Raw genomic sequence first — 72089 nt, 5'->3', positions numbered from 1 at the left:
GTCGACAGGTTTTATCTGTATCATAAAAAGGTGCTAACTTCTTTGATTTTGGGACAAAGATAGTTTTCAAGCACTCGAATAATCTGCCTGTTTGGTTTGTGTCAGCGTATGACTGCATTTCATTGGCTTTATTCGGTCACCATTTGTCTTTGAGGGCGCGCACCTTCACTTTCAGGTTGTAAAGTGCTACTTTACTCTTGTCAAGATCAGGAAAGCGAAGAGATGCTCTGAAGTCATTAACAAGCTTGATAATTTACTAATGCATGGAACGCGAAACTTATCAACTTTTTCATCAATTAAGTATAAAAATAATTACAAACGAACTTTGTCCTTACGACGCAAATAAGTAACTGCTTTCTCCCGCTTGGAGCGCTACCGTCGCTCCAACTGTCAAACGATAGCAGCTTTCGCACCAGAGAGTGTCACGACTGTGTTTATTAGACCTTAGCAGTACTTAGTTGTATTTCATAATTTATCGTTAAAACGACAGAGAGTTCGCTGAACCCATCAGCTGATCGACAGAAATTAAATAAAACGTGACACGCAACGAGCCTCAGGAACCGGAATATTACAGCAGTAAGTTGGGATTTGAGATGTACACGAGAGTTGAAACGTTGATGAACTCCATAGGTGTTAACAACAAAGAAGGCTAAATGAAAAGGTCCTTGGCATGTGTCACTCACTGGCATGTGTCACCTTGAACTGCGGAGTCTCTCCAACCTCGTCATGAAGGTGGGCCATGGCTCCGTCTTCAAATAGAAATTTTGAAATGGTGGTCCACGATCGTCCTCACGTGTGGCCACGACCGCAGCAAAAGCTCCTTTTGGTGCTGAAGTCGCTGGAAGGACTTGGGCAGCGTCGCGATGGGCCACAGTTTGTGTAAGGGCCTTCTGTTCTTGCTGACGCCGCTTGTTTCTGCGTTGCAATCCTGAAAGGACAAAATTAGCATAGTACACTTAAACTTGTGGGGCGAAATGTCAATTTCGACCTCAAAATATCTATGGATGCACTGTCGACACAGCGAATGTAAATAATACGACAAATGAAATCACCCTAGAGAAAAGGGCACAAATGTTGATACTAAATATAATATACACTACCAGGTAGAGGAACGAAACATTAAATTCCGTCAACAGCATAGTACGCCTCTCGGGCAACGAGAAGAACACAGTCCCAATAAACGATGTAAAACGTATTGAGCAGACGACATATGAAAGAAAATTCTGCTGCTTGGAACACGTTTGCGGCCGTTGCGCCAGTGTCAAAAATCCGAGAACGGAAATTAATAGTCAGGCCATTCAAAGCCTGGAAGTGAAATGAAACTAAATATTTACTGTGGGAGCTGCATGTAGCCGAAAAACTGTGTTCAGAACACAAATACCTCCTCGCCGAATGTCCTACATTGTAGAGACCGTCGATAAAAAATTGTTCCAGATCGTATGTCAACCGTGACGGCTCGTTTCGAGTCGATCCATCCCTACTTGCGTATCTTTGGTTCGCTACCGAGACGTGTGACTAGGTTTCGCTCCGGAGCCATGTGGTAAGTTAAGCGAGGGAAAGGTGGCGTATCGGCAGTGAGGCAAGTGCTCCGAGCTTGGCAAGACCGTTACCGAAAATCTGTGCGCTATTGGGCGTGCTACACGCCGGGGGTAGGCTGTGGAGGCTGGCAGCTATCCTAGTGGTCGTGCCGTATTTTAGTTGGTGTGTTCTAGGACTGACCATGATGATTGCTAAATTACGGTTACATCACTGGTAGATTGTTCCGCTGGGTGTATATGATCTGTTACTCTACTGACTATTATAATTGCTGCACAACGAAGACGACGTGCTACAGACGCGAAACTTAATCGACAGGAAGAAGATGCTGTGATATGCAAATGATTAGCTTTTCAGAGCATTCACACAAGTTTGGCGCCAGTGGCGACACCTACAACGTGCTGACATGAGGAAAGTTTCTAACCGATTTCTCATACACAAACAGCAGTTGACCGGCGTTGCCTGGTGAAACCTTGTTGTGATGACCCGTGTAAGGAGGAAAAATGCGTACCATCACGTTTCCGACTTTGATAAAGGTCGTATTGTAGCCTATCGCGATTGCGGTTTATCGTGTCGCTACATTGTTGCTCTCGTTGGTCGAGATCCAATTACTGTTAGCAGAATATGGAATCGGTGAGTTCAGGATGGTAATACGGAACGCTGTGCTGAATCCCAACGGCCTCGTATCACTAGCGGTCGAGATGACAGGCATCTTATCCGCATGGCTGTAACGGATCGTGCAGCCACGTCTCGATCCCTGAGTCAGCAGACGGGACTTTTTCAAGACAACAACCATCTGCACGAACAGTTCGACGACGTTTGCAGCAGCATGGACTATCAGCTCGGAGGCCATGGCTGCGGTTACCCTTGATGCTGCATCACAGGCAGGAGCGCCTGCGATAGTGTACTCAAAGACGAACCTGGGTGCACGAATGGCAAAACGTCATTTTTTCGTATGAATCCAGGTTCTGTTTACAGCATCATGATGGTCGCATCTGTGTTTGGCGACATCGCGGTGAACGCACATTGGAAGCGTGTATTCGTCATAGCCATACTGGTGTATCACCCGGCGTCATGGTACGAGATGCCATTGGTTACACGTCTCGGGCACCTCTTGTTCGCATTAACGGCACTTTGAACAGTGGACGTTACATTTCAGAAGTGTTACGACCCGTGGCGCTACCCTTAATTCGATCTCTGCGAGACCGCACATTTCAGCGGGATAATCCACGACCGCATGTTGCATGTCCTGTATGGGCCTTTCTGGATACAGAAAGTATTCCACTGCTGCCCTGGCCAGCACATTCTCCAGATCTGTCACCAACTGAAAACATCTGGTCAATGGTGGCCAGCAACTGGCTCGTCACAATACGCCAGTCACTACTCTTGATGAACTGCGGTATCGTGTTGAAGCTGCATGGGCAGCTGTACCTGTACACGCCATCCAAGCTCTGTTTAAACTCAATGCCCAGGCTTATCAAGGCCGTTATTACGGCCAGAGGTGGTTGTTCTGGGTACTGATTTGTCAGGATCTATTCACCCAAATTGCATGAATATGTAATCACATGTCAGTTCTAGTATAATATACACTCCTGGAAATGGAAAAAAGAACACATTGACACCGGTGTGTCAGACCCACCATACTTGCTCCGGACACTGCGAGAGGGCTGTACAAGCAATGATCACACGCACGGCACAGCGGACACACCAGGAACCGCGGTGTTGGCCGTCGAATGGCGCTAGCTGCGCAGCATTTGTGCACCGCCGCCGTCAGTGTCAGCCAGTTTGCCGTGGCATACGGAGCTCCATCGCAGTCTTTAACACTGGTAGCATGCCGCGACAGCGTGGACGTGAACCGTATGTGCAGTTGACGGACTTTGAGCGAGGGCGTATAGTGGGCATGCGGGAGGCCGGGTGGACGTACCGCCGAATTTCTCAACACGTGGGGCGTGAGGTCTCCACAGTACATCGATGTTGTCGCCAGTGGTCGGCGGAAGGTGCACGTGCCCGTCGACCTGGGACCGGACCGCAGCGACGCACGGATGCACGACAAGACCGTAGGATCCTACGCAGTGCCGTAGGGGACCGCACCGCCACTTCCCAGCAAATTAGGGACACTGTTGCTCCTGGGGTATCGGCGAGGACCATTCGCAACCGTCTCCATGAAGCCGGGCTACGGTCCCGCACACCGTTAGGCCGTCTTCTGCTCACGCCCCAACATCGTGCAGCCCGCCTCCAGTGGTGTCGCGACAGGCGTGAATGGAGGGACGAATGGAGACGTGTCGTCTTCAGCGATGAGAGTCGCTTCTGCCTTGGTGCCAATGATGGTCGTATGCGTGTTTGGCGCCGTGCAGGTGAGCGCCACAATCAGGACTGCATACGACCGAGGCACACAGGGCCAACATCCGGCATCATGGTGTGGGGAGCGATCTCCTACACTGGCCGTACACCACTGGTGATCGTCGAGGGGACACTGAATAGTGCACGGTACATCCAAACCGTCATCGAACCCATCGTTCTACCATTCCTAGACCGGCAAGGGAACTTGCTGTTCCAACAGGACAATGCACGTCCGCATGTATCCCGTGCCACTCAACGTGCTCTAGAAGGTGTAAGTCAACTACCCTGGCCAGCAAGATCTCCGGATCTGTCCCCCATTGAGCATGTTTGGGACTGGATGAAGCGTCGTCTCACGCGGTCTGCACGTCCAGCACGAACGCTGGTCCAACTGAGGCGCCAGGTGGAAATGGCATGGCAAGCCGTTCCACAGGACTACATGCAGCATCTCTACGATCGTCTCCATGGGAGAATAGCAGCCTGCATTGCTGCGAAAGGTGGACATACACTATACTAGTGCCGACATTGTGCATGCTCTGTTGCCTGTGTCTATGTGCCTGTGGTTCTGTCAGTGTGATTATGTGATGTATCTGACCCCAGGAATGTGTCAATAAAGTTTCCCCTTCCTGGGACAATGAATTCACGGTGTTCTTATTTCAATTTCCAGGAGTGTATTTGTCCAATGAATACCCGTTTATTATCTGCATTTCTTCTTGGCGCAGTAATTTTAATGGCCAGTAGTGTATTTATTCATGGGTTCACTGGTGGAAGTGTGGTGAAGTTAACTATTGAAGCTTAATTTCCCTTGTTTCAAGTTCTGCAATTTTACGTATTCTGGTATGATTTTTTTTAGTAATTTAATTGAAAGCTTTGTTGCTTTGGTAAAAATAAAATTGGTTCCTTTTTTGTCGTGACAGAATAAATTACTATTGATCACACCAGATTTGTCGGAGAACAGCAGCAACATGTGTAATTGATTCAGCTTTAAGAAATTCTATTACCTTTTAGCGGAAAATTCGTGCGGTACTCTCCGACGTTAGAAAAGTCGTGGTGTTCCGTTCGGAGCAGGAGGCGGCTGTCTTTTCTCATTCGCGATATCGAAAATTACTAAAAAAATGAACAGAATTTTTTTCGGAGGAAGATCGCGCGGAGAAAACAGACAGAAGTTACATGAAAGAAACCTAAGGGACCAACCAATTGGATTTGTACGAACATATAAACGGAACTGAAAGAACTTGGAATAAATACTATAGCGATGTCGTCACGACAGCGTCCTGTTCCGACAGAACACACGCTGGATCATAAGCTGCATAAATCTTTTAAACAGAAAAGATTATCACAAGTATAATTAATGAAAATAAGGTTGAGAGATTTTCTTTGAAATTAAATAAACTTCAAGGCTTTAAGTATTATATTATGAACCGGAAACTTACATTAATATGGCCACCCATTGTGGCGTGGAGCGAATTTTCATGATACGCATTCTCGCTTGTTTGTGGCTACATATATTTTTTAATCACTTAAACTCTTAAATTTACAATAAAATGATTATATCAGTATGGAGCACAATACTTTTGCGTCCGACTCGCAACACATTCACAGAAGAACAGCTAGAGAGCGGCGCGGCTCCCTGCAGAAGTAAAAAATTGGCAATTGTTATTTTGAAACATAGGTGCATCGCTTTTTTACTGATCGATAGCAGCGTATAACAGTTTATAGCTATCGTGATATTCTGCGCTTTTCAGGAGCGCGGCAAAGATATCTGGTTACAACATTCATTGGTATATGTTAAAAGTTCGCACATACTGACGCGAATACAGAAAAAAAAAACTTTTACATGTTAAAAATCGCAGTGATAAAGGCTGTAATGTCACAGTATGGCATGTTGTGCAGCATTGTAAGGTTTGGTGATGTAAATTCGTGAGCAAGGTAATACTTTACTGCAAGTTATATATTTAAGATTTCTGTAAATTTCTTGTTCTGTCTAGTCAGCAGATTAATTGCATTTCATCATCTTAGTAAGCTTTTTCATTTTATTGAGGTTTCAAGGTAGTATAGACTCGTTTTTCGGGTGACTACTTAAATTTGAGTCAGTCCCAAGGGTAGTGACTTGGTGCTGAGTTTTTCTAAGGAACATGTAATATTCATAGGTAGACCAAATTTGACCTACTCCTCTGCACAGTTAACACGAGTTTTCCCTCTTGTATCTGGGCTAATAAGTTTTGGTATTCTAGACCTTCCTTCCAGCGCGGTTGTTAATGTACATGCTTGCGTGGAGCTACCTTACTTGCGTTAATCGTCCACACTGTGGTCACTGAGATGGTTGCGCTGGCCACTCCGCACGTCGGTGATCGGAAAGGGATGCCTAGACATCGGGCGACACATCCTGTGTAAGACCATTCCAGATGGACTCGGTCTGTATTGTGTTCCTGTTGCAACTAATAGCAAAGTTCAGTTGTTGTTCATTGTGGATGGAAACTTGCGCTGGGTCTTTAATATTTCATGTAATAACTGAAAGTTTGTTTTTCATGTTCCAAGAAATTTCCTACTATACTATTCGATGTTTCTGAATCTGATCAGTTATTGTGTTCATTAACAATTTTACTTGGACCTAGTCTTCCTTAATCATATATTGTTCTGACTCTTATATTTGTAAGACAATGTTGTTGATGAAATGTTACTTATTCTCGTAATTTTGATCCAATTAATTTCCTTAAAGACTGCTATTTTTTATTCAACTAGTTGTGCTTATGTGGCTGATTTTTGTAAAAGAATAAAATTTAATATACAGTTTTATTCTGAGCTTTAACCAAGCTGTGAACTTTGATTTTGATGTTAGTTAGAGTTACATTATGTAGTTGTGAGATTGACAAAGCAAATTCTGAATTAATTCAAGGTTTAAAGTAACCTTCATTTAATGGGTTAATTGTTCAATTAAATTGTTTTTTTCTGACTGGTTATGATAAATATTTATTTATGTTTGAAATTAAATTGTGAATGCTGTTTATCAACTTGAGATCAAGTCGTTCTACTTGTTTTCATAGAAATTCTTCTGCACAGAGTTTGTTCATTTCTGTATACAATTAAAATTTATTTGTGAGTTCATCAGAAATACGAAAAACTGCTAAATTTTCCTTCCTAACCTCCAGTGTACGTTCAGTACACATGATGTTTACCAAGAACTAATGATAGATTACCCATTTGATTATTTAGTGACTACGTACAAACGCCCGAAAGCTCGTAAGTTCAACAAAAGTGATCATGTAGACCACAGTCATCGATTTTGTTGTAATCGGGATAATAACTCCTACGTCCCATTACCACTAGTGCTTGATGATGATAACCAAAGCCTGTTGGTCGTGTGATGACAGTGATCACAGTTAGCTGTCTAAGTTACACGCAGGAATACATATCTCCGATCACCAGCCTCACGGGGCGCCAGGTTGGAACTGACGAGGTTCATTGTTTGACGCCTGGCTGCTAGTAGTAATTGCAGCGCAGTGTCCTCATGGTCGAGCTGCTGCTGGGATCGCGTGGTGTTGAGCCCTGAATTCGCTCTGCATCGGAACTGCTTGTAGTGGCAGAGGAAGCTGACTTGGCTGAGAGCGGACACGTAACGCCCTAAACACACACCTGCTGAAATGATGTCTGCATGATGTATGACAGTACGTGACTGGCGGAACAAATATGTGCTCATGACTGTCACACTGCAGCGGGGGAAAAGTGTTCGCAGTTCTCGGGCCTGGTACCACTCATGGTGAAACTAGCGCCGATTATAAACGTAGGGTTCCGCGGCCATTGTCACAGTCAATAAAACTTTTTCTGGGTTTGGGACCCCATAGTCACTATGTAAAACTACTGACGTTTCGGTCAGTGTTGCAGGTGACCTTCTTCAGAAGTGGCTGTTACATAATTCTGATAAGCTGTTAAGGATGAAGGAGAGGGATGTCAGAAGTTCTTTATGGGTGTTTTTATTATTTCTTTTCATTGGTGGAAACCCGACGTTTTGATTAGTGTTTGCGTTACTGCTTCTGATTGGTGGAAATTGGCAGGTATATAAGAAACAAAGTTTTTTCATTCATCAGTAAACAGAAATACCCTAAAGGTCACTCGCAACAGTAATCGAGAAACGTCTATAGTTTTACATATTGACAATGCGGCCACAAACCCAGAAAAATGTTATTGACTAGCGATGCATGTTACTGAGGTCCCGGCTGGAACTCTGCTTCAAAAGAGCCCGGCGACTTTTGGACACATTCTAGCTAATTATGATGAATAAGCCGTGCTCGCAGTACTGTAGCCATCGAGATCTCCCAAAGTAGTGTCCCCCGAGAAGCCGAAGTAACTTGCCGACCACGTCTGTGACATGGGCAGCCATACTCACAGGCAAAGGCCGTGGGTTTGGCACCACGTATGTTAAATGTGTCTTACACTCCAAGATAAATATCCGACGCACCACGAAGAACTTATCCGAATGGGGCGCAAATCAGTAGATATGACGTCCACGTACAGACAAGCAAACTATCACGACTTCAGAAAAACTGGATGAGTTGGTTCAAGAGAAAGTGCTTCACAAACTGAGCAGGTCACCTCTGGCACTAATGAACCACTTATTCGGCTTGGTTTTGATTGACACAGTTGTTGATACGTTCCTCAATGATATCGTGCCAGATTCTGTCAAATTGGCGCGTTAGATCATCACAATCCGGAGGGACCTGGCCAAATGCTCGAAACTTTCTCAATTTGGGCAGAGGTTCAGCGATAGCGATATTGCTGGCAGAGGTATGGTTTGGCAAGCACGAAGAAAATTGGTAAAGACTCTCACTGGGTCTGATCAGACGTTATCTTGCAGAGATATAAGCCCAAGGTGGCTTGGCATGAAGAGCAACAATACGGGGCGCAGGATATGATCGACGTACCCCTTTGCTGTAAGGGTGCCGCGTATGGCAGCCAAATGAGTCCTGCGCTGAAATGAAATGGCATCCTAGATCGCCACTCTTGGTTGCTCTGATGTATTGCGGGTGACATTCATGTTGGATCCCAACGCATACCGCGACATCTCCAGCCATGTCTTTGCTGCTCAACGAGGTTCAGTACAAAGTGAGACTCATCGCTGAAAACAATGAGATACCAATAGACTTGACAAACAGAAGTAATGATCTGGGCTGACATTTCTTTTCATAGTAGCACTCCTTTCGTTGTCATGTAAGGCACACTTACACCACATCGGTATGTCCACGATATTAAACATCTCATTTTCTGCCCTTCGCAGCACCCCATCCTTGACTTACATTTCAGGAAGTTAATGCCCACGCGCTTTCTACTGCTTGTCCTCATGCTTGCCATACTCTACATTGGCCAGCAAGGTCTCCAGATCTCTTGCCAACTGAGAACATTTTTAGCATTATGCGCAGGCCCTCCAACCATTTCGGCATTTTGACGATCTAGTGCTCCATTTGGACAGAATTTGTCAGAACATTCCTCGTGAGGACATCTAGGTACTCCACCAATCTATGCCAGGCCGAAAAAGTAGAAACTTAGTTTATTCAAAACTTGTGCCAGGTGAAGGTCGAATCCTTGTCTGCGGCTCAGAGCAGAAAGCTTCTCAAAGAATAAAAAGAAAATGAAGTTAAAGAATGGCTTCTTAAACATAAATGGAGGGAACTAAAAGATTTTTAACCTCAAACTTTCACAACAAGACTGTCTCACAGTAAAGTGGATGTTAAGAGTCCTTCTATCTCTAAGGGGACAAGAGAACAAGGAAGGAGTCCAACACCCACATTTCTCGGGATAAACACACCTGGAAAAGCCGAGACAGGAAATTGGAACAGTGATTTCCAACAGCCACATTCACTAGTCAATATCACTTCGCTGCAGCAAATGGAGCTTGTTAACCAGCTGTCTTTGAGAAGATGGTGTGGAGGGCGGGGGCATAAGTCGGTTACCCATATTCATTCCAGTCTTTCTGGACAAATATGGTCTTATTTTTGTCTGTGGAGAGATGGGAACAGTGGAGTGGATCAAGGAGATGGTGCCAAAGGTATCTCTCTGGGAGCAGGCGACACTACAGGTCAAGACAAGGTTGAGCTCTTCAAGACCGAATAGGTATCACTTTGGGAACGAAAAAGCTATAGAGGATGAAGTTATGTTAAGAACAGAATTCCATTCAACCCAATGGTGGGCTCCTCTTCCAGGAACTTTGTGACCACAAACTGAGCAAGTAAGCCGTACGACAATAGTACTCCTCCTTCCCAGAGAGTCGTGGATAGCTACTAAAAGCGGAATAAACGTCTGATCGGTTCTCATGCCAATGACCACAACTTGTTGTGGGGAAGCAGCGACAAAATCATCAGAAGTGAGCACCTACACGAATTTCTACTAGAGAGTAATCTATAAATAATTGATAAATCTTGAATACGGATAGGGTATCTACCAGCAGGAATACAGGAAAGAGAGAAGTAATTGACACAACTTTTAGGTCCACTCTTGTGGGTGCTATTGTCAAATAATGACATGTGGCGATGGAGCTATCCTTACCTGGCTGCATGTATATTAGGTTTGAGGTTGAATTTGATACTAAACAGACCATTTCGGACCAGGATTTGAAAAAGGGTCTCTTGTTTACTACGCAGTAGTGCAGACCACTACGCCATTCGCACACACTGGTCACCACAATCACACTGACTGTCCTAGCACGCCCTATGTCGGACCCAAATTTTCGGCTTTATACCGCAAACTACTGACACAATTCCCCTGCTCAGTAGCCTCATTAATCGCGCCACCACGCCGATTCCCGAAATAAGAGATCCAGCTTGGTGGGAATCGATACTGTAGGGATCACTGACCGTCATCGTTTTAATTATATATATACACTGTGTGTTCAAAAGCATCCGTACACTTGGCTGAAAATGACATACAAATTCCTGGCGCCCTCCGTCAGTAATGGTGGAATTCAATATGGTATTGGCTCACCCATAGCCTTAATGACAGCTTCCACTCTCGCAAGAATACGTTTAGTTAGTTGCTGGAAGATTTCTTGGGGAATGACAGCACATTCTTCACGCAGTACTGCACTGAGGATAGGTATAATTGTCGGTGAGGCCTGGCACGATGTCAGCGTTCAAAAATATCCCACAGGTGTTTTATAGGACTCAGGTCAGGACTCAGTGCAGGCCAGATCATTAAAGAGATGTTATTGTAATGTATCCACTCCGCCACAGAGGTGCTCGATCGTGTTGAAAGATGCAATAGCCATTCCCGAATTGCTCTTCAACAGTGGGAAGCAAGTAGGTGCTTAAAACATCAACGTACGTCTATGTTGTGATAGTGCTATACAAAACAACGAGAGGTGGAAGCCCCCTCAAAGGAGAAAACGACCACACCATAACACCGCCGCCTACGAATTTTACTGTTGGCACTACACTCGCTGGCAGGTCACGTTCACCGGGATTTCGCCATACCCACACCCTGCCATCGGATCTCCTTATTGTGTACCGTGATTCGTCACTCCACACAACATTTTCCCACTGTTCAGTCGTCCAATGTATATACTCCTTACACCAAGCGAGAAGTTGTTTGGCTCTTACCGCCCTGATTTGTGGCTTATGAGCAGCCACTCGACCATGAAATCGAAGTTTTCTCACCTCCCGCCTAATTGTCATAGTACTTGCAGTCGATCCTGATGCTTTTTGGAATTCCTGTGTGATGGTCTGTATAGATGTCTGCCTATTGCACATTACGACCCTCTTCAAAAGTCGACAGTCTCTGTCAGCCAACAGACGAGGTCAGCCTGTACGCTTTTGAGCTGTACGTGTCCCTTTACGTTTCAATTTCACCATCACTTCGGAAATTGTGGTCCTAGGAATGTTTAGGAGTGTGGAAATCTCGCGTACAGACGTGTGACACAAGTGACACCCAATCACATGACCGTGTTCGAAGTCCGTGAATTCTGCGGAGAGATTCATTTTGCTGTCTCAAGTTGTCTAATGACTCCTGAGATCACTGGCAGTAGGTGGCAGCACAATACACCTAATATGAAAAACGTATATTTTCGGGGTGTCCAATTACTTTTGATCACGTAGTGTATGTGTTATTTTTTCTTTCGGACGTGTTTGCCTTCCAAACTTTTTTGAATATTTTTAAAGATGCTGTGGAAGATAGAGTGAGGCAGATGGTACACTACTGAGAAAGTTATGACAGACGACATAACAATCCTACATTCATCAACATCTACCTCACGTAAGGACGGCGAATACAAGATAACAGAAATCAGACCTTGCACGGAATCATATAGAGAATCTGTTTTCCCTCGATCCATTTGCCAGTGGAGCAGGAAAAGGGATGATTGGCAATATTTACAAGGTATCCATGCTTCAAATGGTGCCTTGTGAAATAAGCTACAGAAACTCTACTGCATAGCTCGCTAGATCAGTACTCCTGGGAGTAATGAAGCTGAGGTGAAATGTCTCAGTCCCAGAATACGTTGGTTCCAAGAATGATCCTTCCACTGTACAGCGGAGCCGTACTCACTTTAAATAACTCACGGGTTAAAATTGTGCGTGGGACCAGAATTCGAACGACAAACTTATGTACTCTGGGCAGTGCTCTTACAGACTGAGCAATCCAGATCCGACTCATGATCTACCGTCAAAGCCACAATTCTATCAGTCCCTGTGTTTTAATATTTATCTGACGTATTTCAAGTAAGTGAAAGAAATGCACAGTGAGACAATCTCTACAATAAAGTTACAGTGTTTTATGGTGGTCCCCAGGACACTGAAAATGGTGGATCGTGGTTCTTAATACAGTTAGGGGTCACCATGGATGACAGTTCGTGGTCTGCAGAGTGCTCCCATGCAGACTACACGGTTGGTAAGGAGTTGTTGTGGTAGGGTGTTCCACTCCTCTATCTTTGCTGTTGACAACTACTGGACGGTCGTTTTTGCATGTGGATGTTGTGCAATACATTACTCCAAAACGTCCCACACGTTCTCTATGAGATTCAAGAAGGGGAAGGACAGACCAGTTCATTTGTTGAATATCCTCTCTTTATAAGAGCTAGTCACCCAGGGCATTTCGATGTGGTCTGCACAGTCTTGCATTAAAGCGAAGGCAGGAATGAACACACCCCTGAAAAGACTGACGAAGGAAAGATGGACAATTACACAATAACGGAGACCAAAATTTGTACCGTGTTAAAAGATCTGGAGGTCAGTACACCCACGCCTCCCCATATCATAATACCAGGACAAATGAAAGGATCATATTCGACAATGCTGATCGTACTCTCTTAAGGCGAGATGTGCGCACTCGGAATACAACCAGACACGTTTTCGAACATGATTGTCTTTGTACTCCTGGTGTTACGGTGTGCAGTGGCTTACTGTGGTATGAAAGTACTGACCTGCAAATCTTTTTAACACGGTACAGTCAACTCCATTGTACTCCTTCCCTCTGTGCGTGTTTTCAGTAGTGCATTCTACCGTGACTACATTTTAATGGATGATAACGCGCTACCGCAGCGAAGTAGTTAAGGGATGGAGCTCTTGCAACGAGAGGATATTCAACGAATGGACTGGTCAGCCCCCCCCCCCCTTCCCTCTACCTGAATCACATGGAGCATGTGTGGGATGCGTTGAGCTAAGGTACTGCTGCATGTCTACATGCACCGTCGTCCATCCAACAGGTGTCACCCGCACTGGTGGTGGAATGGAAGGTCATAGCACGAGTTCCTCTCATATGCCAGCCATTTCATTTCAGATTAGTAATTACTGTATTCCAGTTTCTGTTATCCCTGGATCTTTCATTCTCTGTACCTGTGGTCTAAAGGTAGCTTCTTTGGTTAGTAACCAAACCGTTCTCGCTCCTGAGTTCGAGTCATACCACCGCTTAATTTTAAACAAGAATCACCATCAATGGCGACCGAAGACTTCCGGCATAAGAAACCGCTCTCAGTCAGCCAACTGCCTTGTCAAAAATGGTGCAAGGGCGAACAGAGGTTCAGGGCCCTCTTTTGTTCATAGGGTGGGAAGCTGTCCGTAAAGGTAGAAGAATCAGAAATGATCAACGGTATAGGATGCAGAAGACAACGGATCCCACTGCATTAAAGTAACATATTATGTATCTAACGGGCATGAAAAAGTGTCATAGTGATCTCTCCATTGGCAAAATATTTCGGAATAGTCCCCAGTTCGGATCTCTGGGAGGGGACTGCCAAAGGGGTGGTGACCATGAGAAGAAGATTGAATAATCAACGAAAGGATAACGTTCTATCCGTGGGAGCGTGGAACGTCAGAATCTTGAACGTGATAGGGAAGCTAGAAGATCTGAAAAGGAAAATATAAAGGCTCGATGTAGATATAGTGGGGATAAGCGAACTGAAATGGAAAGAAGACAAGGACTTCTGGTTAGATGAGTATTGTGTAATATCAACGGCAGCAGAAAACGGTATAACGGGAGAAGGAATCGTTATGAATAGGAAAGAAGGGCACTGAGTGAGTAATTGTTTCCACTTCAGTGATAGACTTATCCTAATCAAAATCGACAACAAACCAGCATTGACGACGATAGTTCAAGTATACATGCCGACGTCGCAAGATGAACATGCAGAGGTAGAAAAAGTATATGAGGATACTGAACACGGAAGGGAAAATGAAAATGTAATAGTCGTGGGGGATTTGACCGTGGTTGTAGTGGAAGGAGTAGAAAAAAGCGTTACAGAAGAACGGAGTATTGGTACTAGGAATGATAGAGGAGAAAGACTAATAGAGGTCTGCAACAAATTTCAGCTGGTAATAGCGAAAATCATGTTCAAGAATCACAAAAGGAGGAGGTAAACCTGGAAAAGGCGGGAAGGTACGGGAGGGGTTCAGTTAGATTACATCATGATCAGGCGGAAATTCCGAAATCAGAAACTGGATTTTAAGGCGTACCCAGGAACAGATATAGATTGAGGTCATAATTTAGTAGCGATGAAGAGTTGGTTAAAATCTAACAATCTAGTCAGAAAGAATCAATGTGCTCTGAAGTGTCATACGGAAGTACTAAGCAATAAAGCAATACGCTTGAAGTTCTCTAAGTATGTACATACTGCGGTAAGGAATAGCACAGTAGTCAGTTCAGCTAAAGAGGAATAGAGAGTTCTAAAATGGGCCATGACAATAGTGGGAAAGGAAGGTACAAGGAAGGCAACTGCGAGGAAACCACGGACAACAGAAAAAATACTTCAGATGTGCATTGAAAGAAGGAAGCACAAATATGTTCGAAGAAATTCAGGGATACAGAAATGCAAGTCACTTAGGAAATAAATCGGAAGTGCTGGAAAGCTAAGGCGAAATGGCTGCATGAAAAATTCGAAAAAATCGAAAAAGAAATAATTATCGGTGCACTGACTCAGCATATAGGAAAGTTAGAACACCCTTCAATAAAATGAAGAGTGCTGTGCCTGTGACCGATTGTAATGTTTTATGCTTCCTTGGTGAATGTGGAGCCGGTTGTGTATTAGGTGGTTGACCGGTTTCCTTCCACCGCGACAAATATGCACCCGTGGTTAAAATACTCTTTTATTACAGGAACCAAATGCGTACTTAATTTCAATGATGTCCAATCTGAAGTTCTGTAGTGGTAATTCTTGAATCTACTCCGTGTCCATGTCTCAACTATACACAATTACTGACGTTCCCTCACAGCAAGCTAAGGTGAGAGGCGACGACTATCACTGTGGAAGACTAGAGCACAGTGTGACGCATTGAGGTGCAATGTGAACTGAGTCCCGGTGCGACGTATTGAGATACTGAGATTGAGAAGTTGAGAGAGCTCGGTCGGTGGTGGCGGCCTATATGTGTGCTGTCCAGCGGGCGTTATCGGTGCATAGCCTGGGGTGTGTATTGGTCTTGTCTTGTCATAGGTGCGCCTAGTTCAGCGCCAGCTATACAATGTTTCCTAGAGGAGTACGCCAAGACATCACACGCCTCCCCGAAACGCAACGCCTTTGTCGTGTACTGGAGATGCGAAAGACAACGAGGGGGGGGGGGGGGGGAGGAGGACGAGGGGGAGAGGGGGAGGCAATAACCGGGACGTAGAGATGTGCAGAGAACCGTAGCTCTGGAGGACGGCGTACTTCCGGCCGTACCCCGCCATCTGCTTGCGAGAGCAGACGAACGACCCCTCGCGAACACTGCTCAGGATACACGTCCAGTGCTGAGGGCGTCTCCTGGAGTAATGACGGCGACGGCAGGTCGAGGTTCATCAGGTCGGAGAGCGGCGACGGTGGGGGCGAGGGCGCGACGTCCATTGGCTCGTCCTGGGGTTTCGTGGCGGCACCATCGGGCGCCTGCGAAGGCCGCGTGGGCCCGTGAGGCTGTGAATCTGGGGGAAGGAAAGCAGCAGAATCACGGGGCAAATGGCAAATGCGAATTAGATTCTGGTGACGGCGTTGAAAACCATCGAGACCTGCAATTACATACATATATGTGCCAATCTATTTCTTTATCTCGTCTCACTCCAATCGCTGAGGTCGGGCAAAATCTCTGTAAAAAACAAGATCACGAGGTGCAGAAGGATACTTGCAGACCATCCGCGGCGCCGGATGCTGCGGTGGGTGGAGCAAGTGTAACAGCGTCCGATGGCGGCGACCATGAAGAAGTTCCGACGGTGACGGTCCGGCGCGGCGGTGTGAGCTATAGTAGCGAGAATGAGATGCAGCGCCAGTTCCCGTGTGTGGGAGGTGCGGAGCTTGACCATTTGTTGCTTGAAGGTGCGATCAAAGCTTTCCGCTTCTCCGTTGGACTTCGAGTGAAACGGAGCACTTGTTAGATGACGAATGCCATTTTGTTTCAAAATTGTTTAAAGTCATGTGACGTGAACTGAGGTTACAAAGAGTTTGTTGGATTGGCGACGCACTGCTCTGGGGTGAGGTGAAGGCACAATCATACGTGAATTAATGCTAATGCCTGTAGTCGTTTTCACAGAATGTGCATGAGACCTGTTGTTGCGAGAGAGGCAGAAATTGCTTTCTTTTGCCGTTGCAATCAAATTGCCTGAACATGGCCTTTCTATCCACATGAGTAATACGTTGCGTTGAACGACGGACAATCTTGCCGCATATGGCGAGCGTAACAGCTAGGGCAAGACTTCATTAGATTTACAGGCCTGGCTACGTGTTTACTGGGCTGTCTGCGCGTCTGTGGGCGCTCGTCGTGGCGGCTGAGCGGGACGGGCAAGAGGCGTCTCGACCGACAAATCGGGACCTGATCAACTTTATCGGCGGCTATGGCACCGGATTCGAATTGTTGATAGAGCGAAGGATGTGAGTACTTGAGAATCTGTTCTCTAATTCTGCTATCAGGGACACTATATATGATCGCATCACGGATCATCATGACACTATAAGAGTTGCCACAACTACACGTGAATGTAGATCTCCTAGTGAGACCCTGGAAGTCGGTATACCACTGACGGTACGTCTACTCCGGCTTTTCATACGACGGAAGAACTGAAATCTGGCTGCCGCGACCTGAATCTGATGCTCGTAATACTGACTTAAGCACCTACTACTTCATCTTAGGAGAGTGCGTCGGAGACAACTTAAGGAAAAGTTTTTGAATTGAACGAAACACAGGGGTTCCTGCTACGGACAGTAAATATTTCACAAAAATATTACATTTGAAGAACTTGACAATGGGCCTGGAACTGGGTGAGATATTAAAGCCAATCCTCTTATTTTTCATCGAATCGCCGGAACGGTGGAATGGAGTTTTGTGGCACTTTTTTCATCGGTTGGTCGGTCGGTTCGGCAGGTGGCGCAGTTTGTGCGGGAAGCAAATGCTGTAATTTGATTTAGTTCCAGAGCAGGAGCAATCTGCGGCTATGACGTAGGGGCAGGGGGTGGAGGGCGTGGGGTAGCCACATTAACGCATTCAAATTACAGCAAAATATGAAAAGGCAAATACATTGAGGCGACAAAGACACTGGTATAGGCATCCGTATTCAAATATAGATATATGTAAACAGACAGACATGTTGTGGTGTCGATAGCAACGATGCCACGGAATAGTTTCTCGAGTTGGCACTACGAGAGACACCGACGACAGTGCCCTCTTGCCCGTGCTGACGATGTCTACGAGCTCCGCGACTGCTTCAGCCTATTTCATCAGGTACAGCCAGCCAGGACACTTCGCTTCAGCATCGCACCTACGTACAAAGTTACGTAATCGTTTATCACCTTGTTTTTGCACGAGTAAACCATTTTCTTGCAGTACCGACTTGTATTACCTTTTCCAGTTCCTACCCACGCGCCGCCTCCCAGGCGGGATACAAAACATGTAAACTGCTGTCAGCAACTGGAAGTTTGGACTTACAAGGTTCGAATTCTATCTTGAACATAGGCAGTTTTTATTGGTAGCTGACAACCAAGCGTTGTCCTTGGTGTTGGCTCGTCCGCGCAAGACGGGCAGGCTTGCTAGGTGGGAGCTGCGGATATCGGCATTTCGCTTTGAGGTCCCACACATTAGGGGAACCGATAACCAAGTCACTGATGCGCTGAGTCTGATGTTTCAACCTGAAGAGGAAACGACAGGGTTTTGGACTGAAGAAATTAATTTGTTCGTACTGTACTTGACGAAGTAGCTGAACTATTTAGTGACCTGGGCGCTAGGCGAGACTATGACGCACAGCTAGGTACAATTAAGGGCCGATTAAAAGATGGGCAAGAAATCCGGGGTACCAGTTGAATAAGAGGATTTTGTGTTTACTACCCTTCGTGATGGAATACCTAAGGTTTGCGTGCCCCAGGAACTAGTGCGTGTCATATTTAAGTATTTTCATGAATCCCCTTGTGGGGATCACTTAGATACCTTTAAGATGCTTATGAAAATTAACGAGAACTTCACGTGGCCTATCATAAATAAGAAAGTGAGGAAGTGAGGCCGTAGGTTACCTTATGCCAAAAGTGTCTTAAAGCTAAGACTAACCCGAATTCCAAGGAAGGTGAATTAAGTTCTGACAGGGCAGAATACTCCATGGAAAATCTAGTTATTGATTATCTAGGTCCTCTCCTGCGCACTCAGCTGGGAAATAAACTTTTATTGGTTGTTAGTAGATGCTTCCCTCGCTTTGTTTGCTTGTTTCCGAGTAGGGTGAGTACAGTTGCAGCTGCTATTCAATATTTATTAAGGTTTCCACCATCTTTGGTGCACCTAGCGACCTGGGAAGTGGTAATGCTCAAGCCTTTCTGCCGAGATAATTCAAGAAGTCTAGTTTTGCCTTGCTACCCGCCAAATAACTACTACTACGTACCACCTGCAACCGTCATTCGCAGTGAATCGCAACTTGAAATCTGCCCTTATTATATTTCATTCGAATGCTCAGACCCTGTGGGATCAGTCAATATGGTGGCTAACCTTTGCGTTCAATACTGCGGATACATCTGCTCATCGGTGTACACCTGCTAGTCTCATTTTTGCCTTTCCTGTTAATTCACCGGTGTCTAATGTCTGGTCGATCAGTGACATATTACCCATGGATGGTAGTCCGGAGACTGTAAGGGGAAACTGGTGGGCCGTTAGAAACAAAATTCCGCGTGACCACAAGAGAGAGGCTACGCGTTACGACAAGGGTAGCCGTCCCATCACTCTGCGCGTTGACACTGAGGTTTATGTAAATATGTTTGGGCGCAGAGTAAGAAGATGCCTAGGTTTTTGGGTGCATACAAAGCGACCACGGTTCTTTCCCCAGTTCGGTCCTGGTATGTGATAAATCTGGTGGTAAACCGATAAGGGCACACATTTCTCAACTGAAGGTGGTAAGCAACCAGGGTGCGGCAGACCGGTCCAATGATGGAGTCACGACCTCCTCCCTGAGAGTTTTGCCTTAAGTAGGGGAAGAATTGAGCCGCGTGTCGAAACCTCCCGCAATGTTTAGCATTTTGCGACTTGATGCCTCTCTGGTGGAGTCACTGATTGTACAGAATCTCTTTTCAGAGAGGCTTGCGGTACGAATGTGGTTCGCGGGGAGGCATGGCTCGGGCAGCGGAGGAGTCTCGAGTTAGCAGTGGCATGAGGAAGGTGCGAACGAGGCTCTGTGCTGGGAGCAGTTCTTGTATGTTCTGGAAAACGGCTTAGTCGCACCAAGAGTGATAACGGGGTCAAGTTGTAGTTGGCGGCCGTTGTTTGAGAAACTGTAATTTCAAAGGGAAATCCCATTTTGTACAAACAATAGTGGTTTTATTCGAAGAAGACCGGCGGTCACTATACCGTCGCTGCAACCCGGTCTGTTGGATTACCACCGCCTGAGAGGAGTTGCGAATTGTATTCATATAACTTCACTTTATTATAAACTTACGTCACCAAAGGGCGTAACTCATTAGTTGTGTGTTTACTACCAGTCTGCGGTAAATTTTAATGATATTGTCTAAATTTTATATCCAAAGTCAATTCAAGGTATTTTGAAGTCTATAAAAGAATGGAATTTTTTATCATTGCCAAAGTTTTATAAGCAAAAGACAGGTTTAGGTAAAAAGGAAAATTCTTTCTTGTTAACAATTTCGTAAAATTTTAGAAAAAATAATGACGAAAAATTTGTGTTAATGTTCTATTGAATAAAACAGCGTTGGTGTTTTCAACGATGAATGCTCTTCCTTGTTGTCTGGCCAAGTCGTACACATTCAGCAGCATATTGAGCTGGTTAAATGGCGCAAGACATCGCAATATTGATGCTGCGCAAACAGTAAAGCTGTGCAGTTGATCATAATGAGAAGGCCGGTGGTCTCGGGATACTCATTAGGTATAAATATTTTTGTTTGTATACACCTTGCTTATACTTTTTGTGTATTTAGTAATTCAGCTAGTTACACTAACTTAACTTCGTCACATTGTGCAGTGCTGTTACTTATGACGAAGACCCCTCCGCTGCCCGAGCCATGCCTCCCCGCGAACCACATTCGTCCCACGAGACTCTATGAAAAGAGATTCTGTACAACCACTGATTCCACCAGAGAGGCATCAAGTCGCAAAATGCAAAATGCAATGTGTCTGTCGGACCATTTCTGTGTGCGTCAACACTTCTGGTGTTCAAGAAGAGAAGTCTTGAGTAACACTTGCATTTCCATTCGACGCTTCGAAACCAGAAACTACATTTACTACTGATTAATTAAAACATTTGACTCTTGTAACCCTTAGGCGCACTGTAACATCAGAACACTACCATTTTTTACTTGAATGGAATATTAATTTTGTTTATGTGCTGAATGAAATCACTGAAGTTCAGAGGAGAGCAATGGAGTTTTGAGCGAATCGTTCCCGGGCCTCAGTTCCAATGGATAGTTCGTCGATAATGTGTCTTCATGTTACATAGATATTTAATTTCTATTAGGTCGAAACACAAGAATTTATATAAAAATGCAACTGCACAAAGCATCAACGAAAAACAGATACAATCGAGTACGAGTTTAATTTGTTTCGTAGTTGCTCGTGAAAAAAATGAAATCACGATTATTTGTCATTTGTCATGATGAAGAATGATATCCTATGTATTGACAGCTGTGGCAGTCTTTGAATAATGTTTCTGTGGGAGATGGACATCTAAAAAGATAAAATCCTCATATATTTGCCTCTATGCAATAACACATGTAGAGGCAGAGAAGGAGAAAGGGATACTCGTACATCTTTCATGAAAGTAGTAAATTTTATTTCAATATTTGTTTAAATGTAGTTGAGTGATATTAGAGCTTCATTAACAGTCTTTTACGAAGATGCATTTAACGTCCAAAGTTCGAAGATATTATACTAATTCATTTAATAATTTATTCAATTTAAATATTTGTGAGTCGGTGTCCGCTTCATTTCTCAGACAAACAACAGATTTAGTCCTGATTTTTTCTCTACCAGCACCTACAGCACTGTCTCTGGCAACAAAGCATCAGTGGGATATCCTTCTGAGTCACTCTACTTGGTTCCACATGAATATGTTCAGTGTCCTCGTCCACTCTGCAGACAGACAAGCGTCACCGTCCTCACTTTCTCCACCCAGCATTTCGAACACTCTCTCCAATAATCAGTCATCGGCGGTATGTCCTCCTCATGCACTGTCCAAAGTTCCTCAGGAATATGTTCATTGGCTAGTAGAAAAACCCATCCACTTTGCAGGTAGACAACAGTCTCAGCCCTGACTTACTCTATCGAGCACCTCCAGCACCCTCTCCAACGATGTGGCATTGGTGGTATGTTCTCCCCATCCACTGCGTTCACTTCTTCATGAATAAGTTTATTCGGTAGCGATCTCGTGTCGCTTTCCACCTTGCAAACACAGACACATATAACAGTTTTAGCCCTGACTTTCTCAGTCCAGCACCTGCAGCACCCTCTCCAGTGACGAGCCATTGGGTGGATATCCTCTTCGTCCACTGTTCTTGGTTCCACGTGAATGTATTTATTGGTTAGTAAGCCGGCGGTCCCATCCACTTTGCATCCAAAGAAGATCTTAGCCATAACTCTCTCTGACCAGTATCTCCAATACGCTCCCCAACATTGAGGCGTTAGTGGGATGTCCTTCTTGTCCGCTATACTCAATTCATCATGAACATGTTTATTGGTTAGTGAGTCATTGTCCCTGTCCACTCAGTACACGCACAATAGTCTTTGCACTGACTTTTTAACCCAGCACCTCCAACAACCTCTCTGACGACGAGGAACTGACGGCGTGTCCTCGTCATGAGTACGTTTAGTGGGTAGTGAGGCGGTGTGCCCGGCCACCGGGTGGGCGCACCACAGTCTCCTCCCCGACTCTCTCCGCCCAGCACCTCCGACACCCTCTCCGGCGGCGAGGGATCGGCGGGATGTCCTCGTCACACTCCACCACAGGCGGCTCATGAATCTCGGCAGTCGTCAGAATCATCCAGCCATCATTCACCTGCACAGAAAAGCAATTGTAAAGTGAAGAATGCATAAGACTTCCATTATGCAACAACAGTAGCAAAGATTCTCTACGGTTACTGTTATGGAAAAAACGTACTTTAACAGAGACCAAATTTCTATTTCTGTGTGTAATCGATAGAAAAGGAAGATGTTTCAAACACAATCAAGTCATTTATGAAATATCTCAAAGAACGACTTAAAACAGCTTTTTGATCAGCTGGGCGTTTTAAAATTTCTCCAAGCTTTTCTTCCATTAATGGAAACGTCTCATCCGTTTTCTTCCCTTTATATTGCTTAAAAACATCGTACAATGCTGCTTTGGTAAATTTCTTGGCTGTAACCAATAAACCTACAACAGAATAAACTAAAATTTATTATACTGTAATAGTTTAACTAATTTAACATTTCACTTTAAATTGATAAAAAACAAAATAGTGGATAATGTTATTGTGTTAAACAATCGTCATCGGTCGAAATTTTATGCCTGTAAAAGAAATTTACCTCGAAAATGTCCTACAGGTAACTAAAAACAATGGAATTCCGAGATCTTTAGGTAGCAAAAATAGCCATAGAAATATTGTCTATAAAGGTACAGATTAAACACTAAAACAATAGAGTTACGATGGAAGCTAAAGTATACATCTTTCATTTTCATATTCAGTAGCTATTTGTATCTAAACTTAACAACAAATGTGGGAAAAACAAATATAACAAACAACAACTCACACATGAACATATGTATATCCAACTATGTCTGGTTTGCGACTGACTTTGTAACAGTTGGAGCGAGCGTAGAGGAAGATTGTGGCTGCCGAAAGACGGGCAGGTTACCGACCTTGAAGATTAACACGTTTTTGGAAGTATATTAAAGTAACGTGGGGATTTTGATTTTGATCGGTATTAGAGTGCAAATACTCCAACGTGCGTCGCAGTCACGGGCCTACCTGGCCTGTACGTAAATATGACCCTGCGATGCGAGTCTTCTCTCCCTTAGATTCAGCTGGCAGCATCAGTTAACCCTTTCCTGGTTGATGGGTCATATATGTCCCACTAACTTTGAGCGCCAGTTCGAGTGTCGGGATATATGTCACCCAGCTCTGCATGGTTCTGCCATCTAGAGACGACTGTACTAAACCTGAGAAGAAATCGGGACTGCACTGCAAAGGCAATAGAGAAGGCGGTGAGCAGACATTATTTGTAAAGTTATTTAACGATTTTAAATATAATGTGATGCTGTTTTATTCCTTTTCACACTGAAAATAATACAGTTAAAGCTTGCTATTAATGAATTATTATTACTATTTTGCAGATACTAAAAGACAGTGAGATTCTCCATTATCTTTTCTCACTGCCAGATGATCCTGAGGATTCGGAAGCTGAAGCTGATTATCTTGAAGAGGCCAATACTTCCGATGCAGAGTCATCTAGAAGTGGTATGCCACATGAGGTATCAGAAACTCGAACTGCAGGTGGTTCAAATGGTTCAAATGGCTCTGAGCACTATGGGACCGAACTTCTGAGGTCATCAGTCACTGCAGGTGGTAGTTCAGACATTTCACAAATAACACTGACAGTAGAATTGCAAATGTCTTTCGTGATATTTTCGCTGATGAGAACTCTTATGAAAAGGCTGAACATAATGTATGTGTTATAAACACTGAAGAGACAGGAGATCAAGATGTAAGTGATTCTGACAGTGACTGGGGTGGTGATACTACATGTTTTGAAAACACTGTGATTCTGTGTAAGGAGCCAAAATCGAAAGTAGATTTCAGTATAACAGCCAGTGAATGTGTTTATTTTGAGAAACGTTTTTGCAAAAACATTATGGAGCACATTTGTTTTCAAACAAGTTTATATGCTGCTCAGAAGAAGCGTCAAATGGAAAGAAATAACTGTTCCTGAACTGAAGGCATTCATAGGCATGCTCATAATAATGGGTATCCATCAACTACCAGCAGCTGACAATTACTGGAGTTCAGATCCAATGTTGAAAGTGAGTTCAGTTTCAAACGTCATGACACTGTCATGATACAAGAAAATCGTACAGAACCTGCGCTGCAATGTCAACAGTGTTATTCTTCCTCCAAAAACAGATCCAAACTATGACAAACTTTATAAAATTAGACCAATTATTGCAGCACTAAACAAAAACTGTTTTGCAGTATATGAGCCACTTCTTCATTAGCAGTAGACGAATCAATGGTGGCATTCAAGGGACGTACGTCTCTCATACAGTATATGCCCATGAAGCCAACAAAGAAGGGGCTGCAAAATTTGGTGTCTTGCAGACTCGAAAAGTGGTTTTGTTTCAAATTTTGAAGTGTACACTGGTAAATACAGCACCCAAATACAAGACTTCAAGAATTATCAGATGTGTGAACGATTGGTTCTGTAACTGTGTCAACCATTTTTTTTATTTTTAACACAGGCAGAATAATTGTTTTCGATAATTTCTTCAAAACTTACAAGTTGTGGAACTGTAAGAGGAAACAGGAAAGGAGTACCAGGAATGTTAGAAAACAAAAAAAGTGATCTCAAACGTGGAGAGGTTCAGTTTACAGTAAATTGTAGTGTAGCTGCTGTGAAATGGTAGGACAACAAAGCAGCTTGCCTTCTTGCCACATACAACAATCCAAAAGATGTCAAATTTATTGAAAGAAAACTGAAAGATGGTTCTAAGGTAACTGTATCCTGTCCTGAAGTAGTAAGTCATTACAATAATACAATGGGCGGCATTGACCGATTTGATCAACTACGTGAAAGATATATGGCAGGCAGACGATCCATAAAATGGTGGCATCGACTATTCTATTTTTTTCTTGACCTGGCTATTATCAACTCTTCGTGGTTCATGGGACATATGCGTCCCACTTCCTGTTGTGAAAAAATGGAGAACTTAAAAAATATTTTGGTAGTGAAAATATAATAATGGGACTGAAAAGAAATCGTTATCACCTTAATATTTTAAAAATCTGTAAAAAATGAATTTTATCCATGAAAGGGTTAAGACTGCTTCACATAAGAGGGTACAACGTCCAGTGTCAATTTCAGTGAAATGGTTCTGGATAAATTACCGCGTCTTAAGTAATAGACCTACCAACGTTTACAGATGCTATGCCGACCGCGGTGGCCTGCGGACGCAGGTTCAAATCCTGCCTCGGGCATTGATGTGTGTGACGTCCTTAGGTTAGTTAGGTTTAAGTAGTTCTAGATTCTAGGGGACTGATGACCTCTGCTGTTAAGTACCATAGGGCTCAGAGCAATTTTTGAACAGATGCGACAGCAGATAACTTTCAACAGGAAGAGAAGTCACGTTGATGAAGGCGCTCTGTAATAAGAGCTGAAACCATGGTAGCTTTATCAAGTATGACGCGGTCATACACCCAAGGAAAATATAATTAGAAAATTGTGTCGTATTGTTTTCAGTGATATGCTGTGCTTCACGAAATATCTTTCCTCCCAGTTCGCTGGTACGCACTTTCAACTCACGTTCCAATCTATTAATCAGTCCGTTCACCGAAACAATTAGACGTACTGTAAATCTGGTAAGGATAGCAGCAGATTTTGAGCTGTATAGTGTAGCCCGCCACTGTGAAATTTCTGTTTCCTGTGTCTTGATGAGGCTACAGCTCGACACAATGTTTCGAGAGACCCCATTCGCCTTTCTGTTTATTTTGGAGGACATTCTTTTCGTGTAGCCTTTCTGCGGCCCATTCCACCGCATCCCCAGTGAAGAGCCTTGTTGACAACGGCCTAATTAAGTCTCCGGCGCCTGTGTTTGCGCTGCTAATTGATGCTAATTAGCGTACACAGGGTTTCTGCCGTGCGACGGGCCACAAGTAAGGTGGCACGCTGGCTGATTACTACAGGACAGGAGGAGTGTCCTTGCGTGCTGGCCTCCCAAAGGTTGCTGCATCCTAAGGCGTCGTTGCAACGACTTTACATCGCCTCCAGCACACTGGCGTAATCCTGTTACTTGGCAACTACAGCTCTGACCTCATTCTTTTAAGTGATCGGTCTTCTGATTGGTTTGATGTTGCCCTCCGTGACCTTCAACTCACGTACCAATCTTTTCGTATCAGCGTAGCGTTTGCACGCTAGTCCCTCAATTATTTGTTGGAGCTATCCCAATCTCCATGTTCCCCTATAGTTTCTGTCCTCCATTACTCCCTCTACTACAGGTCTGCACAGAAAACGTACTCCGCATTCAGATGGTGATTACATGCCTGCAACCAGCGAGTATTACAACCCTTTCCCTCCATCGTCACGGGGAATAGGGTGATGACACGTGTGGAGGCTTTTTTAAACGAGGAACTGAACTCGAGGGAAATGCTTGGAGGAATCCAGACCATCTTTATATTCCTTGTTAGTTTTCTGATAAATTACTTCAAGCTGTATATCTGCGCAAATTGAGTACCACAAGCTTTTTCATTTTCCCATTCAGGTGCGCTAAGAGTCCTGATTTTCTTCCCAGATTGACTGACGCTCCGTCTGTAGATACAAAAACTAATAAATTCCAGGAAAAAGCTAAATTTAACACTCTTTCTTCAATGACGCTAAAAATATCACATCCAGTTATGATATACTCCGAACTGTAGATACAGAGCAACAGGCAGATTCCATATGCCCCACAGCAGACTGTTAATGGAGGTACGAGCGTATGGAATAGATTCCCAGATATGCAAGTGCCTCGAAGACTCAGGTAATAGAACCCAGCATGCTGCCTTCAACGGCGAGAGTTCATCAGAGACAGGGGTGTCGGCAGGAACGCACCAAGAAAGAGTGATAGGACCGCTGTTATTTTCTATATACATAAATGAACTGTCGTACAGCATAGGCAGAAACCTGTGATTGTTTGCTGATGATGCTGTGGTGTACCGTAAGGTGTCGAAGTTGAGTGACTGTAGGAGGATACAAGATCAGTTAGACAGACTTTCTATTTGGTGTGATGAATGGCATCTAGCTCTAAATGTAGGTAACTGTAAGTTAATGCGCATGGTTAAAAGAAACAAACCCGTAATGTCCGGATACCCGCGTTAGTAGTGTCCTGTTCGACACAGTCACGTTGTTTAAATATCTGGGCGTAACGTTGCAAAGCGATATGAATTGGAACGAGTATGCGAGGATTGTGACAAGGGAGGTGAATGCGTGACTTAGGTTTATTGGGAGAATTTTGGGTAAATGTGGTTCATCTGTACAGGTGAACGCATACACGATGCTATTGCAAGCTATTCTTGAGTACTGTTCGGGGTGTTTGGGATCCGTACCAGGTCATATTAAAGGAAGACATAGAAGCTATACAAAGGCGGGCTGCTAGTTTTGTTACCGGTAGGTTCGAACAATACGCAGTTGTTACGGAGATGATACGGTAACTCAAATGGGACCCCTGGAGGGAAGGCGGCGTTCTTTTCGAAGAACACTGCTGAGAAAATTTAGAGAACTGGCATTTGAAGCTGACTGCAGAACGATGATACTAACGCCCACATGCTTTTTGCGTAAGAACCAAGATGACAAGATACGAGAAATTAGGGCTTGTACAGACAACTGTTTTCCTCTCGCTCTATTTTTGAGTGGAACACAAAAGGAAACAACTAGCACTAGAACATGGTACCCTCCGCCACCCACAGTACGATGGCTTCCGGACTATATATGTAGATGTAGATGTAGACGTTCTGTGCCTGCGGCATCTAGCACTAAAGAATATCCAACATGCTGTTTACAAAGATTTAATAAGCTGTCCCTCAACATCGTCTGGCATAACCTGTGTGGGTCGCATGACCCTCATGTTTGATAACGGCACCGCACTAAACTTTTCTACGTGAAGTTGACACAAATATTCAGCTGAAACTGCCGAGTATTCATGTATTAAATCAACATCCTTGAAAGGCCGCAAGGACTTTGCTAAAAGTAGTTCAGTTTTCTTTATTTCATCCGAACGCCACGCTCACTTAATTTTTCTTCCTATTGAGAGAGTTTCCTTTCAAGTTTTATAACATCTTGTTCACCCTCAGATTTTACATGTTTTCCGTTTCCGTATTATTTGACGTCGTAAGACATGTACAGCGTCTATAGATTGTACTTCCTGGAAATACTGAGCGTCTTATGATATATTAAACATCTCATGAAGCCATATTTCTGTGCAAAATGATGAGATGTCTCTCACTGCGGATTGAAGTGCGGAAGATATTGTGGGTGTTATAGAATGACGTCTAGCCACTTATGCTATTGGATGGCACCACTGCCAAAACATACCTTCCCCTATTTGACAGCTGACGCTTCTCCCGTTTTCTCTCGACGACTTGATGCGTACAGATTTTCCTCGCTCCCCACTACGACCCAAGTGTTGGGTTCGCGAGCCAGAGCGTGAGCACGGGCGAATGCTCAAGCTCAGAACTAGCGAGTTGCTTAGCACTGGTTAGTAGCATGGAGGGTATTCTCTGATGTCTTAGCACATATCCAATCATCCTCGCCATCTCCCCCATTATACTGAGAACCTCCTAGCTGTGCACCAAATTATCAACATCCTTCTATAGCATCACATCTCAAATGTTCGGGTTTTTTCTTTTCCGGCTTCCCTCAGTACATGTTTAACTTCCACACAATGGTGTCCTCCAAAAGGCAAAGACATTTCTCATAAATTTCTTCCTCTAATTAAAGCGATTCCTGCATATCTCTGCACTTTTTGTCAGGAATGCCGTCTTTGCCTGTGCTTTCTGCTTTTTCGTCCTCCTTGTTTTATCTGTCGTGTGTTACTTTCCTTCCAAGATAGCAGAGTACCTTGACGTTGTTTACTTCATGGTCGACAATCTTGATGTTAACCTCATCGCTGATCTCAGTTCTGTTAATCTTCATTATTTTAGTCTTTCTTCGGTTTATTTTCAATCCACGTTCAGTACTCATTAGACTGGTCATTCCGTTCGACACATCCTGTAAAACTTCTTCACTTGCGCTGCGGACAGCAACGTCATCAGCAAATATTAACCTTTCACCCTAAATTTTTATCCCACTCCACACTTATTCTCTACTTACAGGCATTGTTTCTTAGATGCATAAATCGAACAGTAAGGGCGAAGGACAGCATACCTCTATTAATCCGTGCTCTTCGTTCCTGGTCTACCATTCTTATTGTTCCCTTTTGGTTTTTGTACACATTGTACACTACCCGTCTTTCTCTTTTCACACTACGCATCGGAAGGTGGGCTGAACAATAATAATCAGTTCCCTTTCTAGCATTTGTGGATATCGAGAGGGCCTTCCACAATGTAAGACGAACTAAAATATTCACAAGCTTTAGAGGACTGGGGTTAATGCATAAACACAGGTAAATTATTTATGATATCTTCAAAACGAAATTGAGAGGAATACATGTGAAAGATCGAAAGAGTCCATTTAGAGTCAAGGAGGTGTAAAAGAGGAGTGCATCTATTCACCAATGTTATTCAGCCAGTACACTGAGAGAAAACGAAGTGAAAAACAAATTTAAAATGGAATAAGATACCAGTGATATGACCTGCAGAATAGCTCTTGTCTATGGACGGAATGACGATTCACACGGTCTGTTGAAAGGAGTGACCTGCTGCCAATTCCTATTATTTTATGCGAAATGGCATACATCAAATACGCATAACAAACAAAATAAGACAGTCTATGGTCTTCTGTCGAGCTTATCACGTATATCTACACAGAAGAGCCAAAGAAACTGGTGCACCTGCTTAATATCGTGCAGGGTCCATTAATGTTTGAAGTAGTGCTGGAGGCAACAGACGCCATTAATCCTGTAGGGCTGTTCATGAATCTGTAAGGGTACCAGGAGCTGCAGATCTCTTCAGAATAGCACGTTACAAGACATCCCAGCTATGCTCAATAATGTTCACGTCTGGAGTCTGGCGGCCAGCAGAAATGTTTAAACTCAGAAGAGTGTTCCTGGAGTCACCCTGTATGAATTGTGGACGTGTGACGCGTCACATTGTCCTGCAGGAATTACCCAAGACCTTCAAAGTGCAAAATGGACATAAATGGATGCAGGTGATCAGACAGGATGCTTACGTACGTGTCATCTGCGAGTCTTATCTAGACGTATCAGTGGTCCCATATTACTCCAACTGCACACACCCCACACCACTACAGAGCCTCCACCATCTTGAACGACGACTGAAGAGAATCGTGCAGCGTGACAGAAATGCAGCCCTTCCGAAAATTGCTGCAGATTTCGTGCTGGGCCGTCACCAAGTGTCAGCATGCGAACATGCGGACGAGTCATCAAGGGTACACGAGTGGGCCTTCGGCCCCGAAAGCCCATATCGATGGTGTACCCTTGATGACTGCACGACACAAAGCCTTACGCCTCACTTGAGTCCGTGAGCACCGACATAGCACTGTTGATGACTGGAAACATGTTGCGTGGTCGGACGAGTCTCGTTTCAGATTGTGTGGAGCAGACGGACGTGTACGCGTATGGAGACAACCTCATGAATCCATGGGCCCTGTATGTCAGCAGGGGACTGCTCAAGATGGTAAAGACTTTGTAATGCTGTGGGACGTGTGCAGTTGGAGTGATATGGGACCACTGATACCTCTAGAAACGACTCTATCAGATGACACGTACGTAAGCATCCTGCATCCTGCATCCATTCATGTCCATTGTGCACTTCAACGGTCTTGGATAATTCCTGCAGGACAATGCGACGCGCCACACGTCCACAATTCATATAGAGTGACTCCAGGAACACTCTTCTGAGTTTAAACATTTCCGCTGTGCACCAAACTCCCCATTCTCACTCACTCGTTCAACTCCACTCATTATCATTGTCTCTTTGCTTCTCTCTAATTGTCACTGTCTTCTGTCTCACAGACACAGTCTTCTTCGTTCTGTTCTACTACTACAGTCTCACTGTCATTGTCTCCTACTTGCCCTTTCTTACTACTACTATCTCATTCATTCCTTCCCATTGTCCCACTGCTACGATCCCTCCACATTGTCACTCTCTCTCTCTCTCTCTCTCTCTCTCTCTCTCTCTCTCTTTCTTCGTAACCTTCGTCATCACAGACTCTGTCTCTCATCATCACTGGCTGTCACCCTCTTCCAATTTCTCTTCCACTTTATTCCTCTCCCATAGGCACTGTCGCATTTTTTCCTAGCACTTATCTGTCATTGTCGACTATGATCCACTCCCACTGTGCCCCTCTCTTCTCTCACACTGCCATTGACCAAAATCATTGCCTACTATCTTCCAATATTTATTACTTACCCTTCTCATTCCCTCTACCATTTTCTTCTCTCTCAGCATAAAAAAAAACGAATATGTCGGCATGCAAAAAATTTTGGTACATTTTTAAAGACGTTGAGGAAAGTAGAATAAGGCAGTTGGTTCCCCATTTTCCAAAGTCTTTTAAACAGGAGCGTATCTACCTTTTTTTGTACTCTGATAGAAGCATTTTTCCGCTGGCTACTTTCTTTTCCTTGCTATTGCAATGCGTATCACTCAAAAGGAAAGAAATTTATAGGTCAGTAAAATTTTGGTAGTCTACTTACTTGAAATAGAACGGAAAGGTATTTTTAACCTCTCATCGAATTTTAATTGCACAAAAAATTTGCATGTGCTTCTATACTACAGCATGAGATTCTCGAAACCCTTCTGATTATAACGGAGACATTTTGCAGCATATTTCTCCGTTTTTACGCCTCTCATCGGATTTTACGTTCGTATTTTACATGTATAAGTAGGGTAAGTAGGGTATCTCAGAAACGGATAAAGATATTAAGAAAACTGTCAAGTTCGTCCGCGATCTAGATCTTAGCAAAAGCTCGTAAAAAGTTCAGCCATTTACTGAGCATAGCTGTCTTTGAATCTGTGATTTTGGGAGCCAAAATACCATTTTTTGGTGTATTTCTCGATAACGGAGGCGGGTTTTTGCAGACGAAAAAATGACACTTCTACATAATTTCCTAGAGAACAGAGTTAAAATTTGAGCAATTCATTGGGGTTAATTATTTATATATCCTCTGCTGACGGCGAGAAAATGGTGACAATCACTTTTTTAGGGTTTTTTCAGCAGCCGCCCATGAACTGAACGATGCCACCAAAAGCACCTTAGAGTGCAATGTAAACCACCTCTAAGGTAAAAAGAACCAATCGACTTGCTACATTTTCCCAAGCTGCAGGTAGTGTGTAATATTCAAATTTTGACGCTGTACCGTGGGATATTAGGAATACAAATGGTTCCAAGGCCAACGGCTGACCAAAACACTAGACCCTGCCTTTCTTTCACCAACAGAACCCAAGATATGAGGCCAGTTTAAGGAACATACGGTCGCATGCGCACTGGTCACCCAAAATTATGCCGTACTCTTTCAAATATGCCTGTTGTACAATGAGAGAAAAAGTGAGGACCCTCACAGCCAGGGCCTCTTCAGTCACTATGCAGTTTCTTCATGTAACTCCATACGAAACACTCTAAGGAAACGAGATGCAACGATCGCACAAACCAAAGGTTAGCATTGCCTATTCCAACACAACAATGAAGACGTCTTTTGGCCAGATACTTATAGACCTTAAGACCGAAGTGGGACGGTGCACTGCCGTGTCGAAATCACACCCTTTCGTGGAGAGTGAAAGTTACAGTCCTTAACAACTGTGGCAGTGGCTCTCCAATGAACACTAGTATTCAAAAGGGATGCAACAAATAATTTGTTAACTTCGCACAATTCCAGCAGACCTGAGACAAGAATGGAATGTGGATTTCTATTGTTCCAGACATGTCGACTGTGACAGTGAAACCACTATCAGAGTTGAAAGTCTTCTCACCCATGAAAAACGACAACTCTTGAAGCATCAGCACTGCTGTACTCCACAAGAGAATTCACTATTAAAACTGAACTCATGGTTTAAAATCGTTTACCAGGTTTCTTGCATCTCCACAAATTCTGCTGTCAAGTTGTCGTGAAAGGAACTATTGAAACAAATCCAGGTGCATTGCCCCATTGAGGGAGTTTTCGACGAAGAGAATCGGGCCATAGTTTTCTTCAGTGGATATACTCATCCACACATTAGCTATAGGGGAGTCTCACTGGAATTCCAGATTGTCCACTGGTGATGTGACTGCTCAAACGATGTTACGTCGGTCAACTATTCCACAAGTGTGAAAGGTTGCCCATCTCTGAATAGGATCTGGTTGAGGATGTTGCAATTTATATCTGCTTCAAGAAAATCTGGGCACAAGTTCATTGGTCTTTTGCCCAGCCTCGTCGTCAATCTTTGTCTAGGAATCACATATTCGGTTTGCTAGACAAACAATCAAACAAGTTATATTAATGAGTTTTATTACAATCAGAAAATTACAGTACTTAACTTTGGCAATTACACAAATGTGTCGCAAACAAAGGGCGACATACGAAATAATCAGCGTTTGCAGTGACTGCTGATCTCTAACTGGCAAAAGTCTGTCCTGAACTGCTATCAAAGTGCCTATCGTTGACACTGCTATCCAAGTCGCTAATCTTGAAGCTGCTATCGAAATGGACCGTCACCAGTCCGTCACGGCGCTTGTGTCCTCTTCACCTAGGGTGCGCTTCCGTCGCGTTGTCATCCTGGAAGGGAGGTCGATAAGCGTGCGATTGGCTGGCTTCTTCTCACCGCCTTCTCCTCTCCATCGTTCCCGATTGGCGTGCCCAAGCTTGACTATACGCTGGCACATTCCCTCCCCCACCCCCCCCCCAAAGCGACGGACCGTCGTCGTCGTATATGGAGCACGACAACGAGGCGAGGAGCGGGGGAGAGGCAGGAGCGTGGGCGCTCTGATGGACCGGAGGCTGTGGCTGCAGGGGACGTCAGACTTTCGGTCGTATCCTCCCATCCGGACTGCGCTCTGGTGAAAACGTCCCCCGAAAAACGCCAAGAAAGGCACACGTTTACCTCCTGAGGCCCATACCAAGCAGTAGAAGGAGTCGGCCGCTGTGGCGTGGGCGGGTCCAGCTCCATCGGTAGGACGAGAGGAGACGGAGGAGGCGAAGGCTTCGCCTCCATGGGGTCGTCCTGTGGTGTCGTGATGGCATCCTCTGGCAGATGCTGTGGGCGCGCAGTCCTCGGGATCGGTGAACCTGGGAGAAGGATCACCGTGCACATGACAATGGTGAATCTGATTGTGATGTCGGAGATACAATCTGTGTGGGCCTGAAATGATATACACGCATGCGCCAAGTTGATGAAGGATCTCGCCTCGCGTCCACCGTCTGCTGCCTCTAAAAGCCTTCAAAAACACAATATCATGCGGGGCGAAGCGATACTTGCGGTCTTCCTTCGACAGCGGATGCTGAAGAGGGTGAAGCAGGTGGCGTACTCTCCGATGGCGTCGGCCGTGAAGCAATTCCCCCGGCGACGGCCCGTCTCGTGAATGCGAAAGATACGAGGCGAGAAACAGTTGCAGTACTTGATCCCTGGTTTGTGCAGTGCGAATTTTGGTCACCTACTGCTTGAAGGTACTGACAAAACGTTCCGCTTCGCCGTTTGACTGTGGATGGTACGATGAACTAGTTACATGCTGTATGCCATTGCCTTCACAGAATATTTGAAATTCATTTGCCGTGAACTATGGGCCATTTTCTGACACTATGGTTTCAGGCAAACCTTTGAGGCAAAAAATAGAGGACAACGCCTGAACTGTGTTACGTAACGTTGTCGAGTTCATTGACACAGCAAAACGAAACTTGCTATATGAGTCTACCACTATCAACTAACGAATGCTCGAAAAAGGTCGTGCAAAGTCTATGTACACACGTTGCCTTGGTGATTGCGACTTAGGCCACGCAAAGAATTTTTGTGGCGGAGCGGATTTATTTTCTGCACACGTGTGACACTGTGACGTCATCTGTTCTGTTGGAGTGTCAATACCCTGCCAAGTGCAGTGTCGACGCGCTAACTGTTTCATACGGACAATCATCCAGTGGCCTTGGTGAAGTAGCTGCAACACTTCTTTTTGCAAAGCTTTGGGGATCAAATCCGTGATTGTATACTGTCGTTCTGAACAAGAATCACACCTTGCTGTATAGCGTGGCTATGTTGACGTGCAAAGTATCGGCGCCCTACAGAGATCTGTATGCTATGCAATAAGCAATGCGAAGATGTGCGAATGTATTTTAGCAAAATGTTCAAATGTGAATCAGCTTCCGTGGCCTGTGCAATTTTCCTATAGTTGAAGCAATTCACAATCGTGAGCATCGACGTGACAACAAGATGCATCAGAAGCTTCAAAGTCTGTATCAGCATGCTGAGCTGTCAGACTATACACAATCTCATACTAGTATTGAGACGACAACAAAGCCGAACTTTGCAGTTTTTGGACAGTTCGTACAGGAACCGGTTTCATAGGATGGAACAAGAACTGCAATGTCTTGTGATCCGTTACTAAGTAGAATTTTCTACCATACAAATGGTGGTGGAATTTGGTGACTCCATATACAATAGCCAATACCTCTTTCTCTACATGTGAATAGTTACACTGAGCTTCGGAAACACTTCTGATGCGAAAGCAATAGGCCTGTCTTTATCACCAAATCTGTGGGGAAGCAGTGCACCGATTCCGTAGGAAGAAGCATCAGCTTGCAACACATCTGGTTTATCAGGATCAAAGTGAACCAATCATCGATCACTGACCAATGCGTCTTTCAGTTTTTGGAAAACTTCTTGGTATTCATCTGTCCAAACAAGGGTATGTTCTTGCAACGCAAGCGATGCAATGTACCGAATATTATAGTTCATTTTCCCTAATACTGACTGCAATTCTGTGTCATTGAAAGGACCTGGCAGATCACATATGGCTAACAAATGTGAATGAAGAGGATGTACACCTTGACTGTTTATGACATGACCAAGACACTGCAACTCAGATTTGGTCCTCCATCAGATAACACCCAACAAAGCACACAAATTTTCAGTGTTTTCTTCAGGTGTACGACCTGCTGCGACAATGTCGTTCAGATAGTCTGAACACTTTGGTACTTGAGCAGTCAGCTGTTGCAAATACCGTTGAAAAATGGTGTGTGCAGAAGCACTGCCAAAAGGCAAACGCAAATATTTAAACAAGCTAAATTGTGTTCACAACACACGCGCTTTGAGATTCTTCATCTAATGGTGTTTGAAGATATGCGCCGCGCAAATCAATTTTTGAAAAGTAGCGACTAGCGTCTAATCTGTCTATGGGATCCTCTGGGCGTGGCAATGGATAAGTATCAATCACAATTTGTGGGTTCACAGTAGGCTTAAAGTCAACACAGAGGCGAATGCGACTGGAAGTTTAGGGAGAAAAACTAGTTTACTTGCCCATTGACTAGCTTCTATGGGCGCAATAGCTCCGCTATCTTGCAATTCTGTAAGTTCAGTAGCTACTTTGTCCCGTAATGAAATGTTAACAGTTCTGACCCAGCAAAATTTCGGCTGAGCATTCTCTTTCATAGTAACATGTGCAACAAAATTGTAAGACTTGCCTAAACCTCCAGAAAAGAATTCAGGTAATTCTTTCAGCAAGCGAGCTACACTGTCGTTGGCATTGAATGCAGATACTGACAACACATTGTCCTGCCAAATAAATCAAATGAATCAAGGCCAAGTATGTTCTCACAATCGCGTGACTGTAGCACAGTGAAAGTCACAGTTTGCGTATGTGAGCGAGACATGGCAGGCAAAGTACATTTTGCGAGAATAGAAATGTCTTGTCCATTATAAGCTGTCAGGTGCATGATAGTTTTAGAAAGGCGTGGGGAGCCTAAAATTCATGTGTGCTATGATTCAACAATATAGCAGGGATACCCTCGTCAAAGGGAAATTTCACACGTTTTCCACTAATATACAAATAAAAAAAGGTTTGTTGGACTGGCATAGCACTGAATAAACTGTTTGCTTACTAGTTTAGCTAATGCCTGCAGCAGACTTTGAATACACTGCATTGATTACATGGGCTTTGTGACAAGAATTATGTGACTGGGCAGAATTCTTATGTTTGATCTGTTGCAAACATACGGATTGAACATGACCTTTCTTGTCACAAGAAGCATAACACAGGGCTTGTCTGGACGAACAGACTTGGCATTTGTGCCGTGAATAGCACCGAGGGTATGACTTAATTCTATTCACGGATGTAGCCGCCTGTTTAGAGAACTGTTTACGCAGCTTGGCACACACCTTCTGTTGAGAACTGTTTACGCAGCTTGGCACACACCTTCTGTTGCTGCCTACTGGGCCAGTCATTAGCAAGGGACGACTCAACCCGACAAATCGGTGGCTGCCCACATTTATCGGCCGCTATGGCACCTGAATCATACTGATGTAGAATTTGCACTAAGTGCTCAAACGATGGCTCTGACTACTTCAGAATCTGTTCTCTAGGTCTGAAATCAGTTACACTTTACATAATCGCGTCACACAACATAATATCTGAATACAAAGCACCACAATCACATTTAATTTGCATTTCCTCGTCATTCCCTGCAAATCTGTTACTCACAATAAGATTGTTCTGACCTTTTCTTGCAACGAAAGAATTGTTACCTAGCTGCCACCACATTCACTTGTTGGTCGTAATAGTTACTTAGAGAATCTACAATCTGATCGTAGGAAAGTTCACTTGGAGATGCGTTAGGGAACAATTTCTGAATGAGGCGAAAGAACGCACTTCCTTCTGTTGACAAAAAGTAATGCAGTTTCACAGTACCTGACACTTTGTGAGCAATGGCGTGGGCTTCATAGTGTTGCAACCACTTGAGCCATTCCTCTTCTTTTTCGTTAAACTGGCGAAAAGGCAGTATAGCACTCGGAGCTATGGTTGTTGAAATTTGCTATGTATTAGATATATGGTTTGTGAATAACTGAACCGTATTGAGTAGGGTTGCAGTCTGCTGCGTCTGAAACTGAAACATCTGTGTTAGCTGTGTTACATCTATCGTTTGCAGCTGAGGCACCTGAGCAGGGGATGGGAGTGGTGGGTTGCTCGTTATGGACTAGGCAAACGCATTAAACAGACACTACAAGCAATAAAAATAAATACATAAGCAAAGAAAATTTCTGCAACTCCCACGTGAAAACACTTAATAAAAAAACACTGTAAGAGACTGTTAAGACATGTAAACACACCCCTACAAAGAAAAGACAAGATAGAATTAGGGCGCCAGCAAGGCACAAAAACTCATGACAAACAAAACTGTGGCAGCCAGGCTCTGGGTTGTTGCTACGGTATTCATTGACATCGTCGCCAATCTTTCATCCAGCCTTATCATCAATCTTTTGTGTCTAGGGAGCCTGCATACTCGGTTCACAAGACAAACAATCAAACAAGTCACATTAATGAGTTTTATTACAATCAAAAAATTACAATACATAACTTTGGCAATTACACAGATGTGCCGCAAGCAGGACATACGAAGTAATCAGCTTTGCAGTGACTGCTGATCCCTAACTGACAAAAGTCTGTCCTGAACTGCTATCGAAGTGTCTGTCGTTGACTCTGCTATCCCAGTTACATATCTTGCAGCTGCCATTGAACTGGGCCGTCACCAGTCGGGCGCGGAGCTTATGTCCTCTTCAAAAAAAATGGCTCTGAGCACTATGGGACTTAACTACTGAGGTCGTCAGTCCCCTAGAACTTAGAACTCCTTAAACCTAACTAACCTAAGGAGATCACACACATCCATGCCCGAGGCAGGATTCGAACCTGCGACCGTAGCGGTCACGCGGTTCCAAACTGACGCGCTTAGAACCGCACGGCCACACCGGCCGGCATATGTCCTCTTCACCTAGAGGCCGTTGCTGACTCGTTGTCATCCTGGAAGGAAGGTCGGTCAACGTGCATTTGGCGAACTACGCGATCAGAAGTTCTGATTATTTTAATACGGGAAACTTCTGTATCACAACCCTGAAATCCCGGCAGATTTCAGTGAGAGGTGCTCCTGTTGGCTTATCTGGCCAAACCAAATGGTTAAAATGGCTCTGACCACTATGGGACGTAACTTCTGAGGTCATCAGTCTCCTAGAACTTAGAACTACTTAAACCTAACCAACCTAAGGACATCACACACATTCACGCCCGAGGCAGGATTCGAACCTGCGACCGTTGCAGTCGCGCGGTTCCAGACTGTAGCGCCTAGAACCGCTCGCCCATTCCGGCCGGCTGGCCAAACCAATTTGACTCACAGGCACGAGGATGTATGCTGGAGTTGTCAAACGTCAGACGGCCGACTCAGGACGAATAAGTTCACCCTCGTCACACATGATATGTCCGAGATGATACGAAGCTCCACTATCGGTACAGTTGGAAACTGACACTGGCTCCTAGTCCACCAGAAGTCTCACCTATCAGTGAAAGACCTGAAGGTGTCCACCAGGGGAGGACCAGAAGATGAAGAAGGCAAAGAATCACAACCACTTTCCACCAAGCCTCGGTACGGGATGCGAGTTAGCAAAAGCGAAAAAATGGTTCAGATGGCTCTGAGCACTGTGGGACTTAACATCTGAGGTCATCAGTCCAGTAGAACTTAGAACTAAAACCTCACTAACCTAAGGACATCACACACATCCATGCCTGAGGCAGGATTCGAACCTACGATCGTAGCGGTCGCGTGGTTCCAGACTGAAGCGCCTAGAACAGCTCGACCACAGAGGTTGGCAGCAAAGAGGGAAATCTCCTCCAAATTGTACAAAGCAATCGAACTACGAACTATCCTCTACTCGTTTAATCTCACCTCTTGACAGCTCTGTTTCCCTGGTAGCCGGTCAAGACACAACACCAGGGTTCCCACACTGGAGAAACAAGTCTCTACTTTGCATATACTGAGAGGAGAGAATCGGCGACTCAAAACCTCTCTCCTCTTAAAAAAGATGTTTTTAGAATACAGAGGTGACGTTCTCACAATAAGCATGACTATGTTTCGGAAAAAAACGTCTACCTCATTTACGGAGAGACCTAATCTTTCCCGGTCGACCATTTCCAATTCCTGAAAGAAGGTTGCTGAGCTTCCCAGACAGTCTTGGCCAAGAAATATATGTTCTTTCCGGTCACTAAAAGAATCTTGTGACTTTCTGGCATCAGGGAGGGGGGCGCTAGGGTCATTCCTCTACTAGACATGTATGCCAACACGCTCTGTCCGAATCATCCCAACTTCCAACATGAGAATGCATGGAGTTGTATGATCTTCCTACCGTTTTCAGAAAATTTCAGTTTACAGCAGTTTCTCTTAAATGGCTTCCTCTACCCAGTTTCAGCCAATTGTCCATCTTCTCTGACAGACTGACACGTAGCACAGGTAAAATGGTTTGTGAACCAGGGCTCTTCTGTCTGACCGCAAGCAAAAGGATGAAAGAGCTTCACCTGGAGGTCCCTCTGCAGCTGACAATCACTGAACACTATTTCGCAGAACCACCCACACGGCCAGGTTGCTGTGCTCAGCATTTGCGGTCTCCAATTCATCTCTCTCCGTGTTCTTGATCGCCTCTATAAACCCCCCCCCCCCCCACACACACACACACTCACACACGCACCTTCCAGGTACTCGATCTCTACAGGTGACACAAGCAGTTACAAGAACACAATTTCCTCAAGTAGGGAAAGTCAGTAACAACACACAGCAAATGTAATACCAGGGAACGCCAAGATCATGCCTTTAAATATGGAAGTTAATCTGGCTAAAAGTGTTGTTTAAGTGATAGAGCGGCGTGCCTCCCAATTACCCAGTAATTTCTGCATGGGTTGTGTCCCACTTCAATAACAAGGTGAGTGTGACTCAGAACAGAAGAAATTATGACTCTTTAACCGGTGTTCGAGAACGGCATGTCCAACTGTGACAGTTTTGGCAACCAAAAACCAAACATAACAGACCCTGTCTTGACTTCATTCACCCAGAGGTCATACACACACCCACTGCTGCATGCCAGCAGAAGTTTCTTGATTTTCAGGGCGTTATAATTGTTCCTGTGGACCTTCAGGACTTTAACGTACATCCCTGACTTTAAATGCAATAATTGAGCAGTTAAAAGATCATGCAGACATTTAACTAACCCATTCACACGGACGCTGGGGTCAGAGGTGACTAGTTTCCCTAACCGCAATACAATATCACGTAGCATTTCTGCCTCAGAGGTTTTGTTATCTCTGCCCAAGCATTCACAGTGATTCAGTCCTCCATAAAGACAAATAACGTGACAGATTCTATCCAAGCATTCAGCGAATCTAGGCAAGTAAGGAGTGTGTTCTTGTGACAAGTGTCATCTGTTAACCTTATTTCATAGTAAGGCGCCGTTCTGTTTTTTTAATACTCGCTTAATGGTGCAAATGGTGTTAATACAAAATAAACAACATTTTAGTGTGATTCTTCAATTTCTCCAGGCGTATTTTATGACGAAATAAATCCCTGGTGAACAGACTGGCATGAGTGTGAATAGGACACAATACGATGTGCATTCAAGTTCTAAGGCCTCCAATTTTTTTTTCTAATTAACTACTCACCCGAAATCGATGAAACTGGCGTTACTTCTCGACGTAATCGCCCTGCAGACGTACACATTTTTCACAACGCTGACGCCATGATTCCATGGCAGCGGCGAAGGATTCTTTAGGAGTCTGTTTTGACCACTTGAAAATCGCTGAGGCAATAGCAGCACGGCTGGTGAATGTGCGGCCACGGAGAGTGTCTTTCATTGTTGGAAAAAGCCAAAAGCCACTAGGAGCCAGGTCAGGTGAGTAGGGAGCATGAGGAATCACTTCAAAGTTGTTATCACGAAGAAACTGTTGCGTAACGTTAGCTCGATGTGCGGGTGCGTTGTCTTGGTGAAACAGCACATGCGCAGCCCTTCCCGGACGTTTCTGTTGCAGTGCAGGAAGGAATTTGTTCTTCAAAACATTTTCGTAGGATGCACCTGTTACCGTAGTGCCCTTTGGAACGCAATGGGTAAGGATTACGCCCTCGCTGTCCCAGAACATGGACACCATCATTTTTTCAGCACTGGCGGTTACCTGAAATTTTTTTGGTGGCTGTGAATCTGTGTGCTTCCATTGAGCTGACTGGCGCTTTGTTTCTGGATTGAAAAATGGCATCCACGTCTCATCCATTGTCACAACCGACGAAAAGAAAGTCCCATTCATGCTGTCGTTGCGTGTCAACATTGCTTGGCAACATGCCACACGGGCAGCCGTGTGGTCGTCCGTCAGCATTCGTGGCACCCACCTGGATGACACTTTTCGCATTTTCAGGTCGTCATGCAGGATTGTGTGCACAGAACCCACAGAAATGCCAACTCTGGAGGCGATCTGTTCAACAGTCATTCGGTGATCCCCCAAAACAATTCTCTCCATTTTCACGATCATATCGTCAGACCGGCTTGTGTTAGCCCGAAGTTGTTTCGGTTTGTTGTCACACGATGTTCTGCCTTCATTAAACTGTCGCATCCACGAACGCACTTTCGACACATCCATAACTCCATCACCACATGTCTCCTTCAACTGTCGATGAATTTCAATTGGTTTCACACCACGCAAATTCAGAAAACGAATGATTGCGTGCTCTTCAAGTAAGGAAAACGTCGCCATTTTAAGTATTTAAAACAGTTCTTATTCTCGCCGCTGGCGGTAAAATTCCATCTGCCGTATGGTGCTGCCATCTCTGGGTCGTATTGACAATGAACGCGGCCTCATTTTAAAACAATGCGCATGTTTCTATCTCTTTCCAGTCCGGAGAAAAAAAAATCGGAGGCCTTAGAACTTGAATGCACCTCGTATTTCGGCAATCGACCACGTTACCATCATCATGTGCGCTGATGTACTGACCGGCGGTAGGCCGGCGCCATGAATATATAGAACAATCCCCCTCCCGCCCCTCCGTCAGGCTCTTCCGCTGTCTGGGCGCTGCGTCCTCGGCTTCTCCTTCAGGAGGGTCTGCCGGCACTTCTCTCGTTATTCTTCCCTCCTCCCCCGAGGACGGTACACTCTGGGAAATATCCTTTTTCTTCTCAATCCGGGCGATCACGGGTTCCCACACCTTGCTAAGGATGAAACTGCTGTCACGATTTAGTTGTGGCTCCCGTACTCTGATCTCTATGGCTTCTTTGATGACACAGTCAAAGTATTTGGAAGTCTGTATCAGGACTTTGGTTTGGTCATAATCCATGCTGTGGAGTTCCGACAGGCAATGCTCAGCGATTGCCGACTTACTGGGCTGTTGCAGTCTGGTGTGCCGTTGATGTTCTCGGCATCGGTCCTCAATGGTACGAATGGTCTGCCCTACGTATACACTACCCCTGAGGTTCATCCTCAGTTTCCGCCGGTGCTGAAGGTGTGGGATGTAGAGCTTCCCTTGTAACCGTTCCTCCGAAACACGGTCTTCAGATGGTCCAATTCTAGTTGGAGACTGTCTCTCGCTTTAATGATAAATATATGTCTGAGTGAAGCGTGTCGTGTACCACCACAAAAAAAATAAAAACAGTGAACAGTAGAGGGAGTATGAATGAGAACAGTGGCGTATTTATGTGTTGTTATACCTTTAGTAACTACTACCAGCTGATAAAATCCTACACAAGAACGAGAGACACAAATTAGATAAGGTATGTGTTTGATAGGCAAAGCATACATTGGGTGGAAGCTGTAAAAATTCTCCCCCGAATTAATTCCTTATACAACGCAACTTGACGTTGTTTACATGACTCTACTGTAAGGCCCAACTCTATTCAAACGGAACCAACTATGATCAGCTATACGACGAACTCTGATTCATCTGGGAACAGGAAGTTGTGAATATCATGTAACAACCCTACGCCAGTGCAGCAGTACTTTACACTTCACCCTGAATCAGGTGGCAGTAGAATACATCGCGCTCTCGGCGAGGAGCGGTCGCTGTGGCATCTGAAATGTTCGGCCGTGTCCATGCTAACTAAGCGGTCTGACGTTCTGATTATTACGAACCGGGAAACTTCCCTATCAGAGTCGAAGTCCCGGCACTTTTCAGCTTGAGGTGCTCCCGTTCGCTTGTCTGGCCAAATCAATTTGTCTCATAGATACGACGGTGTGTGTTGGAATTGTCAAATGTCAGATGGCCGACTCAGGACGAATAAGTTCACCCTCGTGACACACGATATGTCCGAGATGATATGTGTTTCCACTGTAGGTACAATTGCGAACTGCCACTGGCTCTTAGTGAACCACAAGGTACAGACCACAAGTTTCACCCTCTATGGAAAGACCTGGAGTGCTCCACCAGATGAGCTGAAACTGTTGTGGACTGGCAAGACAGCCAATCCACTAGGAGGAAGCCGTAATTTGTCAGTTTAAGCTCACGCAGGCTGGCGTGAGGTCTGGAATAGGACAAGGTAATTATAATAGCAAATAACGTACGTAGCTGCTGGAATACTTTACTTTACACCCATAATGGGTGAACATCGCTCTTGACGGTACATGTTTTACAGCATCAATAGTAACTGGTAATGGCGCCTTGCTAGGTCGTAGCAAATGACGTAGCTGAAGGCTATGCTAACTATCGTCTCGGCAAATGAGAGCGTAATTTGTCAGTGAACCATCGCTAGCAAAGTCAGCTGTACAACTGGGGCGAGTGCTAGGTAGTCTCTCTAGACCTGCCGTGTGGCGGCGCTCGGTCTGCAATCACTGATAGTGGCGACACGCGGGTCCGACGTATACTAACGGACCGCGGCCGATTTAAAGGCTACCCCTAGCAAGTGTGGTGTCTGGCGGTGACACCACAGAAACAATGAAACGAAAACCGCCTCCACGTTGCACAAACCAATCTCTAATCTCCCCTCTTAACCGTTCTGTTAGCTTGGTAGTCAAACCAGTCACAGCACTGGGGATCCCACGCTAGGGGAGCAAGTATCTACTTTGCATATCCTGAGAGGAGACAGTCAGCTACTCCAAATCTCTCTTGCCTGGAAAAGAAGATTTTAGACTAGCGAGGCGTCGTTCTCGTGGTGAGCACGACCGTGTTTCGGCAAAAATCGTCTACCTAGATAGGGCCACATTCCTCATTTGAAAAGTGATCTGAGCTGAGCATTTCCAATTTCTGAAAGAAGGCTGTCAAGCTTCCCAGACAGTTGTTCATATGAAATCTACGTATTTTCCAGTGACCAAAGGAACCTAATGACTTTCTGGCCTCAGGGGGCGCTACAGTCCTATTTCCAGTAGACAGTATGCCAGCCGCTCTGTCCAAACTATGGAAGCTTCTAAAATGAGAATGCATGGCGTTATAAGATCTTTCCACCATTTTCACAAAAGCTCAGTTCTCAACCATTTCTCTTAAATTGCTTCCTCCACTCACTTGTATCCATCGGCCCCTCTTCTGTGATGGACTGGCATCTGGCTCATGCAAAATTTTTCAGAGAATTGGCGCTCTTCTGTTCGACCCTAAGTGGAAGGGGTAATGAGCTTCAGCCAGAAGTCATTCTGTAGGTAAGAATCACTGAGCAGTGTTTCCAGGAATTATGCTTATGGGCAGATCGCCGCCCTCAACATTTGTGGCTTCCAATTCATCTCACTCCCTGTCTTGATCGCATCTGCTATTGCCCCCTTCCCCTCTGGGTACAAACGCTGAACAAGTTACAGATGCAGTTACAGGAACATTCTGTTAACAATTTCCTCATGTAAAAAAAGTCCTTAATCACACATAGCAAATGTAATACCGGGGATCACCAAAATCACGCCCTAAAACATGAAAGTTAATCTGACTGTCAATGATGTTGAAGTGAGAGAGTGGCGTCCTACCTCTCAAAATGAACTGGCACAATGTAAGAATATGGTAACACAACCGCAACACACCATGAGCGTGAGGAAGACTTTTCAAAGATTCATGTGTTTTTCGCCATTTCCCAAGAAAAGATTTAAGGTTCTTTCTTTTCTGTGAAATGGACAGTTAGATGAGTCACACGCCCTAGTAGCAGCATGCTGAAGATCCGGTTTGTTCCATATTTGCAAGAATATTTCGGGAATTCGGTTTTCAAGAGCGTGGAACACCATTGCACTGGCAGGTGCATGTATAGCCGCGCGGGATTAGCCGAGCGATCTATGGCGCTGCAATCATGGACTGTGTGGCTGGTCCCGGCGGAGGTTCGAGTCCTCCCTCGGGCATGGGTGTGTGTGTGTGTGTTTGTCCTTAGGATAATTTAGGTTAAGTACTGTGTAAGATTAGGGATTGATGACCTTAGCAGTTCAGTTCCATAAGATTTCAAACACATTACTTTGTGCATGTATGAGGATTTCATAATAATGAGCTGACACCGGTTAGTGTGGCCGAGCGGTTCTAGGCACTACGGTCTGGGACCGCGCGACCGCTGCGGTCGCAGGTTCGAATCCTGCCTCGGGCATTGATGTGTGTGATGTCCTTAGGTTAGTTAGGTTTAAGTAGTTCTAAGTTCTAGGGGACTGATGACTTCAGCAATTAAGTCCCATAGTGCTCAGAGCCATTTGAACCATTTGAATGAGCTGCCTCGGCAATAGATCAACCGTGGATCTCACGTTGCACCGTTGACTTCCATTGTCACCTAATCTGACATCGACATCGTATAACAACACCACTGAATGAAGTTGATCTAGACCTACTTGCAAAAGTATAAGATGAGTTTCACTACTGTCTGGATGTTTCTCATGGGTCTGGGGTACAATGAACATTTGTGAAAGATAAAAACTTTGACCCTTACCGTAATTATAAAAAGTATCCTAAGGTTGTATGAGCTTGCGCGTAAAGGATACAACCTTGTAAAATCGGATGGTTATTTTTAAAACAAAAACTTTGTAGTCCTATGCGTAAGTTAAAATTTACTCCAAGATTCTATCTTCATTAGAGTAAAAGTTATCGTCTTTTGACATCGGATGAATCTTCTTGAAACACAGTATATTTATTTACAAGACGGAATCTATATTAGAGAATGTGCCAGACGTAATCGGGAACGGCTCGTAAATTAACTGTGGTGAGGAAGGTAACTGTATCTACGTGTACATGATTCACATTTAATCTTCTGATAGAGGTTTCATGGAACTACTTGCGGTCTATTTGCCAGCCGTTCTAGTCAAGAACAGCATTTGCGAATGGGAACACACAAATGATTCTGTGTGAGCTCTGATAGCGCTTATTTAATTAGAATGGTCATTTCTCCCTGCGTAGGTGGGAGTCAAGAAAATACGATGGATGTAACTTTAATAGTAGCAGCTATTTACTTACAGCTCGTACAAAATAGATACGTGTTTCAAAGTTTTACTGACCTTCTAAGTAGTCACCAGCATTGTATACAACCCGTTGCCAGCTATGTGGAAGTCGTATAATACTCTTCGCAGTTCCAGTTGTGTTGACGGTTCCAGCGGCGCGGTCTATTGCCCGACGAATTTGTAGCAGTTCTGAAGCGAATGGGGCCGCGCGGGATACCCGCGCGGTCTTGGGCGTCTTGTCACGGTCCGCCCTAGACCGTGCGGCTGCCAGCGTCGGAGGTTCGAGTCCTCCCTCGGACATGGGTGTGTGTGTTGTCCTTAGCGTAAGTTGGTGTAAGTTACATTAAGTCGTGCGTAAGGTTAGGAACCGATGACCTCAGTAGTTTGGTTCCAAAATACCTTACCACAAAATTCCAAAATTTGAAACGAATGTCGTGAAGTGTTTCCTTCATTTTAGAAATCGAGTTGAACTTATGAGGGCATAAGTCAGGAGAGTGCAGTAGGTGGTATGGCACTTAGCAGCCCCATCAGTCAAACAAATCAGTAACAGCTTGCACTGTACGTGCTTGAGCATTGTCCTGCAAAATGATGGTCAGGTCCTGCGGAAGTTGTCATCACGTCTGTCTCTATGGTGTTCATACAACCTACGACCAGCTTAGAGACAGTAGTGATGACACTTTCTACAGGACCTGACCATCATTTTGCAGGACAATTTTCAAGCACGTACACTGATTTGTTTGACTGACGGGGCTGCCAAGTGCTATACCACCTACTGCACTCCCCTGAGTTAAGCCCTCGTGAGTTCAACTCGATTTCTAAACTGAAGGACAGACTTCACGGCATTCGCTCCAGAACTCCTACAAATTCGTCGGGCAATAGACCGCGCCGCGTTCTAGGCGCTCAGTCCGGAACCGCGCGACTGCTACGGTTGCAGGTTCGAATCCTGCCTCGTGCATGGATGTGTGTGATGTCCTTAGGTTAGTTAGGTTTAAGTAGTTCTAAGTTCTAGGGGACTGATGACCACAGATGTTAAGTCCCATAGTGCTCAGAGCCATTTTTAGACCGCGCCGCTCGAACTGTCAACACAATTGGCACTGCTTAGAGTATCCTACGACTTCCACATCGCTGACAGCGGGTTATACATAGTGCTGGTGACTACTTTGAAGGTCAGTAAGACTTCGAAACACGTATCTATTTTGTACGAGCTGTAAATAAATAGTTGCCACTATAAAAGTTCCAACCCTCGTGTTTATGCAAACTGAAGCGAATAATGAAAACTGTAACCAACGCCCAGATTTATGCCCACGTCTCCTCCTCACTAGGCAGATGAGGCAGATGTTCTATTCATTACGCCATCACGCCACCGTGGCTTCGCACAATTGTACGGACTACCCTAACACGCCTCCCTCCTGAATTCAAATTCCCATTCACGCCTCAGCTGACTTGTTATTGCCCCTTAAATCGTACAGCATTGTTTCGTTGGACGCTACGGAGTTGTCTCAGTACAGCTGGAAAGCCTCTGCGATACTGTTAGTGCTCTGGGAGAAAACCAGGCAGGGTGAGAGGTAAAAAGAAATATCGGTTAGTGAGGGAAGCCTGGCAGTTGCAAATGCCGCAGTAAGATGGTGCTACAATTGTTAGCGCATTTGTCTAGAGAGCAGAAGACCCGGGTTCGAATCCCAGCCTCGTTCCAAATTTTCATTCGTTGCTTTAATCTGTTCATACACATCATAGTTGTTTGGGACTTGGAAACGTCTCTGGAACTATCTAGTATTACTTGATTGGAACGTATATCATTGCGTCTTTGTCACGTGTCACCTGAGAAATGAAATACATTTATCTGTCAAAGCCTGTTGCTGTAACTTACCTTCGTTGTTGCACTAATATTGACTACTTCTGTGCTACCACAGCAAATGTCAGTTCGGTCCTGGGATAGCTCTGCGGTAATCAGAGGTCTGTGCAGCATCTGCACTCCCTTCTGTACACCCCCACCGCCAGCAGTACTCGAAAGCGGCAGCAGCGGTCGCGCCGCTGGAGTGGGGGCTAATCCACCCCCGCAGCCAGCAGCCGGCAGTGCGGTTTTCGTGAGCCACTCCTGCCTGACGACCGAATCGCACGACATCGACCCCGCCTTAATGGAGCAGCCGGCTCGCCGCATGAACCTTCGGCTTTGTGCTTCCTTTTGCTCGCTGCATTTAACCACCACCTATCCACTTTATCGTATGTTCTCCTTGTTCTGCGACCTTTCAACAGGCGACGTATTTACGTTTACCCCCCTGGCGTGACCACTACAGATGTCTATCAGTATAATCGGAACACTACAGTGAACAAGTTTAATACGACGCCGCTGAATTTTTCGTTTGTTCGTAACTACGATTAGTCACGTAGTGGTTGCAGATAAATCGCGAAGTTTTTCTCAAAGCATTTTGTACCATTCGTCATCTACTAGAGCTTTGTTCCTTCTGTCTTGCGGTGGGACGAAGTGATGACATGTGTCACTTAAGAAAGGTGTCGCACCTCTTTAGGTACTTGCAAGTATTAAAATAACTAATAATGAAAATTTCTTTGTTTAAATTAAATCAGTTGTGACTTTTTTATGCATTGTGAATTAATATGAAAAATCAATAAATTTTATAAAAATAGGTCTATGCATGTTCCACATCTCCTCCTAAACTGTTTGACCGATTTTAACCAAACTTGGTATTCGCAGCACTTAATGTGTAGAAAGAGTCGCTACGGGGTTAAGCGTAACGCACCTATCAAAGGGGTGGGAGTAGGGGTGAAAAATTATTGTTGCCTACGAAGTGCCAACAACCAGACTTTACTCATCCAGTATTTCAGAATGAGTGCACTTAGTGACTTGCAAAAAAACCTTCATAAATAATTTCATTCTTTACAGAGATTTTTCGCGATGACAATCCCCACAAAATTACGAAAAGAGAAAATTTTATCGCTTACTACATTATCGCTGTTTATGCAATAAAACTGCCACATCAGTCCCGACGCTTTTAATTTACTACCTCTTTACTAATAACTGTATTCGGGATACATTTTTAGACAGTATTCACATAAGCCACTAAACGTACTTGTAAAATTACATCATTGTACGATACAGAGCTCATGAGATATGACGTCATCAGCATCACGTTCACTGTTAAGTTCCTACTAGGATGTTTTCTGATACATGCCGTTTGTTTGAACGCGGCAATGATTTATGTAGTGAAAAATCCTCAGTTGCTCTTTGGCTCGAAGTCCACGAAAACTTTCCCTCAGTATTATGGATGAGTCCGATCAAAGGCTGAAGAAGGCAAGAGCGTACTGCTTCTAATGGCACACCTAGAAAACCTCTGTGATGTCCAAACTACTCTTGGGTGGAGGACAACTGAAGCTTAATTCATCCATGGACAAAATGGCATCCATGAGTTCCATTACAGAGGTGAATGTCTATCGATGTATGAAGTTAGCTTCCTCGATCTTCCGCCAATCATAAACCTCATCTATCGTTGAAAATACGATTACAGACACACAATGATAACAAATTATTAGGATACTCATTTTCTCTCTCTCATGGTTATCAAGGTAGCAAAATGGTTAAAATTGTCATTTGACGGCCAGGAGGATTTCACTTTGCTTTTCCTTCTGCTTTTACACTGATGCGATTGTCTACACTACTACACTGTATTCTCCCGTTTACTTTTTTCCTGCTCTGACGTTATCTTTTCGGTATCCTCAAATGCTTTTCGGACACACCGACGTCCCACATTATGTCCGGCACTGTTCAGACATGTCAATCGTTAAGATTCTGTGCTAGCGAGCGCATTTGATTCATGTATGCAAATTTAATACATGCAGCGCTTCTTGTCATTTCCCAATCGCTCACAACTAGGTGCGTTGATGTGTCGAGACCCAGCCTGGGACATATAGAAACATCTTGAGCTTGGAGATCACGATTATTTTCTTATATACCTATTAAAATTGTGAAAGAGAAGAATATTTAATTTCACAAATTTAATAGAATGATTACTTTCTGAGTGAGTGAGTCCACATAGACCACAAAAGATGTTTTGTAATAAATGCGTCTGGTGAAAAGTATTCTTTAATTGCAGTAACCTTACTACAGGCAAATTGACCAGGTGACAGTAGGACTCGTATTCTGAGGGTTCCGTACCATTTTAATTATTTATATAGACAGTTCATCCACCCTGGAAATCGCGAATCTCGATGATTTTTGCCTGTTATCGACAGTGATACTGGTAAGATATCGGTCCCAGGAATTCCAAGACTTTCAGGAATGTTTTACAAGGCTGAAGTCGTACAACAAATGCCAAAGAAATATTTTTTACGTGAGACGTAGTTACAGATTAAAATTTTCAGAATTTTCCTTTCCTCGTTCGGTGAAACCTTGCTTCTAGCCAAATTTTATGATTCTAGGTCAACGGGAAACACCCTGTAGCTTTCGATGAGTGAGTTTGGGATTATCAAAATATGTGACATAAATGGCCGTATCTTTTGTCTGAATTGGCTTAGGAGCGTACGTTTTTTGCACCGCCAAGGGACCTTACACCTTATAATGCGATGTAAGCTACAACTTCATACGTCAAATCGACCGTGAGAGATAAAATGGATCGCCGCGCGGGATTAGCCGAGCGGTCCTGGGCGCTGCAGTCATGGACTGTGCCGCTGGTCCCGGCGGAGGTTCGAGTCCTCCCTCGGGCACGGGAGTGTGTGTTTGTCCTTAGGGTAATTTAGGTTAAGTAGTGTGTAAGCTTAGGGACTGATGACCTTAGTAGTTAAGTCCCATAAGATTTCACATACGTTTGAAAAAATGGATCGTAGCAGGCGGACAGACAGTCGGACAATAAAAGACAAAAATGTCTTTTTGTGTGATGTAATTAACGATTTTCGGACTTTTTCCTTTCGTTGTGCTGTGAAAACTTGATTCTTGGTCAACGGGAAGTACCCTACAGGTTTTGATAAGTTTGCGAGTATCAAATTACGTGACGTAAGTGGCTGTATCTTTTTATTGCACGAACTTCGAATCTTCAGATCTTTACAAGGCTAAGGGACCGTAGACGTTAGTATGTGTCATGAATGTCAAGTTCATTCGTCTAACCATTTCAGAGAAATGGGGTTCTTAATAGACGGACCGACAAACAACAGACAGACGGACAACAAAGTGATCCTGCAAAGGTTCCACTTGTATCGACTGAAGTACAGAACCCCAAAAACGAATTCTAGCTGATACGTTTGTAGCATTTGTAGACTTAAAAGAAGGTTTTCACCACGCCGAATCGAATGCAATCCTTGAAATTCTAAAGGCAGCAAGGATAAGATACAGGGAGTAAAAGGTTGTCTTATAGGTCTTGTAGCGTACGTAAATCAGACTGCATTTTTAAGAGTCGCCGGAGATGAAAGGGAGGAAAACTTGTGAAGGGAGTGAGACAGGGCTGTACCGTATCTCCGATGTAATTCAGTCTGTATATTGAACAAGCAGTAAAGGAAACCAAAGAGAAATCTAGAAGAGGAATTAAAGTTCAAGGAGAAGAAAAAAAAGCTTTTGTCGGTGACATTGTCTTTCTGTCAGACACGGCAAAGGACATGAAATATCAGCTGAATGGAATGGATAGGTAGTTATAAGATGAATATCAACTAGCTCATCTATAATGAAATGTAGTAGAATAAATTCAGGGGATGTTGGGGGAATTTATTGGGAAATGAGACAATAGAAGAAGCAGATGAGTTTGTTGTATGGGCAGAAAAATAGCTGATGCTGACCGAAGTAAGCAGCATATAAAATGTTACAGGCAGTTCACGAATACCAGTTGTGACGCGAACATGACTGAAACTTAATAAAAACATAGTTACTCGATCTGTAGATCCATCTTGTTCTGAAATCGACACAGTAACATTCACTGCCTCAACATTCCCCACTTTTTAAAGAGGGCTACCAACGGCAACAGACTACTGAAACGATGAAAAGTCCATATTCTACGACATGCGTGAAAATAGTTAAACTATCGAGTTTTGTAGAGTACTTTCACCTGTAGATGCGTATAAATATTCATTTGCTAAGACTGCGAAGCACGAGAAGGTGTTCGTTTTACCAGACCCTCTGAGAGTGCCGCTGGAAGATAAGAGCTTCAGGGCGCCGCAGGCAATTTAAATTACGTCGCCGTAATTTGGTGTTTTCTCTTCTGCGCAATTTTCGGTGCGTGAGAAGATGAAGGGCTGTCCACCAAAAGCGCTCTCAGAATAAAATGGCTCTCCATGTCACGTAATACAGGAGGCGCCTACTAAAACATATGACATTTGAAAAGGACGCCTCTCGTCACCGTTTGAATGAATCGTATGTAGAAAGTGACTGCACCTATCCTAATTTGTGCGGTTTCTTCCGAAAATGACACCACCACGAAGGTATGCCAGGTAAACGCCGTGTTATGCAGAGTGTACGTCGCCAATTTCGTGATATTAATTGAAGAGGTTACCCATGAAGTGTTGAATGAAGGTTTCGTAGACTGGAAATAACAGCGACTTGTTTCTGTGTAGACGGCAAGTGACAACGAACTGCACACGACGTCGGATAATTGTATTGCTCACAAGCATAAGCGGAAAAGAGTCAGTCAAGCTGTAAGAAATGCAAAACTCACATATGGCCATACATTAACCGACAAGGGAAATAGACCAACTGTCCTATGGAAAAATCTGCATGGTGTTGGTATAAGAGAAATAAAAACCGCAGCTCATTCAACTATCTCAGGCAAAGAACTGAACCGGTACTTCACTTTACTTACAACCATAAATAAACTGCAAACGCAAAAGAGACTCATTGATTACTTTAAGGGGATAAACGACTGTACCCATGAAAAATTCGATCTAGAGCATTTTACTTGCAATACCCTCAAAAAAACCATCATGCGTATCAGATCAGCATCTACTGGATACGACCGTCCAAACGACGAACTCTGTTACTGAGGCACTACTGTCCACTGTAACAAATAACTCCAACCACTTCTTAACCATAAGTATTTTTCCTGAGGCCCGGAAACAAGGGCTACTGAAGCCACATCCTAAAAGGACGTGGTCACAGCACCCTGTGATTACCGATCTATTTGCATTCTTCTCACACAGTCCAAGACTTTAGAATATGTAGTCCACGACCAGCTAACAAAACACCTAGCTACAAACAACTTATTAGACGAATACCAGTAAGATTTCCTTGAACGTCGCAGCACAACATCTGCCATAGTTAAGGTAAACAGATGTCATGAAGCTTGCCAAGGATACGCTAGAGGCGACTGTCATGTGAAGGGTTCATTTCAATAGTGGTACAAGTCCACTTTTCAAAAAAATGGAGTAATTCTCACGAACGTACTCACACAACTCGTTTTTAATTTATTTGTATAGTGGGACAGCTCCAGCTCCGTCCTGCTGCCAGCAGAGAGCACCTCAATGCTGACGCATTAGAGAAAGCAAGCAGGAATGTATTTCAGTAGTGGCACAAGTCCGTGTCCTTTTGTAGAATGCAGCGTGTTGCTATTTCTTGCGAAGATGATGGTTTCAAGAGCATTATCAAGTTACTGTGATACAATTGATGATCCATATTTTCAAACAATTGCAGGTAAAAAGAGTTTACTTACTCTTCTCTCAGCATTATAAACATTTTGTTCCAAAAAACGAAAATGAGAGGATGAAGGTTATGTTGACAATAACAATGGAAAATGAGGGTGTCCATCTTAATTGTATTTCACATATACATATGTTTTCAATTACCTGGTGCTGTAGAAATCATAACTTTTGTTACTTTCTATCTACATACCAGTACCGATGACGATTAAACTTCCAATGAAAGCGCAAAAAATGACGAAACGGGAGACACTGTTACTGATGCCTGTGCGAACGGCGCAGCCGCAAACATGCAGACAAAAAGGAAGCCTACTCGAAGCAAGAAGGGTTGCAAGAAAAACGGGCACATATGAAAAGCATATTCGAAAGAGAAAAAGGAACACTGGGGTGTTATACGTCACAGAAACTGGTAAAATAATTCCCCCAAAAACATTTCGCGATGTGAACTGCAGGTGTGCACGTAAATGTTTCAATAAAATTTCACAGAATGAGGGGAAGACGTTATTTGACAATTTCTGGGCTGTGGGTGATATTAACCGCCAAAATAGTTTTCTGAATGGTTTATGCACGTATCATCCAGTTAACCGCCGACGACCAAGAGATGGCTCTGGTTATCAGAAAAGCTGTATTTATGAATGTCGATTACATGTGAACGGAAACTGTGCAATAGTATGCAAGAAGTTTTCCTTTAATACTTTTGACATTTCTAATGGACGACTCTCTAGGCTTTTAACAAAAAGCACCTTGATGGAAGGGGCAAACATCAGAACAAATTCTCTGTACCGGAAGGTCTGATCAGTGATGTAAAGGAACACACCAAAAGCTTTCCAGTTTCCGAAAGCTATTTAGCAAGGAAGGATCGTCCCCATAAAAGGTTTGTAATTCCTGAGCTGTGTGTGGCCAAAATGTACGATTTGTACAGAGATAAATGCATATCTCAGAATAAAGAAATTGTGGGGGAGCACATCTATCGAAAAATCTTTAACAAAAACTTCAACCTGTCATTACGACCACCAAACTTGCCATTTTCGTGACAAACTGAGCTTTGAAGTGGACGCTGCTACCAATGCAGAAGAAAAAAGAAAGCTTCAAACCGAAAAGGAGCTTTACCTTAGGAGGGCTGAAGCTGCAAGAACAGCAATGGCTACAGACACAGCATGTAGTAAAGAGGCAGATTCCCAGATGTCCGTGTTTACCTTTGACCTGCAAAAAGCATTTGCATTTCCTAAACTGACAACATCAATATCGTACTACAAAAGAAACATGTACGTGTATAATTTTGGATGCCACAATTTAACTGACGGCAAAATCCGTATGTATTTTTGGGGTGAAACATCTGGATCAAGGGGTTCAGGTCACCATATCTGCTAAATTTTGCCCAGACAGAAAAACAATTAAATAAGAAAGAGTTTCTGTTTTCCCCAGATAATATTTATGAAACAATTAGGAAAACTGGCAGAAAAATAAATCTGTATGCACAGAAATGAAGCATTCTTACTATTTAGCACTAAAACAGTTACAAAATACAGTGGTAAGAAGGAAGAAAAATGAGGAGTATGTTCAATGTAACTGGCTGAAAATACAATGAATGAGTTTTGAGAGGAATAATCCGTACAAAATGCTCTACAAGGAAACACTGAATGATGACATTGACTTCCACGTCCTGAACTTTGCTTCAAAACGTAGTAGAGGGAGACCACACGCATATTTTACTATTGCTGTTTCACAACTTTACCCACATATGAGAAAAGTGCTAAAAAATAAAAAGCAGGACAAGCTTGATTTTCTCCATTATATTCCAGCTATCAAATATAGTTATTTCCTTGCTCTACAAACGGAAGACAGATGTCTGGAACATGAAGAAGAAGAAAAGGAAGAATATACTCCTTAATTTTACAGAAACCAACTGACCTGATACAAATCTGAGTGTGCAGTTCAAATTATACATGTGAATTTAATAAGAAGGTGTACATTAATACTGTAATCAAAATTATTTGCAATAAAAGAATTTACATATTTAATACAGCGTTCAATTTATTTTATTTCAGTAGTGGTAGAGCTCCATTACCTTCACTCTTCTGTGTAAAATGCTGCTGAAATTAATGATCCAAACAAAAAGAAAGAAAGGTTCATCTCTAGCAATAAGCCATATGCTTGAATATTTCTAGTATCTTGACTGCAGATTTTTCAGAGCTAATTTAACTTTGGGACTCTATATCTGAAAATGAACAAAAATGGACTTGTACCACTATTGAAATAAGCCCTTCATGTGCTACTTACACTACATCAAAGCCTTTGACACTGTCGATTTCAACATTTTATTTTCCCAAATTAGCAGCCTAAATTTCTCGTCACAGGCAGTGCAATGGTTTCACTCATATGTGACATCTCGTGAGCAATGGGTCATGTCCGGCATTATAAAACCATAAAATGTCAGGAGTCCCGCAGGTTTAGGTAGAGGCTCTATACTCCTTTGACTCTACGTCAATGATACTCGTACGTCATCAGATTTGTCCTACTGCAAATACCACATGTACGATGATGACCTCCAGTTGTTTCTAAGAGCAAAACCAATAAACCTGACGACAGTTATCGAGAATCTCAATCCGGCGTGTGTGCACTATCAAAATGAACGCAGGATGTAGAGTAAAAGCTCAACCCACCAAACTCCAAGACGTACTAATTGGTCATTCAAGGTTAATTACCCCGAATTATCGGGAATCCCTACCATCTTCAGCACTAAACTGGGCAAATACCCACTTATCTCCTTCGGTGAAGAGTCTAGGGGAAGTAATAAATGAAAATCTTAAATGAACTGAGAACGTTTTTATTTGCAATGTGCAAGAAGACACCAGCAACTCTCCATGCCCTACAAAATTATAAAAAGCTCATCTCTCTTGACCTTAAAAGAAACTTGTACAAACATACTTCCAACTATTGATTACAGCGATGTTATCCTGCAAGATCTTTCTCAGGGCATCTCACGGCACCTGGAATTGATTACGAACGTCCGTGATCCCTATACCTTTGATGTTCAACTCTTTGATGCGCATAGCTATCACGGTTGCTCGCAGACAAGCGCAGAGATTTCGATACGCTCTTTCTTCTCGACTATACTTTCTACACACACTGTTCCCCATATCTCTCCTTGACCTTAATGCTCTTGTCTGAACAACGTGACAGAAACACTTGATCCCATCACAACAAAGTCCATTCTGTCACATTCCATCGTTCAGCCATATTCTCGAAGTACTTCTCAGTAGCAAGAACCCGACTCTGGAATAACCTCCCGCATTGTATTACAGAACTGAGTAATGTATTCAGCTTCAGAAGACACTTAATGACATATCTGCTAAAGCAACAGTAATGATTATCAGTGACCCTGTTGGCACTCGTTACCCCTGTACATCGTTCTTTCCAACCAGATTATCCTCATTTCCCAGTATTTTTAGCTGATGTTGTGTCCTTAAGTTTCCTTTCCTCACAACTCGCTATATCGGAAAAGATCTATTTTGTCCACCTACGAAGTCTTTTTATATCTACCACTATCATGTGGCTGCAGCTGTTGTAGTACAAGTACTCCGAATATTAACTTTATTGGTTTATAGGCAGTATTATTTCTCACATTGTCACTATGAATACGCTATCATTTTAATTCTATTAGTCATAGTAAAATTGTTATTTCTTAGGTAACTATGATGTAAAAAAAGTACTGAATGTTTGAAACACTGGTCCGGTCTAAGAGAGGCCCTGATAGCCATCATAAATTCAGGCTCAATAAATAAATAAATTAAATAAAAGAGTACTTATGCAGTAGTCTAGCACAGCTCTGGAAAGTCACTTCGTAAAGCATCACAGTAACTGCATGTAACAATCGACTGAATTCGTGAAGACTGGATAAATTTTAATTCTCAGCAGGTGGTAATCAGAGAAGAATCAAATCCACACGGTCGCCCATTCCAACGCTATTTCATGTGAACCATTGTGTACTTAAATCACTGGAAAGTTTCCTGAAGAAGCCACTATCAAGCGGACATTATACACTGTTTCGCGAGAAGCGGTGTTCGAACTTGGGAGTTAACCTTGATTTCCTTAAATCAGTTAAGGTAACTGCAAGATGATTGCTCTGAAAACGTCACGGGCGTTTTCATTCGCATTCTTGTCGAGGTACAGAATCTTCTCCACTTCGTCATCGACGAGAAGTTAAAACCAAATCTTCTTCTCCTCCCCATGCCTGAAACTACTTTCCATACCTCAGCAGAGGATCAACGTCGTAGCGCTCTACAAAAACTATGGTTCTGTATTTTCGGTGCCTTCCAGTATGGCCGAGCGGTTCTAGGCGCTTCAGTCTGGAACCGCGCGACCGCTACGGTCGCAGGTTCGGATCCTGTCTCGGGCATGGATGTGTGTGATGTCCTTTGGTTAGTTAGGTTTAAGTAGTTATAAGTTTTACGGGACTGATGACCTCAGATGTTAAGTCCCATTAGAGCCATTTGAACCATTTTTTTGTATTTTCGGTGCAGTACCTGTATGACGCAGTAAAGTGTAGGATTACTGGTAGTATCGGTAGGGAAAGAAACATGAATATGTGAGAGAAGCTGGGTGCCAACGATTTTTCATTGTTTATTGTTTTGCACATAATAAGTACTGCACACAATTCAGTATTAGTCCGCTCTGCTTGTTATGTCCTTACAAAACATAAATTTCATTTTATCACTAATAAAAATAAGTTGATCGCATAACCAAAGCAATTACTTTGGGTGCAAGTGCAGTTTACATGTACAAACATAGAAAATGTAGATAAGTATTGTTGTTATTCTATACCCAATGGAAAGGTAATTCACCGTCATCAAAGGCAAGAGTTTCCTGTTATTATTGATCAACGGAAAAGTTGCTTATGAAAAGCAATAACGCGTTTTAAATAAGATCGACGAAGTATTGAAGCGATGTTTGGTATGTTTATGATTTATGCTTTCACTTCTTTTAACTTTATCTTTTTTGAGTAAATTACTTTTTCTAGCGCTACATGATAAATGTGTTTTGTCTTTTTATTTAGGTTCACCTTAAAAATCACCAATTTTCGAATAAATCCTGAATTAAACATTGACTGTTTCATCCGCAGCTCGTGGTCGTGCGGTAGCGTTCTCGCTTCCCACGCCCGGGTTCCCGGGTTCGAATGCCGGCGGGGTCAGGGATTTTCTCTGCCTCGTGATGACTGGGTGTTGTGTGCTGTCCTTAGGTTAGTTAGGTTTAAGTAGTTCTAAGTTCTAGGGGACTGATGACCATAGATGTTAAGACCCATAGTACTCAGAGCCATTTGTACCATTTGAACCACTGACTGTTTCAGTCGTGCTATAAATACTGAGCAACAAACAGCAGGATAAATCTGTACAACATAAAAGTTTCGTAGGTTACGCGGCATGTATCCTCATTCAGTGCCCAGGCGGTTCACTGCTTCTTGTTTCAAGAGGAATCTAATAACACGTACGCAAACAGAGCGATCGAAATGACATAACACCCGATACATGTACAACACACCTAATCTACATGTACTGTGCTTATGATCTTCAGTGATCAAGGCTATTAGGAAAACTACTGCAGCCTGTGCTTACTTAGGATAGTGTACAGTACTGGTGCTAAACTGTTCGCATTGACCCTGTGCCCATAATCATGTTGTACAAATGGAGAAGATGTCTTAATTATTGCCGACGCCTTTGGCACAATTGTTTTATTAATCTCCATTGAATGATGTAATTTTAGTAAGTAACTAGAAGATTTTGTGCCTGTATTACTCTGGTAATTTCACTGTTACTTAAGCTTTAGTGTTTCTCATTTCCGATGCTAAGGTTTTGCTGATGAAACTGTCTTCCTGTTCAGGATTTTTTACTTCTGATGAAGGTATATTTATAAATACCGAAACCTTGGTCAAGAATTTTAATAAATCTTTATCCTGCAACTGTTTTGGCTCTCATCATTTATCGTGAATCATTTCAACAGTTGCTGTTTCAGACATGTTTAAAATCTTGAAAAATTTGTATTAACTAAATAATAACGAACTTGTGTATATATTTACATTTCCTTATTTTTCGGCTTTTTTTAATTAAGTTCACAACTGTGCTGTGTGCCAATTTGTCCAATGCTGCATTGAATATGTTCAGAGGTGCTTCTGGTTGCATTGAAACTTGCCAACTGACAAGTCAGATGTCAGAAGTGACAAAATTCCTTAAAAGGGGGGGGGGGCACAACTGTAGCACATACATGATCAACAGAGAGAATACTTGTCAAAGATAACACTCCACTGTCAGACTTTCCTCTGTCAAAGATAGAACTGTCCAGCCAATGGAGTATCAGTATAGTTTTACCAAGTTTTGGATTGTAAGAATACATCTTAGTATCACTTTCGTCATCCAGCTACAAATTATCCAACAAACATGAAAAGTTTATTATACAACAGTCAGGTTCAATTCGACTTTAAACTTCACAGTGGCATATGTAATGCATTTTTACTATTGCCCTGTGAGTACTAACTGCTACATTATTTGCTGTCTTCTTATATATTGCTAAGAGTAGGCAGGCAGTGCAGGTTCTGGTGCAAAGTAGGTCACTAATGACATCATAAATGATATGCTCGATCAGTCATTGTATTTACCCACTCCTTCCCCCCCTCCCTCTGATAAAGTAACAGGAAATTCAAAAAATGACAGGAACTTCAAAAAAATAACTGGGCTTTTCCCCTGACTCCTCTGAGATCACTGTGGAAGTAGCACTGTTGTTCTAAGTGTAAATTGATGGAAAATTCCAAATAGCAAAGATAGTACATTGTCATGATGGCGGAAGTAGGTCACTTGTGCTAAGTATAGAATCCCCTGGGATACTGGTGTAGCGCTATTATGACGTCGGAATGCAAGATGGTGATCCAAGATGACTGACTTGAAACACTGGCACCGTTCTATGGTGTCAGAATCCGAGATGATGAATCTGGGATACTGGCACAGCTTTAGTAAAACATCATAATCCAAGCTGATTGCCCAGCAGAGCACAATGACGTCAGAAACCAAGATGCCAGAACAAAGAGAAGTAACTTTGCTGCTAGACAGCACCCAGACCTGAAAATACATTTAAAGCTGTTTATTGCAGTCACATCACCTGTTCCAAGTGTGGAATTCCATTCTGGTGTTCCTAAGTTGAACAATTTCCCCCTGATGTCACCATTTAACCAATTGTTTCAGATTAGTGTGAGTTCAAAGTGATCAGCACCTATCATACAGCATCAGCAGCCTATTTATTCCCATAAGTTACCTCCGCCCCTGCCCCTTCCACCCAGACCATGCAGGAGTGCAGGCTGGGCCACTGGCCCTGTGGGAAAATGTTGGCCATCTCCACAACAATGCACTGGACTACTTAGACACAACTACCTCTGCCATGACCTGCACTCAGCAGGACAACCATTTCATTCAAAAGCAAACCTGAAAGTCCACTATTAACGCAACTTGTAAAGTTACATCAATGCCCATTCTCCTATCATACCGCCAATCATCTGCTGCTGCTCTGACCACCAGTACTACCTCCTCACCTCTGCACCAGCAAAGACAAGAATAATCAGTACGTGCAGATAATGCAATGCTGTGTCAGCTGTCACGTGGTTTCACTCCATAGGCAGGGATGGTTCAAATCAAATGGCTCTGAGCACTATGGGACTCAACTGCTGTGGTCATAAGTCCCCTAGAACTTAGAACTACTTAAACCTAACTAACCTAAGGACAGCACACACATCCATGCCCGAGGCAGGATTCGAACCTGCGACCGTAGCGGTCGTGCGGTTCCAGACTGTAGCGCCTTTAACCGCTCGGCCACTCCGGCCGGCGGCAGGGATGACCTGGTGCCCATTAGCAACTGAAGACATCAGTACCACACTGTGCCTGCCAGGTTGGCAATACCTGATATGTATCTGTGTTCATGTGTGGTTGGAATCTCAGACGTGTTGTAACCTGCTTGTTACTTGTGATGTTTGGGTTTCACCCTAGTTATAGCTAACCTGCTTCCACACTACACGAAAATACTCTTAGAGAGATCTGAAGACAAAGGATGTTAATGCTAGGGACTTCCACATACTTTCACGCTACACTGTACTAATTTGTAGCATTGAAAACCACTCTTACAGATGTGCTATTTAGGCAGTCACCAGTCTGCTATACATAGCTGACAATGCGAAAAATTACTTAACATACTTTCCTCTCCCTATTATTCACTTGATAAGAGTTTCTGGTCTACCTTCAGCACTATTTGTAGCAGACGCACGAAAATTCCTCTTTTCAGGAATTTTAACAAATATTCCAACCAATGGACAAATTATGGCGCCATCAGAGCAAGAATATTCATCAAATAATAAATGAACCTTCTGATGTTATAATCAAGGAATATATTGATTCAAGACAGGTAGGGCTTTATCAGTGAATAAAGAAGCTAAATATGTTAATCACACATTCATAGCATTTATTTAAGACCTTCATCCTCCTAAAAAATGATTTAAGTCATATGATCGATGTAGTGCAAATGCTTTAGTTATAGATTCCACAGAGAACTGTGATAACAAGTCCATTCCATAAATTCAACACACAATCTTAAATCCTAGCAAAGATTTTAAAATTAAGTTCCCACTTATATGCAAGTGCAATAAATCCATTACACAATCTTTTATGATGAAGTTACCAACACTTCATTCTGTACATAAAGTGTGGGAACACTTTCAATTATTTGTTGCACAAGAACTAAACATTGTACAGATGTCAGACATACTGCATTTTGAAGAGAAACTCTGAGAGTTTTTCTTACAAACATTCGATATGCAAACCATGAGTGACCCAGCAGATGTCAATACGGTAATCGAATTCTTGCTATACCCATCCTAGCATGGCATCGCCAACTGTGGCAGTCGCTTCCCATATTCTGTACCAGAGCTCTGCTACATCACGTGGTACAGGTGGTATGTACACTAGATCTTTCATGTGTCCCCAAAGAAAAAAGTTTTTTGTCGAATTCCAACGTACAGAAAGCTCGCTCCACATCTGAACTCGCCATGTTAGTGACTAGCACTGACTATCGGCAAATTACCAAACTACACTGTGGTGGTATACATGAAAAGAAACTTTCAGGGTTTTTCTTCAAAATGACATAGGTATGGTATCTGTAGAATCTTTGGTACTTGTGCAGTAAATAATTGAAACTGTTCCCAGACTTTATGTACACCTCACATATATATATATATATGCCATCAATGAGTAATGATTTCAATTAGTAATGTGCAGTCACAGTCAATGAAGTAACATCACCATCATGAAATGTCAGGCTTCACTTAAACAATCAACATCATGTAAGTATCATCAATGTTGTTGTTTGCACGTATGGTTGTAGTCTATTGTGGGCCTGAGGATTAACTCGCTTTTATTTCCTTATTTCCAGATTCTGTTGTGGAGTACCCCCTAGTGAGAACGTCTCAGCAGAAATACACATATATTTTCAGTTCCTCTTTCACCCTAAATTCAAGTGGGTGTAAACATGTTAGTGCTGATAGTAAATTTAAACCAGCAGTGAGTTTTGAATACCCTTGCTGTTGTGGTACAAAAGTAACATTAAGCCGTCTAGAGTGGTGCAGGCATGTTTACTGGAAACACTCAACCAACACTAGAATGATTTCTAGAGACAACAAAAACCTATAACGAAACTGTATCGACTCATATCCAGGAACAGACATTCAAGAATTTAATGTAGAACAGTTATGCCTTGCACCACAGAGTCGACCAGAAACTGAGCTGACAGCCTTGCAAAACGTTGTAGACCAACTTACAGGAACTTTCATAGTTACTCAGAATCCTATGGTTGTCCTGAGATAATTAGTAAGAAAAAAAAATCTTTATGTTGCACCATTTCCAAGATAATTAACATTGAAGTTTGTTGTTGCACGTACAAATTCATGTGGCCTGCAAGATACAATTAGTATTACTTTTTCCCATAACAGTGCACGAGGCTGCTCAGACCCTGGCTCGGCTTCAGTCTTTATTACCATCTCACGTCCTCCTATTGCATTGCACTTGCTCAGTTTTAGGAAAACAAATTAAGAACACATTTGGCGACACCATTTCTGATGGACAGCTTTTAATTTGCATGTGTAACAGCCTGCTTGGCGAACTTCAGTGCCAATTAATTCAAAAATGGCTCCATGTATCGAATATTTTTCCTAACAATTATTTCTTTGCACGACTTACCCTGCAACAGCTTAAATGCTTTTCATACTATTTCCGGCCATCTTGTTTGCACACAGCTATTGCTGCAGAGAGGAATCGACGCATCCCACACAAACTACAAACAGATCACAGTAGCGAGTTCTATAACAAATATTTCAAGGCAGTAATGGAATGGTATGGAATATGTCACTACTCGATATTCTCCCAGATGAAAGACTGTGTTGTGGAGCGTAAGAAAAGGACGACAATTGGCAAACTTGGATACATTTTAACCTTTGCGTTTCTAATGAATGGACTAATCATATGGTGACGGGGGAAAAAAGGGCTCTTGTTAAATGGTCAGGATTCGCTTCATCACATGACAGTTGAGTGGATAGGAAGCACAAACATAGAGACAGTTGAATCCCCGATAATTTGTAGGTAGTACTTCACATCCCTACATACAGGGTGTCCCATTCAAACCCCCTTATATCAAGGACCCAGGGAAGAAAAGCCACAGTAGATACGATACTGAAAAATGCACCCCATTGTATATCATCTCAAAGAATTTATATTCCCGCATCAGAAGTGCTAAGTACCTTCGTAAGACGGCAGCATGGTCGGATGAAATGAAAATTGCGCCTCCACCATAGCACACGCACCGAGCACTTTGCTAAGAAATTATTGTTATGTGTATGAATGTGATCCACCTCATGTGAAAACAATAGGAATTGTATGGGAAGTTTCTGGCAACAAGTAGTGTTCTGAAACATACTGGCAGTGCACGTTACAGAGTTCCAGCAGAGATGTACCTGCTGTGGTTTTTTTCCTGGGTCTTTTAAATCAGGGAGGTTTGAGTGGGACACTGTGTATAACTACTGTGGACATGGAACGAAGCTTGAGAAATGACTCATACATGGGACAAGTGAAGTGCCAATCGCTGGGTACACTGCAACAAGAAGATACGAATATCCAAAACAAAACACATTTTCTTCATAAGTTTCTGAATATTGGGGGTACAAATCGACAAGAAAAGGTTTATCACAGCTCCAAAAACAAACAAGTTCAAAGTGGAGTTGACAAAAGTTCCTCTTCCAGAAATCTGCAGCTGAAACAAAGTAGTCTCTTAGAATTGTTGCAGTTAGTTGGTACTTGAATCACTACTTGGAATACAAATCAGAGTCCAGACATCCATTGAAAAAATTAAGTCTGTTCAACGAAATATAGCCTCCCTCGACGTGTAAGGAGAAGTATGGATTACGCTGGCACTTAAACTGGATTCCTAAAATTAAAGCTCACTATGACGCCCTGAGAAACTCCGTCGATCACCGCTGATATACTGCATTTCCAGTATAACGGCGTCCTGGCAGGGTGGGCTGATAACGAGTGGGCGGCGCGGCATCTGGCGGTGTTTGACTGGGTGGTCGTCGGGCATCAGGGAACTGACTGTTGGAAGCTGATTTCGGAGCCGCCAGCACGGCCCTAAGTAGCTGGCAGCGGTCGCATACAGGATCCCTGTTGGCTAAGTAGTGTGTTTGCAGAAGCATATTGTAGTGCAGCATTCTCCGCCAATGAAGCTGGTGGTGCGCGCGCATCCTCACCACGTGACCTTCTGCAACCGCTGGCACGCTGCAGGGGTCAAGTAGTAGGCCACCTTGCAATATGTTTTTCAGTAGTGTGGCGTCAGGGCTTAGTCGCGACACGCCAACAATTAGCAGTTTCCCTCCCTCTCATGGGTGTCTTGCACAAGTAATAGCACAACAGTGCTAGGATTTTACAGTCTGATTGCAAGTAAAACCAAATTTAGAGGGCATGACTGGGAGTGCTGCCATCTTGGATCTTTAAAGTACACTGAAGCGCCAAAGAAATTGGTGTAGGCATGTGTATTCAAATACAGAGATATGTAAACAGGAAGAATACGGCGCTGCGGTCGGCAACACCTAAATAAGAGAACAATTGTATGGCGCAGTTGTTAGATCAGTTACTGATGGTACAATGGCAGGTTATCAACATATAAGGGAGTTTGAAAATGGTGTTATAGTCGGCACAAGAGCGATGGAACACAGCATCTCCAAGTTAGTGATGAAGTGGGGATTTTGTCATACGACCATTTCACGAGTGTACTGTGAATATCAGGAATCCAGCAAAACATCAAATCCCCCACATCACTGTGGCTGGAAAAAGATCCTGCGAGAACGGGATCAACGACTGAAGATAATCGTTCAACGTGATAGAAGTGCAACCCTTCCGCAAATTACTGCAGATTTCAATGCTAGGCCATCAGCAAGTGTCAGCATGAGAACCATTCAACGGAATATCATCGATAAGGGCTTTTGGAGATGAAGGACCACTCGTGTACTCTTGATGACTGCATGATACGAAGCATTAAGCCTCTCCTGGTCCCGTCTACATTGACAACGGACTGTTAATGACTGGAAACATGGTGCCTGGTCGGACTAGTCTCGTTTCAAATTGCATTAAGTGGGTGGACGTGCATGAGCATGGAGACAATCTCATAAATCAGTGGACACTGCATGTTACCAGAGGGCTGTTCAAGTTTTGTGAGGCTCTGTAATGGTGTGGGGCATGTGCAGTTGGAGTGATATGGGACTCCTGATACGTCTAGATACGACTCTGACACGAGATACATAAGCTTCCTGTCTTATCACATGCATCTATTCATGTCCATTGTGCATTCCGACGGACTTGGGCAATTCCTGCAAGACAATATGACACCCCACACGTCCAGAATTGCTGCAGAGTGGCTCTAGGAACTCTCTTCTGAGTTGAAACACTTCCGCTGGCCATAAAATTCCCCAGACATGAGCGTAATATCTGGGATGCCTTGCAAAGTGCTGTTCAGAAGAGATCTCCACCACCCCTCGCACTCTTACGGATATATGGACAGCCCTGCAGGATTCATGGTGTCTAATTCCCTCCAGCACTAATTCAGACATTAATCGAGTCCATGCCAAATCGCGTAGTGGTACTTCTGTGTGCTCGCCGGAGCCCCACACCCCACATTAGGCGGGTGTACCAGTTTCTTTGGGTCTTCGGTGTATAAGAGGAAGCTTGATAGACACTGCTGATCAGTCCTCTGTGGTATCAGAAAGTGTCAACATGGATTCCTCCAAAGTGATAAACAGGCTATAGTTAGTAGAGGAGAAGAGGAGTCCAACCAATGAACACTCTGGTGTGTGATTATAACTGAAGAAATTGGACAGTCTTGTTACTGACATAGATAACATACGTTACACCAAAAATGCCACGCTGATTAGCAAGAAGAATGTGAATGTCCTTACAGTCATTAGAGAACCGTTTTGTGACAGCATTCTGATGGCTCAAATCTGTCATCTAGTGTAATGTCAAGAGCAGTTACAGAATGGCAGGAAAAAGAGGTTAAGAGATTTGTGGATCATTTAACTATTACCTTTGTTGTATATTCTCCAAATTCATGTCTGTCAAACATGTCATCAAAGTAAAGCTACCATTTCTCCTACATGGGAATGATAGTGTGATAGCAAGAGGAATGCCGAAAAAAATTGTCAAGAAAACACTGTAAGCCATTTAGAGGGACTATAAAAATCCTGTAGTTATACTATATAAGATGGAACTGTTGTTGTTGTTGTGGTCTTCACTCCTGAGACTGGTTTGATGCAGCTCTCGGTGCTACTCCATCATGTGCAAGCTTCTTCATCTCCCAGTACTTACTGCAACCTACGTCCTTCTGAATCTGCTTAGTGTATTCATCTCTTGGTCTCCCTCTATGATTTTTACCCTCCACACTGTCCTCCAACGCTAAATTTGTGATCCCTTGATGCCTCAGAACATGTCCTACCAACCGGTCCCTTCTTCTAGTCAAGTTGTGCCACAAACTCCTCTTCTCCCCAATTCTATTCAATACTTCCTCATTAGTTATGTGATCTACCCATCTAATCTTCAGCATTCGTCTGTAGCACCACATTTCGAAAGCTTCTATTCTCTCCTTGTCCAAACTATTTATCGTCCATGTTTCACTTCCATACATGGCTACACTCCATACAAATACTCTCAGAAACGACTTCCTGACACTTTAATCTACATTCGATGTTAACAAATTTATCATCTTCAGAAACGCTTTTCTTGCCATTGCCAGTCTACATTTTATATCTTCTCTACTTCGAACATCATCAGTTATTTTGCTCCCCAAATAGCAAAACTCCTTTACTACTTTAAGTATCTCATTTCCTAATCTAATTCCCTCAGCATCACCCGACTTAATTCGACTACATTCCATTATCCTCGTTTGGCTTTTGTTGATGTTCATCTTATATTCTCCTTTCAAGACATTGTCCATTCCATTCAACTGCTCTTCCAAGTCCTTTGCTGCCTGTGGCAGAATTACAATGTCATCGGCGAACCTGAAAGTTTTTATTTCTTCTCCATGGATTTTAATACCTACTCCGAATTTTTCTTTTGTTTCCTTTACTGCTTGCTCAATATACAGATTGAATAACATCGGGGAGAGGCTACAACCCTGTCTCACTCCCTTCCCAACCACTGCTTCCCTTTCATGTCCCTCGACTCTTATAACTGCCATCTGGTTTCTGTACAAATTGTAAGTAGCCTTTCGCTCCCTGTATTTTACCCCTGCCACCTTTAGAATTTGAAAGAGAGTATTCCAATCAACTTTGTCAAACGCTTTCTCTAAGTCTACAAATGCTAGAAACGTAAGTTTGCTTTTCCTTAATCTTTCTTCTAAGGTCAGTATTGCCTCTCGTGTTCCAATATTTCTACGGAATCCAAACTGATCCACCCCAAGTTTGGCTTCTACTAGTTTTTCCATTCGTCTGTAAAGAATCCGCGTTAGTATTTTGCAGCTGTGGCTCATTAAACTAATTGTTCAGTAATTTTCACATCTGTCAACACCTGCTTTCTTTGGAATTGGAATTATTATATTCTTCTTGAAGTCTGAGCGTATTTCGCCTGTCTCATATATCTTGCTCACCAGATGGTAGAGTTTTGTCAGGACTGGCTCTCCCAAGGCTGTCAGTAGTTCTAATGGAATGTTGTCTACTCCAGGGGCCTTGTTTTGACTCGGGTCTTTCAGTGCTCTGTCGAACTCTTCACGCAGTATTGTATCTCCCATTTCGTCTTCATCTACATTCTCTTCCATTTCCAGAAAATTGTCCTCAAGTACGTCGCCCTTGTATAGACCCTCTATATATTCCTTCCACCTTTCTGCTCTCCCTTCTTTGCTTAGAACTGGGTTTCCATTTGAGCTCTTGATATTCATACAAGTGGTTCTCTTTTCTCCAAAGGTCTCTTTAATTTTCCTATAGGCAGTATTTATCTTACCCCTAGTGAGATAAGCCTCTACATCCTTACATTTGTCCTCTAGCCATCCCTGCTTAGCCATTTTGCACTTCCTGTCGATCTCATTTTTGAGACATTTGTATTCCTTTTTGCCTGCTTCATCATTTACTGCATTTTTATATTTTCTCCTTTCATCAATTAAAGTCAATATTTCTTCTGTTACCCAAGGATTTGGAACTGGCTGACACTAAAATGGGTGTACTACTGTGAAAGCTGCCTTGAATATTGCAGCAGCTTTGTACAAATGACTATTATCGTATGGTCCTGAATGTAAGGCAAGATTTTGCTGGGACTTTAACAAATTGGAAGTATGACTAGCTAATATTGAATCACAGCGTGTGTGTGCAAGGAGACCTCCTGGTATACAACAATGTGATTGTGGACAGTGATAAAATTTTTGGAATAGACTGTCTCAATGTAGATGAACTCCAATTGCAGAATAAACACATATAACAAATTTTTATGTCAAATCACAAGCCCAAGAATGAACGAGGGTACTGTAACCATCTTATTGATTTTATAAAGTGTCCAGACATGCATTTGAGTGAAACTCTCGCATCTTTGTTGGTTAAAGTACATGATTTTACTAGGCTGGAGGCTACAATATACAACTACAGAATGGATCGTGTGACTGACCCTGTACAGGACTGTTTAACTGTTTTAAATGCTAACAAACAGTATTTAGAATCTGCTCCACAGTGCTCTTTGAAATTCACTTCATTGTGGTGTCACCTAACGAATATCTTACACAACAGCCACTGTGTGGTGTTCAACAGTGTTTCGGTGTTTGTATACTGGGGCAATAACAATTTCCAAAAATTGATTGAGTGCAAGTAAGTCATTGAGACAATCAAGACCTTTTCTCTGGAAACTATGTGCAGATTTTCAACACAGACTCCAACGAAGACGAGATGAATATTACACAGAACGC

Source organism: Schistocerca cancellata, chromosome 7 (assembly GCF_023864275.1).
Source record: "Schistocerca cancellata isolate TAMUIC-IGC-003103 chromosome 7, iqSchCanc2.1, whole genome shotgun sequence".
Lineage (NCBI taxonomy): Eukaryota > Metazoa > Arthropoda > Insecta > Orthoptera > Acrididae > Schistocerca > Schistocerca cancellata.
The sequence above is the reverse complement of the archived record's forward strand: the minus strand, read 5'-3'. Positions refer to the sequence as shown.